This window comes from Anopheles ziemanni, chromosome 2, assembly GCF_943734765.1.
Source record: "Anopheles ziemanni chromosome 2, idAnoZiCoDA_A2_x.2, whole genome shotgun sequence".
Lineage (NCBI taxonomy): Eukaryota > Metazoa > Arthropoda > Insecta > Diptera > Culicidae > Anopheles > Anopheles ziemanni.
This window is the reverse complement of record NC_080705.1, coordinates 27,401,620-27,473,333: the sequence shown is the minus strand read 5'-3', so window position 1 is coordinate 27,473,333 and position 71,714 is coordinate 27,401,620. Positions and strand designations below refer to the sequence as shown.

General features: G+C 44.9%; 3 protein-coding genes across 4 annotated transcripts in view; 1 reads left to right on the top strand and 2 right to left on the bottom strand.

The window, feature by feature from the left end:
- Nucleotides 1-36,883: 36,883 nt before the first annotated feature.
- LOC131293310 (sodium- and chloride-dependent GABA transporter 1-like) lies at nt 36,884-39,108 on the top strand. Its single transcript, XM_058321390.1, has 7 exons — nt 36,884-37,415; nt 37,494-37,595; nt 37,665-37,848; nt 37,922-38,189; nt 38,264-38,367; nt 38,430-38,799; nt 38,878-39,108. Exons 1-7 carry the CDS (start codon nt 36,884-36,886, stop codon nt 39,106-39,108), a joined length of 1,791 nt encoding a protein of 596 aa, XP_058177373.1.
- A 16,149-nt stretch (nt 39,109-55,257) lies between these two features.
- On the bottom strand, nt 55,258-58,660 carry LOC131281742 (uncharacterized). The gene is made up of 5 exons (XM_058311088.1): nt 58,576-58,660; nt 57,133-57,260; nt 56,917-57,046; nt 55,433-56,011; nt 55,258-55,355 (listed from the first exon to the last, which is right to left on the bottom strand). The coding sequence occupies exons 1-5, from the start codon at nt 58,658-58,660 to the stop codon at nt 55,258-55,260; spliced, it is 1,020 nt and encodes a 339-aa protein (XP_058167071.1).
- A 6,135-nt stretch (nt 58,661-64,795) lies between these two features.
- LOC131293864 (calcitonin gene-related peptide type 1 receptor) overlaps nt 64,796-71,714 on the bottom strand; it is a 7,171-nt gene continuing 252 nt past the window's right edge. Inside the window, exons 2-10 of one of the 2 annotated variants that reach the window (XM_058321915.1) lie at nt 71,283-71,393; nt 71,036-71,142; nt 70,840-70,931; nt 69,064-69,190; nt 68,743-68,969; nt 68,184-68,357; nt 67,189-67,312; nt 66,796-66,918; nt 64,796-64,855 (exon numbers count right to left, since the gene is read on the bottom strand). In XM_058321915.1, the coding sequence (XP_058177898.1) occupies nt 64,796-64,855; nt 66,796-66,918; nt 67,189-67,312; nt 68,184-68,357; nt 68,743-68,969; nt 69,064-69,190; nt 70,840-70,931; nt 71,036-71,142; nt 71,283-71,393 (1,145 nt within the window). The remainder of the gene's footprint in view (nt 64,856-66,795; nt 66,919-67,188; nt 67,313-68,183; nt 68,358-68,742; nt 68,970-69,063; nt 69,191-70,839; nt 70,932-71,035; nt 71,143-71,282; nt 71,394-71,714) is intronic. The other variant, XM_058321922.1, reaches the window with a different exon arrangement.

The following is a 71,714-nucleotide window of genomic DNA, read 5'->3' as shown; positions in this document are numbered from 1 at the left end:
CCCGTTTATGAGCCACATGCACAGTTTCTTGTCTTTCGCCAGAGGGATTCGCTAGCCGTGTGCCCTTCCACGACACACCCCAAAACCATTCAGTAGCAGTGAGGTTCGATTTTAAAACGAGTACCCATCCCGCCGGTCGGGTAGCGTCCTAATTAAATCCATTAAACTAATTGACTGGAACTGGCTGGTGGCTGGAGCTCCATCTCGGCTGCCCTTGGAGAGTGTTCAACCAGTTCGATTGAGAATGAACGGGCTGCCGGACGTGATATGGTGCGATGGGTGTAAGTGACACATTAGGGCAATGAAACAGTACTCTGCAAGACGACTTCATATCGTGGTGTGCTCGACATTGATGCAAAGTAATTGTAAAGAAATGCGCCAATTTGAGGAGTACTGATTAGTAGAGATTAAATGTGAGCAACAGGATGAACAGTTTCGTGACAAAGTTGCAAATCCACTCAACCTATCTAAAACGACTTCAAGATAGTTTTCCACCCCCAGTAAAATGAAATCGAATGGTTTAATTCTATTCTTCGTTCTATTTACAAACATTCTGATGAGTGGTTGCCTGAGAGTCATCAGACCGAGGTATCAAGACAGACTTGAACCCTTCACAACTACAACCACCGAGATGCGGATGATGATGGTGATGATTCAGCAGTGCAAAACGGACTGTTCTGGGAAGAATGATTTATGCCTTTCTTGCTCACATCCAGCCCGACTCACTTCCACCACTTGTGACACCCCGTCAGCCGAGGGGACGATAAGTGGAGCATGCAAGTGTGGCCAGGCCCGCCGGACGATACAACAATAAATCTCCATCGTTCCATTTTGTCAGAATGTTTACGTTGAATGAATCAGCTTGCAGACGAGCTGTGGAATGCAAAGGCGACGCGTCCGATTGAAACGAGGAAAAACTAAAACAAGTCGTAATGAAATTGAATATCCAAACATTGGGGGTCTGATTTTAATTTTGGATTTAAAGCTAGTCCCTTATTATTGGCAGAAAATCGTTAAACGAGGTTGGTCGGAAACAAAGCCCTTGCAGCAGAAGAGCATCTGGACAAACCGGTGCGCGGTGGGCAAACATTAAACACTCGAAAATGGAAATTATCGATTCGACCATTTCGGGCAGTTGGACCACAATCAAAAGATAATCTAAATTAGCCGTAAGCACTGCCTGGCTATTTTCCCACTCTGACCGGTGTCCACATCGTTACGGCGCACCGGAAAGCACACATACAAAGTGTAAGTGTAAGCGGCCACAATCGTCCGAAATCGGTGCCATCGTGTGGTGCCGGAATTATCAAATTTTCCCATCTCTATGCTCGCGTCCCTCCAAGCGTCCTCCCGCATGGGATTTCGGTGTTTGTAATTGCACTTTCACACAGGCGCCACCGTGGCTCGAAAGTCCCACCTATCCGTTGCCATTTCTTTTTTTCCCCCCCGGCGAGTCCAACATTCGAGTCCCTCCGGTTGTTTAGGGATGGAAAGTGGGCAAAAGCGGCGCGATACGGTAGTACCGACAAACCACAAACCAGGCTCATCCCCTTCGAGGTCGAGGCCTCCTCGGTTGGTATTCTCGGGGATTTTATTTACTCCCACACACAGAACTGGGCCCACGCCAAGGCAATGAAACACCTCCCGCTACTGGCTTTCCCGTTCAGAAGAGTCCCTGCTGACCAGTGGGAATCCGATGTGCCTCAGAAAGGCGAGAACCCGTTTGCCTTCAAAGTCTGCCTCACTTTTTGTCCAGCAACACACTCGAACACTCTCGGTGCTCCAGCCGGGCATGCGGGACAACCCGGACCACCGAGGAGCCCTTTTTGTCGCAACGGCACGAAATGGAATGTTTAATTTGCAAATTTGCTCACCTCAGGCGCCAACCTTTCCGGGGCTTGCTGGGCGTTGATCTCGGGGACTACACATTTCGACACGTTGTAGTAGAGCGGTGTCCGTCTTTGGGGCCAGATTTTCGGCTACGACTTTGAGGTTGGACTTCAGTTCACTTGAGGCGGGTGGAACGAAATGAACCTGACAACTGGACACACCAGCAGCATTGTAGCTGCGAACCGTTTCGGAAAACCTCTGGCTTTTCTCCGAATCCATCGGTGATTCCATCGGGGAAGGAGTTCCACCTCGGATGCTGCTCCCGTCCCGTGATTCGGTGCGGTTTTGTTGGCTCGCGCGCGTGGGGACAGATAATCTCGAGCACTTTTGCACGGGGGAAAAACAAACAGCGGCAAAAAATTAGTGTCGATTTCCCTAATCAGGAGCGCAACCATTAAACCGAGAAGCTTTTTTCAACCCCACCGACGGCTTTGCCACGAGTTTCGGTGGAGTTTTTTTTCGGATTGTTTTTACATACAGTTCTGTTTTCTCTTTCGGTTTAATGAAGAAAAGTGCTTTCGAAGGCACTCGCATCGTAAAGCGGACGAAAATATGAAACATAAACCGAATAAACGTTGTCCTTGGAAATGGTGTTCATGATTGTTTGTCGATTGGAATTTAACTGTAAGTCCTTAACGAAAGGTTAATTAGGGATTGGTCCACCCCAGTTACCAACAGAGTTTTCAACGGAGGCACGTAAACAGCATCTTCTGGTACACTTGAAATTATGAAAAGCGACATTAAAAAATCCTCCAACTTGCCTACGGCTATAACGATTGGGCGGGATAAAATAGTTCCCACCTCGTAAGCCGCGTGCTGGATTCACAGCCAATTCATGCTCTTACTGCTAATTACGGAATTAAATGAGCTAATTAATTCGGCTCCACTCCTGAGCCCCATTCTGTGGCCACTTTTTCGGCATGCCGCGTAGGCGCAGGGAGTGGCACGAGCGATTTAAAAATATTCTCATCACGTCATTACGGTGGATTTGTGGGGAAGTTTTCAAAAGATATGAAAAAATATATTAAACCGTCGATCTTTAAGGCTTGTTTGCCAAGCGTTTTTAAAAACTGCCTAAAAACTTCAAAGCGTTTTTAGCACACTTTTTAGTACAATCGTTTTCAATAAAATTTGTTAATAACATTTATTAAGCCAACGAGTTTTGAAGGCTAAGCCAAATCTTAACTTCCCAAAGAATTGTTATTGAATATTACTATATTTTTGTTGTTGCATCCTCAATTATTTATGGGACTTAAACTTTTTAGAACTAATGAGAGCTGGCTATCAAAAATGAGAGCCATGGCAGTCAACGTGTTAAAAGGTGTTATTTTTACGAACCTTTAAGAAACACTTTGGAAAGATTAAAATCATACTAAGATGACCTTTAATCGTAGCGCAAATCTAACGTCAAACATTTAATTTCTCAAGATTTAATACACAAAGTTTATAAACGGTTTCCATTTTAAAGTCGATCCATCAAATCCATTAATCTTCTAACAACAGAATCAGCTTACCGCCTATTGCCCAATGACTTCCTCCGTGCTTACTCGCGCAAAAGTTTCCTGCAATTGAAAAAAAAAAACAAAACAAGCGAACGAAAATCGCGTCTCACCAGCACTTCTTACTTTGCCAAATCTTTACCATCAATTAATGTGCTACGCAATCGGGATCGGAATTTGTTCGAAAAGTTTCCTACCATCCTCGGGCCATCCGATCCGTGATCCGGCATCGCTGGGCGAAAAACGGACCATCTGGCCGGCATGTTGTTGGCACCTTTCCCTTTTCTTACCCCACCTCCTTGGTGCTTGCCATCTACCATCGCAAGAAGCCCTCCACGATCGGGCGTTCGATCGGTATCAAACTTTTTTGCAAGTCGAAGTCACTGCGCATCGAGTTCGACTTTTGATTGTCTTTTGCTGTGCGCCCTTCGGGGTGGAAGGATGGGAGGCACACACACACACCAGAGTTCGTACTTGGATGACTTTGCCTGCATTGTGTAAAGTTCCGTAGGTGTCTTGACCCCCGCACACAGGCCCGTCGGTGACTTCTGTTCGACATTCAAAGACACTTTTCGATCGGGCGGTTGTTGGCAAAGTTTGCCGCCACTCTTCTTGCTGGCCGAAGTTGGTTCTACCCCGAGCGAAGGCTGCCAATGCGAATCACTACCATCACCACCGCCATCAACCTCCTTGGCCTTAACATTCTGATTGCGATACCCTTTGGCTTCGCAGTCGACAAAGCCAAGGCATTGCTCGGCCGAACGAGGGGTTACACACATTTCCAATTCTAATTTTCCCATCGACCATCGCGCTGCTGTCTGACCTTAGATCCCAAGGGGTTTGTCCCTTGGGAGGGGGGGATGGCGGGTGAAAGTGTAATGTAGATGTTGCCCAGGCGCTGGGAAGTAACTTCGAAATAATCACCAAGTCCGCCCCGAAAAGTACTACAATACACCCAGCCCCGGTCGGGGGAACATATGGGCCGACTGCGGAAACTACTACTTACAGAGGGTGAACTCGATCCCGTCACGGGTCTGGGAGGTTTGGCCCTCTTCAAACAGCTTCAGCCGGGATCGGTGCACGTAAGGCTACATACGTGTACCTCCAGTAACGTTTGATTGTTGCAATGTTGCAACTGTGTGTCCGCTCGGTCGTTTGGTTTGGTAAACAAATTAATTGTGTCCTTGCTGGATGGGGGTTGTCGAGCCCCCCAGTACTTTGGACAGGCCGACCATCTTCCGTTGGCAGGTACATGGTTTGGGAGGAGGAACACACTTCACCGCATGGCCAGAGATGGCGGAGAAAAACGGAATAAACCTGCGAGCCGAGGCAAACACTAAGTGATACATCACCGACCGAGGCTGCTGCAGTGTGGTTCTGCACTGGAGGGCCGCTTCAGTAGCTGTGGAGTTTTTGGAGTTGGCAAACAAATGGAGTTGTACGGGCGTACCCCAATTTCCCCCCCGATGCTGCTGTCGAATGGTTACGCTGCAGTGGTGTCATTTAGGTCGCAGGCTTTGCAGCCCCGGAACCATCTTCCGCCACCCCAAACCGAAGCGGGAGGCTGAGCGGCCGAGGCACTGCTGGTTAGTTGGTCGGTTGGTTATTTTGTTTATGCAAATTAATTCGCCTTTTCCGCAGAATGAGGGCGAAAGTTCTGCTGGAACGGCTCTGGAAGATTCCGAACCGGGGCGAAACTGTGTGTTTGAGTGGTGAAGAAGAAGAAGAAGAAGCAGAAGGAGATGGGACCAACAACAAAAAAAGTTAAACAACGAGAAAACCCTGGCCAGAGTGCGAACAGTGGATCTCCAGCTCGATGGGCGGAGAGCAAGCCAATGAAACTTTTATCATTTGCACAAGTGGGATAGAAGTTTCAGGTTTTTCGTGAAGAGGACACGGCCAGGCATTCCTGCAGGACAGCGGCGAGTTTGGCCATAAAATTCGGCGACGAGTGCGCGTGCCGGTGACGGACGCGAGAGGTGACTGTTTATCAATTTTATTTACCACCGCGCACACATTCGCAAACCAGCACATACCCATCGCCACAACTGGCCCCGGGAGGTTATTTCCCATTGCGACAGCGAATTTACTAACTTGCTTGCGCTGGCGCCCTCAAACACACACACACACACACTTTGGTTGAAATTCGGAACCGTTGTTTAGAGCACCGGGGGAAAACCGACCGACCGAGCGCTTTCCCGACCAGCGCCACAAGCCCGACAAATTGAATCGATCCCAATGAAATATTCATCTTCGCATGTGCCTCGACGGTCCCTTCGCGTAAGCGTACAGCGTTCCATCCGAGGATGCAGGATGCCCGCGTCCTTTGGGACATTGTCGGATCGGGAGCGAGGCATGAGCATTCGTTGTGTTGTCGCTTCCCAGTTTAATGTCTAGAGGTTATTTTTTTGGTCCTCGCTCCGAAAAGACGTCGAAAGGAAGCTGTCTTGCCCGAACCTCTGCCGACTTAAAGTAGCCAAAAAGTGTGTGAAAACCGACGCCTGCCATAGACCATCGGAATTACCATTATATTGTTTTAAAGCCATCCCGAAACTGCAAGACGGAGGGAAAAATGTACGCCAGGAAAGCATAAAACCGCATTATGCGCGCCGGTGTTCGGTCATTCCCGGAACCTGGCCGGATTTGTGGCCATGCGTCTGCTAACTTATTCAGATTTCCAGCGATTGCTCCATCACGCGCCCATCAATATTAAAGAAAGCCATTTTCGGGCGGATTAACGCCTCGACCTTCTGGTTGGCTTCATCACCATCATCATCATCATCTTTATCGTCGGTGTGTTTTCGAAGGGAAAAGATCCGTCCGTGAGTGGGGAATAGAGATTCTTTTTCATCTAACAGCGTCCACCGAAAGACCGTCTTGCTTAACGGGGCGTTCGGAAAAATGAAAAATAAACTTGTTTAGCACTTTGATTTCCGTTGCTGATGCTTCCCCTCCTCCGCTGGCCTTTGCAATCGCTAATCCAAATGGTTCAATGCGGAACGTGTGGCATGAAAAATGTAAAATCGATCGCCAACATCGCTGCCTTTCAAAGGTCCTTCAATAACGATGGCCGTTGCAGACATTTACAAACCCGGAAAACCACACAAAGTACAACGTGCAGCGGACAGTAGATGTCCTTAAAACTGGGCCCGATCTGTCCGGCACTCCAACATGGTTGGCGATAAATTATGCAAGCAAGCAGAATACTCGTTATGCGTTAAACAATGGCAAATGATTTGCATTTTCTTCTCGTTGCGGCTTCCTTCGAGGTCGTTTTTTCTACACAACAAGTTTGCACACGTACGCAGGAGGTTCTCCACCAGGTAGGGAAGATTGATTATTGGTAAGAATTGGGGACAGATTCACACAAAAAATCAAATACCAAAAATGTTGGAAAGATCGAACGTCCGAATAAGGTTTATGCTATTTTGATTTCCATCCAACTAACTTCTCAATTTCACAATTTCTATTTCTATTCCATCTAAAGAATGGACCTAAGTTATACTTGTAATAATTTGGTGCATTAAGAGAAATGAATATGCAAAGTCGAAAAAATTAACAATAGCACGATAACGATTCCGATACCAGAAAACTCATGGTAGTGTAGCATAACATTTGCTTAAATTTCACCTGGCATTGCAAGCCCGTCCGCTATAACACGATCATTTTCCGTGATAAATGACAAACAAACACACACCACGGCTTGACGCTGTTTTCCCGAATTTCTCATCTCCGGAATCATCCCCACCCGTCAGTCCATCATCCGTCTTCGTCCGGGGCTGGTTGTCCGGCCTGTCAAACGACACGCTTCCCGAGGTCGGCAGAACACAGACCGCTGTGTCAACCGCTGGCGAACGTTGCATCTTTGATGGACCGATGTCGCGGATCCCGGCCAAAAGTCGTCCAGTGCTGGCGGTGTTGGCCCGATTAGCGCGACAAGATCAAATGATAAATGGAAGCTCCCGCCCCACGGCTACGCTCGAGAATGTCCGCGACGGATGTTACGGACTTCCGGAACGGAACGGTATAGCTGTTAAAGTGGAGTTCACCGGTGGTTCGAGCCAAAAACCAAGCGGTGGTGGCACTTTGCAGAGCTTAATTTTCGCCCAACAAGGGCCAACCACGGTGCAGCGCCCCTTTTTTCCCAAGCTACGAAATGATGGATGATGCTGAGCTCGGCACTGATTAGCCTGGACTCGTGGCCCGTGGTTGGCGAGAGACTCTCGAGGTCCTTCTTAACCGTTCCCAGAATGTCGTTTAATAGTTCACCGAAGGTGGCCAAAGTAGTTAGCTGAACGTGGAGCGGTGTGGTTTCATTGTTTTCTTCTGGCTCTTTATTTTCGATGGGCTCATCCCAAAGTACACCGAAGTCGACTCTGTGTCCTTGCTTTTTTTTCCGACGGGCATGAATAACTTCCAAAACTCACGGGAAGCGAGCAATCGGGATTCAAAGGACCCGGCTTAAATTTAGTTCTTTCTTTCTTTCCCTACCGCAAAATTCTTATCATTATCAATTTCGGACCAGCAGCATTACGAACTGGACTGGACCTCTGTTCGTTTCATAAAGCAATTCCAATTCTGGTCCCCCCTCGAACCCTATTTCACACCGTTCGGAAAAGGGCTGGCACCAGACTACCCATTTTCCTGCGTTCGCCCGGAATCTTCCAACCGTGCCGGACGGTTTCGACTTATTTATTTCGGATGCAGCCGTTTCGCCGCAAAACGATTTAATGTTTGGTATGGTCCCCGTTCCCGGTTCCATCCCGGAGCACCTCCTTGCACCTAAAGGGAGGCTAATTGCGGACACGACGACGCAGACGACGAGAGCAGCGACATTTACGGACTTCGCTCCAGTTCCTGGATCGAGATTTAATAACAAGCTCCTGGCGCACTGCCAAATTGGTTAAAGCTTTCTCCCAAGTGTCATATCCGGTTCCCGGGTCCGAGATCGGAACACCACAGTCCGGGGGGTGTGTGTGTGTGGGTGTGTCAGGCATATTTGTGTGTCGCTGCCACTCTATTTGCCTGGGCGGCCGGGCGACCGGGCGAGCGTTTTTAGGCCAAGCTTACCTAAACCATTTTTGCCGGTTCGTAAATCGGGACCCTTTTTATTTCCTTTCTTTTTTTTTTGTCGGTGGCTAATTCTTGGCTCTTCCTGTTACGGATGCCCACCCACCCCACCCCGGTCCTTTCGCCGGGTAAACTTCACAACCGTTCCAGTCGAAAATTAATGCCCAAAGACCGGAGTGGAGTGATAAGAAGGAACGTTTGTGTTTTTTTTAGGCAACGCTTTTTGTCAAAGGACAAAAAAAAAAGGGCCGGAAGCAGCTTCCATCCGCAAACGACGACAAAAATTAATCGTATTTGTGTGAATGAATTGTCCATGACCACGGTTCCGTAGCCGAGCGTGGACAAATGGTACGGTCAAAACGGGGTAAAACATCCCAGACCGGCACGACTTTTCCGGACGTTCCCTTTCGGGAGCGGGTTGCGCTTTTGGAGAAAGCGGGCCGGTGAGTCAGCGGGAAGACCAAGAAGGTGGTGGTAGGTGGAAAACTGAAACGTCCCAGCAGAGATCGAGCGCGCAGCCGGATTTGGTGCCACGATTGGACGCAACGATTGCAAAAGCTCATGGGTTGGAAAATAAATGAAAATTTGAATGAGCAGAAGTAGGAAAAACATCATAACGTGACGATAAACAAAACACTCGGCCATACACACGCTGGAAAACTTGGGTACCAACCAACCCTCCGGGTGGGAATTTCCGTTTGCGAAAGGGCTGCACCGAATGGATATGTCCCGGGAAATGGATGCTTCTTATTCTTATTGCATTCGACCATTGCGGAAGATGGTCGCGCCACCGGGAAAGGGAACGAATTTTCCTCTCCAATATATATATGTGTGTGTGTGTCTTTTTTTTGTCTTCCCATCTTATGCAATCATGTATCGCCTCGGAATACATGGAGACCGATGTTGTTTGACTAACTTTTCCGCTCTCCTGAAAATTTCCCACACGAGACCATCTTATCGTCCCGGAGCTGGCAGCATCGGCAGCGGCCGGATGGAGTTGCCCCGGGGGCGGGGGCGAAGGTGGGCAACGAAAACACGAACGATGTTTTGTTTATGCTTCCCATTTCTTGTTTTTCGTTTTTTGTGCTCCACACTACTTGTGTCTGTGTGTGTTTTGGTTTGTGTTTCCTCTCGGTACGAGTGTAGGACATAAGCCCCAGGACTTGGCTCGTGGAGTCCCTGGTGTTCGGTCCGGAATGAAATGTCCCAAAATTGGTTTTCCGGTGCTTTTCTTGGAAAGTGAAGGTTCGACGGAACAAAATGATATCTTCCCTAGAAAAGAGCTAGTCGAAATAGCAAAAAAAAAACGAGAACTAATCTTCCTTTCCAAATTTAGGGTTGGCAGGATGTGGAAAGGATCATAAATCACCTTACTTTTGGTACGGCGCTGGTGCATGTATGCTTTCTAAGAGGATGTATAATTCTTCCTTTCACACTCAATCGTTTCTGAATTGAACGATGGCTTAGAAAGGATTTCGAAATCAACGCTTCAAAAGTAGGTCAGTCGAGTGCAATTGATTGAAATAGCCAGACCGAGCAAAGACAAACTGAAAATATGCTCCGAGATTGGAGATACCTCGCTCGTGCTCATAGTAAACAAATGAGATTAAAATAATATCACATAACAACTACTTCTCCGGTACACGGGTGTTGAAGAGGAATATTAAAAATAACTTCTTCACAATAGACAAACATTAAAAGGCAATTATTACACCAAGCATAATGCATGGAAAGCTTAATGGCTCTCGGGCATGCCATTCGAGCGGCGGTTGGCAAAACATCCTTCATCGCACTCGCTGTAACAGAGCCACTCGACGCTGGAAGTGGCCCTCCTTCGGCATCACCTCAGGCGGAATAATTCATCTCTTTCGGGGGCGAAACCACCCAAAACCGACACCGAACCGAACCCATCCGTTCAACTACGTTCCTAGCCTACTATCTCCTGTTTGCAGCATGATTTAATATTTCATGCGATGCCTGCCGGCTTGGAAAATAGTTCAACAACCTCGTCTCGGGGTCGTCTCAGTTTTCCGGCCCTTGCCACCTTCCAGTGACTTCTCGATTTGTGCTAGCGTTGTTAGCGTCGCCAGTTTTTACCACAAAATAGTTTCACCTTAACCGTACCGTAATGGGGGCACATTTTCCTACCCCCACTTGAAGAGCAGCTTTTCCAGCGTATTTGTCTCTTAAACGGGGCACATGATGCTCATCCCCTCCACCGTGATGGGAGAATTAAAAACACCAAAAGATTATGAAACAAGAAAAACCCCAACGATATGAAGGATTGCCATTTTCCCTTCCCACCGGCGCGCGTTTTGGGTGGAAATTTATGAATATTTTGAAAAACGCTTACCCGACATTTATTTCGCTCGTTACGCGCACCGAGCGACCCATATCATCGGACTTCCACAGAGTCGACTCAGTTCTCTCTGAAAAAAAAAATAAGGGAGAGTGTGGTTGAGTAAGGAAAATTATTTCACTCCGGACCAACGGTGTTCGCAAAATGTCGCCCAAAAACGGTCGAGAACCGGCCGGTGACGTCCCCTCATTTTCCGCCCGCCGGATGAAACGCCGGTCTAGCTTAGGATAATGATTGAATTTGTGCGTGTCGGTGTATAAGTTTTGCACGCTTTTCCTCCCCATTTATGACCCGAAGAGGCAGGATACCGCAGGTACGGTAGACGGTGGGGAAGCGAAATAATTCATTAGTCCTGGCAAGGGCATTTTCCTGGCAAAGTTATTTTCCATTGTTATTCGGACGGAGTTGGAGCATCACTCCAACACTTTATCTCTCACGCACACTTGCACCCACACACACACACACATATACACCGAGAGTTGACCAGCACTCGTACGGTCCGATGGAAAAGGATATCCACTCGTCTTGAGTAGTTTTCAAGATTGTCACCAACCCTTGTTCACTTGTTGTTCTTATTCGCCCCGAAGGTGCATATTTGCCTCGAAGTTGGACCATGCTCCGATACGCCATCTTACGATGAAGGCGTTAGAGTTCAGTCTGGAATTTATTTTCCTCTAAGGTAAGGGAAAACTTTGTGAATCTTTTGTAGTCAGATTTGGTTGACTTGTTCAAGTCGTTCAACACAATCGATCTTTATTTATTGAGATCATTTCATTTAAAGTAGTTTATGATTTATTTCAAACTGGAATAGTTCATTTCAAGAAATATCTCATAAGTGTATATTTTGTTAATCCCATTTCTTGTAATCACATTCAATGTACATAAAAAATCGTGAATTTTCTCATGAAGCGATCAAACAAAACTCAATTAGTTCCACAACCTTCCTAGCTTCCCTAATGTGTACCAAAGCAAAGGGTGTGATTGCTTTATTCCTTCCGATGGAATATTCATGGTACCGCGCTTAAGGTTTAACTCTACAGATGTAAAACACATCTTCAATTACTTAAAGTACCTCGGGTGGCAAACAAACCGGAAACGGTGTACATAATCTTCCCTTCCCGGCCCGCTGGGACGCGCCGGAACCCCGTAGCCACGGTGGGAAACGTGCAGATGAAATTTTTCTCTATGGTAATTACGCTTCCTTGGAAGATGGTGAATTATCCAGATTAAACTTAACGCTTTTTTTTCGCCCTTCCGTGCTTCCCATCCTTCGTCTCGTAGCACCGTGGTGAAAGAAAACGCATTTCAAATGTCAACAGTGCGCGCGGAGTGGGTGGGAAGAGAGAAGACAGGGGGGGAAAAAGGCAGTAGACTTCGACGTTGTTTTTTTTTATTGTGTCTCGCACGTGTTCCAGCGGCTTAGGCCACGTTGCGTTAAATAAAAATTGGATCTTCGGTCAGGCGAAGATTTACTTTTCCAAGGTTTCAGTGTCGTACGCTTTCGTTCGTGCACGAAAGTAAATGAACTGTACCACCTTCTTTTTTTCTTCTCTCAAGGATACAAAGCAACACAATTCGTGAGAAAATGTGAAACGATGAAGTGTGAAAAGGGTTTTTCGGGCGTTTGCTACTGATGTGCTGTTCGGGCCATGATCCCGCGAGACGAAAATGGGTTTCGTCGGAGGAAGCTTGGGCAGCGGTAAGCCTTCTCGGTGGTCGTACACACATGATGAACCAAGCATAAATATGCAAAGGATACCGAAAATTCAAAGCGCTCCGGCTCGATTCAGATAAAGCGCGATGCGTGAACCTTGGAGGGAGAATTCTTTGGGAAGTGTCACTCACTCCACGGACATTCATACAACCGCACAAAAAGAGATTAAGATAAAGGTAAGATAAAGGGAGGCTGAGCGAGCGAGAACAAGAAAGAGAGAGAGTGGGACGATAAAAGGGATTTAAATTAATGGAAACAATCCATAATTGAGTGGAATTTCTATTCGTTTGTGTACGCATTTATCCAATTCCTCACCGTGCGTGCACGCGTCACGCCCTCCTACATGTCGGTTTGAGGGTCCTCCTACGCAACGCCCACGGAAACGGGGCCGGTCACTAACAAAGCTGACCGGGACCGGGGGCGGAATGTGAACCGCTTATGAGCGGACATAACTTCTGAGACTGAAGGATTGGTTGGGATGTCGTTGGGCCGTGACCGTATGTTTTGCTGTTGCTGCTTTTTCCAGCTTCCTGCCGTTCGACCTTTGACCCGAATGTGTGTGCTCCTTTTGTTACCTTTACCTTCGTTACAGGGCCCCCGTTCAACGACCTTTCGAGTCCGGAAGCTCTTGTGTGTTTTTTCCCCGGCACTCGTTTGAAGCCACATTGCAAAGGTCCATAATTATGTATTTATGCTAGCGGTGATTACGGGATTCCCTTCCGAAAGGCGCAGGACGTCAAGCGACCGTTTTATGTATGCGTTTGTTTGCCCAGGGCAAAGCACGATCCATCTTCTTCGAACGGAACCCAACCGGAAGCGGCGATGGATGTTCATTGATCTTTGCCAGAAAACAGTGGCACACGTGGTGGCCTCATTTATCATAGGTGGGAGTTTTTTGTTATTGTTTGTTACACAATTGTGCTTGTTCTATTTAAAGACTTAAATTTTCAGATTTAAACTATTTTCTTCCTTCGAAAAAATCCTTCGTTTAACTGGTAGAAAATTTAACTGTTTTTCGGGTGTTTAAAATGACAATGAAAAAACTCTTGTATGATTTACGCCTGAACGGAAAATAAGGACATGTAATCCTTGTTTGATTTAGCATTTTATCTGGAACCGTAAACACAACGGCTTTGCATACAAAGGATCAAAACGGGAAGACAATAGATCAAAGGCCTTGGGAAGCGAGTTTTGTGTCGTGTAAACGATTGTCCAGTTTGCCATCAGAACCGAAGTTGAGTTTCATGTCATATTTTTGGTAAGAACGAAAGAGAGCGTTGAATGCTTCGTTAAGGCTAAGGGAGATAAAAAGCTGACAAAAAGCAAAACTAACGCGCAAAATAAACGATTTACTGACAGCACGTTCATTCGTTGGTTTCGGAAAACGGAAAGGAAAACACTCACCGGAGCACGAATAGTGGACCAAATCTGGAACAGACGTGTTATTTTCTGTTGCCATCCGCGCCGTTCCAGTTTTCAATTGATCCTTGTCCGACGCTCGAACTGCCGTACGTTAGTTTCGCAGGAATGTGTGTGTCTGTGCGTCTGTATGGCGGTACAATGGAAGACGACCGCACGCAACATGCGATTTCCGAATAACGAACCAGACGGCCAAAGGAAAATGCCGATAATCTTGAGCTAAAACTGAAAAGTGACGCACACACTCAGTTCAAAACAAGAACAAGAGCGGCCGTGTGCGATACCGTCTCGCACACGCACACTACCGTGTCGCTGCAAATCCGGTGTGGCAGACAAAAGGGGTCCTCTTGGCGAGGATACAATCGCAGCGGGTTTGCAGCAGGATGCTGGATCGAAGTAGCCATCGGAGGAGTACACCGTCGAACTAACACCAGTTTGTCGTGTGCCCGATCGCACTTTTCTCGCTCACGCGCGCTCTCGTGTGCGATCTTTTCAACGTCCTCTCACCCTTCTCCACGCTCTAGCTATCTCTCTCTTTCTCCAGCGCTGACGACACCAGGCTAGTATGTGTGTTCATCCTTTTTTTTTCACAAATAAAATCGCGATTCTTGAAACGCTGTGCGCCGCGTGCTCCTGCAAGAGTGTGTGCGTGCGCGCTCGGTTTCACGTGAAGGCGATAGGATCGTTCGTCGAAACCCGACGATGCTCTTTTCAGTTCGCTTCCGTTCGTCGTCGGGTGAAGATGCGTGAAGTTTCGGTGTTCAGGCGACCCTTGTTCGCCACAGGCAGCAGGCAAGTCGCTGTGTCTCGTGTGTTAGTCACCATCTGGTGCGCTTAGTAGGCGAAACAATCACGCGGAGATTGCTGAATTGGTGTTGGAAGGAAAAAAAAAAGATAAAACCACAATTCGTGGCGGTGAATTTGTGCAAATTTTTGAAGAACAAATAACCCAAAGCGTGAGTCAAAAAACGTCCTGTTGCTTCCCTTTTATTTTCTTCGAAGGGAACGTCAAATGAAAACATTTCCAGAGTGCACGTGCGTTCCGTGTCGTAAGTGGTTTTCCCGAGTGTCCGGTCTTAGCGCGTTGCTGTGTGCGTGCGTCACGGACAATGCGTACACACACACACACCGTGTGCCGTTGAGTGCAGTGTGCAATTTGGAACTGCAAAAAAAAAAATACATAAACCCTCGTCATACAACCACCATCGGATTGTAACGGAAAAGGTTAGAATGACGCAGCTGCCCCGGGTACTTTCGGTCCTCCACCGGAAGAGGGCGCCCGCGTACGTCCATCCTGTCGATCCTACATTCGCAAACGGTGGCGGTCGCCGCGTTGCCTCAACGAGGATGGTGGAGATTTGGTTTCGTCTCGAGTTTTATTCTTCGCGACGAAGGGCCTTTGGAGGAGCACATTATGGAAATGTTCATGTTGCGCTGGGGAAGGAAGCGGCGTTGCGGGAAGGACGCGCGAATTGGAGAGGCCGGCGAACGTCTCCGGAAGACAAGTAAGACTGATAGGCGAGCGGCGGGTTCGCGTAGTGGTGGTTAAATTTCCTACTTGCGTCTGCCGTGTCACGTCTTTCGGCAATGAATGTTAAGCTCGTTCGTTTACGATGATGTTGATGCTGTTGCTTTCCAGCCATGTTGATGATGATGATGATGTTGATGACTCCACTCGACAGTAAACCGAAAACATCGTCGTCGTCGTCGTCGTCGTCACTATTTCCTTTCCCCCGTTGCAGCTCGCCGGAGAGAGAACACCACGTCTGTCCATATGTGTGTCCATATGTGCAACCTCCGGCCTGTCTGTGTCTGTTTGTGCGCGACTTTTTCACTCGAGATCATTTTTTTGTGATTCGGAGAAATTTCTCAACCATGCAATCATCTTTTTATCGTTTCCATATGCCACGACTTTTATGCCGCTTTGGCATGCCTGGACGACGGCCCGGTTGCCAGTGGTTCTTACCCAGCGTGTAGGCAGTGGCGTTTCGTAAACGGAAAAATGTTTTGGAACCACGTCCAACGTTTTCGGCATCATGTTTGCAATTGATGCACTTAGTTTTTTTTTTTTTGCACAGAAATAAACCATTTTACGAGTCACATGAAGTTCCATACAATTTTTTTATGACCAACGAAATGTAACCAAAATGGAGAAGAGTTATTAAATTTTAAATTATAGATGAACTTTCGTTCTTCTTACATAAAACTGAATGATTGTTGAGTGTCTAATTTTCGGTCCTGTTTGCGTTGGTTTGAATCAACAAATCATGATTCCAAAACTCAACAGGATTGCAAGGACATTTGCTGGGAGTTTTTCGCTGGAAGTTATAGTAAGACCGAGTTAACGATGCAAACTTTCCCTTCATTAGTCATAACAAGATTTACAATTTTTCTCGTTCCTTGGCAAATTGAATTATAAAGCCCAATCCCGACGTTTTTGTGTCGGAAAATAACAAACCTAAAATAAGCACAAAACTCGCCTCCCTGGCAGACATACATACCTAGCGAAGAGAAGACTTCCTAAGAGCGGAGCCTGCATAAGCGCACGAAGGGTCTGGTAATTGATTTAAATGATTTACTTCACAAACACTGAGCGGTAGGTCGGAGCGGGCTCTCCCTCTCGTGGCTCCCTCTGACCCCTGATGCCTGCCAACCCCCCGGTCCCACGGGGGTTCTAACTTTCCCCCTAGCGATCCACCGGGTCACCGGTTTTGCTAGGCCAAGGTATATTTTATCACCATTCCTTACCGCAGTGTGGAAAGTGTGGATTCGATTTCTAGAAAATCGCCCCCACTTCGGAGGACAATTCGCTTGCGTCGCTCCACCGCGCCGCCGGTAAGGATCGGCAAAAGGTTACCCCTGACCCGGGCACGATTTATGGGATAAAGTTGAACCACTCCAAAGTGGGCACACACTTCTCCGTGTGCGCATTAAACGGGCTAGCTAGCCCGGGGTATCAACGACTTTTACAACATCCTTCAATTATTTTTCTCCTCCCCTTCCACCTATTTGCCTCCCCCGACAACTGGCCGCGACCGTTCGGATGGCTCTCGTCTCTCTCACACACGGGACCAGTTCCTTCATTTCCTGGCCGGCGTTCGATTCATCCCCGCTGTGCGACGGATGTGTGTAGGGAGGGGAGGAGACATGCGAACAGAAGAAGAATACGGGAAAAAATCCAATAAAGAACAACTTGCACACTTAACCTCCGCCCCTCCCCACCCCAGGGTCAGGGGATGGTCAGCAGAAAGCCTGTGGCTTTTCGAAACGATGGCATTGAATTTATCAACTTCCGCCTGCCGGAAACGGAAATTAGTGCCATCGACCGCTTGGCGTCGGCTCCGGTGAGTGCTTTCTTTTTCGTGTTCCCTGCGGTTTTGTCCGTGGTATGCAATGTGTGACTTAAAGCAGCCACAAAAGTCGGGGAAAAAATCGAACGGTTCCATCAATCCGGAGTTCTCCGGAATTTCCTTCATTTCGGTTTGGCATAATCCCAAGTTCAACAGATAATTGAAGGCAAATCCACACTGGGCAACAAATGAATGTAAATTTTTATGAACGTTTTAAAAACCCCTCGTGGCGGGAGAAATGGTGAAACCATCTGGAGCAAGCACCCCTCTGCAAGACACGGAAATGGTATCAGTAGAAAGGAGTACAAGCTGCAAGAGGTGTGGAACAGGGAGGGTGATGATGGTGGTGGATATGGAACAACAAGAAACGCAAAAAAAAATGTATGCCAAATCTTATCACCCAGTTCCGGACCAAGGGAACACAACACGCTCCGGGGGCTCCAAGTTGGCGGAGATTAATGGTATGGAAAGAGCAACACGCACCCGAAAAAAAGTGCGGAAGTTGTTGACAAGAAATATTTCACGAAGCGCTGTTTGTGAAGCGAATGGAGATGGTTTCATTTTCAATTACCATATGGTGGCGTACTGTCAAAGACACTGAAGACAAATTTTCTTTAAATTTAAAGTTGTAGCAAAATTGTAAAAGTTCACTAGCACAATCCATTCCGATAATCTACCCATTGGTTCAACGGCATGTCTCTTATTTTGTGGCACATTAACCCAACATTTTAGAGGCTCGTTTCCGCGAATCTTAAGCAACAAACTAGCTCATCAAAAAGCGGGATCAAATGCAGACTACGTGCCTACGTGTGGTAGTAGTGTGTATTTTGCCCGGGAAACGGTGTGGGGGGGGGGGGGACTCGTCACGCGGTCGACGGAAGTTTACTTTGCGGTTACCAAAAATGTTCGCGCCCAAGAAAAGGGAGTGGTGGGAGGCACTCGGTGGGTGCAAAAAGGTCTTCCTGCGCGAACTCTTAGCGATTTTCTGGGACCATTCGAGGCGCACAAATGTGCGTGTGTGTGTGTGTGTGTGTGTGTAGGCATGTGGTTGGGCTGCTGTCAAATATTTAATCAGTTGATTAGATAAAACATAAATAAATTGTTGAAATGTCGGTTTGGAGCACACGCGGCTGCAGCGTCGGTAGAACGGGGATGATGGCGAAAGCCCGAGCGATAACACCGACGACAATCTCGACCCATACCGCAACAGTTGCTGTTCGTAAAATCGTGCTCGAAATCAGCGAAAATTACGGGATACAAACACGGGTGAGTTCGTGTGTTCCAGGCGATTACTTTAAATGTCTGATCCTTGCCATTTTACGCCCGACCTACTTCCAGCAGAAGACAACACCAAACTCTCACGCATTAGAACGGGATAAAGTGGTGGCAGCTTTCGTACGAATTTTTCCTTCGTTCGTTTTCCCAGCGCGCTTGCAATGTACAAGAACGTTCATGAGGTTAAAAATGGCCACTAGCGCGCAATATGAGGGGAACCGACCTGTGTGTACACTAGTGGATGATTTTTGCCACGAGATAACCCACGGTGGAGGCTTCTACCGCCTGCCCCCTCGGTTGTAGGAAGGTGTACCATGTAATCACGGACTAGCATATTTTCTTCCCCACACTTCTCCGCCCTCCCTATGCAAATGTTTACGGCAAAGCGCGCGCTCTAAAGCCGATGCCAGACACCGCGTGTTTCGAACGTTACTTGTTGTGCGGGATCGTTGGGACGGAGCGGGCGGGGTGGATCGACTCCCGTCAGCTCTGGAATGTGCTGTTTACGTTATGCTCGTTATAAGAGCTGGATTGAAGGGGAGCGAAACACATAATGAAAAAAAAAACCCTCGTGGCAAGAAATCCGGGACACAACACGCGCTGTTCACTTTTTGATTATGCTCATTCATGGGTGGCGACAAGAAGTAGAATACTTAAAGTGGGATGATGGTGTCTGAAGTTAGTCAGACCGAAACCATCTCCAGTTTTCTACTTTTTAGAACAGCTTCTATATTTCTCCAGTGCACAACTATGACGACTCCAATGAATTTTGATGCATTGCTTCTTCCAAAGTACGACGTCGTGTCGAACATCCAGTATTATCGTAGCCTCAGTGAAAAGAAAATGAACGCAAAGAAATAAAGTCAACCGTATATACAGATTTGTCTGAAAGCATTCCAATCGCTGTAACCATGGCAGCGGAAATGGACAGCGGTTGCGTTGCCTACAGAAAACCCAAGATAAACTCATCATTATGTGTGTTCTACAAACTTACAATTAGAGATTCGAATCCCAAGCAGAGATTTGATTCTCGAAGAAGGATTTGAATCTCAAGAGTGAGTAAAAAAGCCACCATTGTGATGATCGTTCAGTCTGATTCAAATATCTAAAAAGAGTTGTTATTCTCATCACTACTTTAAACAACATACTCGCAGGGTCTGCAGACGATCAAAATGCAAAAAAAGTACGAGATGAACTGCGAGTTTCAGTTGGACACGCCGTTTTGGATGTTCCTGAAGATACTGAACGATATGTTCATGGTAAAAGAAAGATTTGGGAAAAAGGGAAAAATAATTATAAAACCATTCAACGAATTTGAGTTGATCCATAAACGGTATTCTTATGAACACTCAGAACTTCAGCAAGTCAACAACAAACCATAACCTCATTTTGATTCTCTATTGCTGAATAAGTTGGAAACAATTTCTGTTATTTTTCATCGATTTGTGTTGAATCCAGATTTCATTGAGGTATATCACAATGCAGTAAAGAAGCATCACGTAAGCTGAACGGGAGATTCATCCATGTGGTGTGTCATTTAAATCCCGGTGCGTGAATTTACACCATCAGCAAGGCAGGAGTGACCGAAACCAGAGAACAAAACCAGACCGGCTGATCCGCAACACCGTGTAGTCACATTTTCGAGCGTCTGTTTCTAATTTCGTGCGATTATGGTGAAATCGCTTGTTATCAGGCTTGTTTGTGTTGTGTCGTCCACCTCTCTCGGTCTTCTCCATGCTCGGCTTGCGCTTCCAGCTCCCAGACGGATTATTACCACTGCCCAGGCGTAATCTGATCATCCAACGGCGTGCGTTTGTTGCTTCACACCGCGGGTGTTTCTGGTGTGCCGGTGTCAGGGAGCATGTTTTTGGAGCATAATTTATGGTGTTACACGCGTTGCCATTGATGTTTCTCCTCCCCAGCGGGCAAATCGACCGAACGCTCCAGAGTACCGTTGTCCAACGAGAACCGATGGATAACGCCGCAATCGACCAGGACTGAGCCAGTGTCCGGTGGGAGAATTTGTGTCACGGAAAAGTGTCCCTCCCTCCTCCCCGAACGGAACGCTGATTGGACGCTTCGGACCGAGTTAGTCAATTGCGATGTAAATTTAACATCCTCCGGTGGGGATTTTGCTCTTTTGACGTGAGCTGCCCGCTCGGTCGGTGCCGGGAAACGCCAGCGTCGGAAACGATGGAAACCGGTTCGGTGTTGGTGAAAAGTACCGGGCGCCTCCATTGGAGTTTTTTTTTTGAAGTTTTTCTGCAGCGTGCCGTTCGAATGTGAGTTCGATTTGCATCTGCACGTTGCTGCATTTCTACAGTTGGAAAGAGCGATGGATCAGATCGGACGGTTCCCATCGGACACCGAAACGAAGTCAATTCACTCAACTCACACATACACGACACACACACAAAGTCCATCGTTTCCTCTTGCCTCGACCTCAACCAAAGTCGTTCGGGGGCCTCGACCTCAACCAACCATAAATGGTTTTATGGCTTCACAAATTTTCCCCCGTTGATGTGATGTCGGTAAAATAGAAAATAAATAAAATAAAACCCCTCAAGTCCGATCTCCCATACCGTGAAAATAAACGACATTTGAAGCTTTTTGATTGTTACCGGTCGGGTTTATATGAGCGAGGGTTAAACTGTTCAACCACCACCATGCACAATACCTTTGCGTGTTAATCGCACGCACCAAACGGGCCACTTCCCGTGCCATTTCCGGGCGCTCAAATTTAGATTTAGTGTCGAGCCGAGGGAGAGTTTAGTGATGTTTCTCCAGCGCTGCGACCAACAGAGATGGATGGGCCACGGACCCGGTGGACGCTCGCTTTGCCGCGCGACTATGTTTACAAATTGCAATCAATTTGTGCGGCTGACACAACCATCCTATTTAGACTTCATTGCTTCCGCCATTTCCGGCGAATGCAGCAGTGAGTCATTTGTGAAGCTTAGCGTTTGTGTTTCCTCAACCGGGGTCGTGTTTGGTTAGTAGTTTGCTCTTATGTAGTCACTCTTTTTTCAACGGACTAATAAAATGTGGCTGTAAATCGTTGCTCGAGATCTGCGGAAAAGTGAAGCGAAAAATCCTACGAGTAACGTATTACTTCCGTTACTTGCTGAAAGATCTCATTACAACAACATCGACACAAGAGCGGCGTATTTTACTTGTTCTTCGAAAATATCCAGACTCATAATGTGAGAGACCTTGGAGAGGTTTTTGTTACATCAAAACAAGATTGAATGAATGTTCATATGGAGAAGATAAGAGTGGTGGACAAGTGTACAGGAGATGAAAATTCGTAGAAATTACTTTTCAATAAAGTGTTGTTTGTTTGTGCGAAATATGATAAGATTTGAACGCAAAGGATAGTTTTATGATAGAATTTGAAATAGTTTTGGTCTTCTTGAAATTTCATTTTCGTAACATCGTCACGCCAAAGCTTAACTTTCAGCGGAAAAATATATTATTTCCTTATTTTGGTTGCAGATTACTATTGCCATTTAATAAATTGCTTTGAAATACAATCAAATATAAAACGGGAGTAAAAATGTTCTCGGATGTAGCTTTTACTTCTTTTAACATCGTCGTAATTGCTTTTCTATGAAAATGGTACAGATAACACCGAATACAGGGTTCCACGAGATTAATTCGTTCCATAATCCCATAATCTAAATCGATAATAGGCATCATCCCCCGCGGGTAATCACACTCCCCTACGAGAGAGAAAAAAGAGGGAAACTTTTTCCAGCGGAAAAGTTTCCAAATGGAACTGTTTACTTCTTCCCTTCCCATTCTAATGGCTTTGGCCGCTCATCTAAACGGGTGTCTAACACCTCCACGTGACACCGCACCACGGGTCGTTTTATCTCCTATGTATACTGTCTTTCGATCCCTCCCACCCTCCCCTTGCCACCACCCTGCCTTGGCTCATTACCCACCCGGGTGCGATACGAATACATCTCAATTAACGCACACGCACCCCCATGATGATGGCACCCACCACCTCCACCGCCCCCGGGGCTATCCTTATCAGACGGGAACAACTTTTTCTTATCACGAATGTCCCACGAGAAGTCGTGTCGGCGGTCGGTCGGTCGGCTCCGGCTTCCCGCACCCGCTCTCGGTTGTGACTCTGCGAAAACTGTTGCCATCCGCCGGTTTCACTTTTTTTTGTAATTTTTTTTAGACAGACGAAGAGAGGTAGAGTGTGTATATTTTTTTTTATTCTTCCGTCTTTCTGATGGGAAAAAAACCTCAGCAGCCGGATCCTCCCTCCATCGTGTTCCTGTCTCGCATGGCGTGGAAAGAACATGAACTTTCCATTTGCTTCTAGTTTTTTTTTTGTTGTTGCTCGTTCACTCCATCCTACTTCTTCCCCTGGAGGCGCGTTAACGCGTGTCCTCGCCGGTTTCGGTAGCCGGTTCCTTAAACCATCGCTATTTGAGCCGATTTTACGTTTTCCCTCGTCGCCCGTGGAACAATTCTTAAAATATGTGTCGGAATGTTCCATCGGCGTGACGGGTTTATCTCCATCCCGATGGGGGGACGGACGGATTGTTTTTTTTTTCTCCAGTTTCTAGTCCTTTTCGTCGTCAATGGCGCTGTCTGATTGACCAATTTTCCCTCCACATCCCACATCCATCGGCGTTGGAAGATCGATGGGACGGAATGATTGGACCAATTCACCCACCCCATTATCCAAAGCTTCGATACCGCTTGTCGTCTAGCACATATTCGCTGAAGTGGAACTCACGTGGGACTTTTTTCACCACAGCTTCTTTCTCGTTTTGTTTATTTTTAGCTTTGTTCGTGTGTTTGTTCGATACGACGTTCCTTTCCGTCACTTGTTTAGATCGACAATTTTAATTAAATTTTCTCGCATCAATTTTAACCCATCCGTTTTCTACTTTTCTATTTACAGAATTGTGCTACCATTCGACGTTGTTGAAAAATTGGACATGATCCGATCACTTTGGACCACTTTGCCACTCTACGAGCCGGGAGGCTACAAAGGATAAGCGATGGATAGATGAATTGATTTGGAACCGAGGAATTAGCTATACCAATTATTGGCATCGGATGGTGTAAGTTTTAAACGTTATCATTGAAATTTGCTGGTACTAATTTGGTTCGTTTCAGCTGTAGTAAAAACAAGTCTCATATTATCAAATTCTCAAACACACAATAACATAATCATTTAATTCTTGATCGTTGCTTACATAGGAATATAAACGAGTCAATCGGTAAAAAAATACGATTCGTTTTTTTTTGCCTCATGGTTTACTAAATAAAAAATTATACGTTATCAAGTTTATCAAGTTTGTATTTTAAAATTACCATGAGTTATCTCATATTTAACCAAACAACTATTTCTTAGAGGTTCTTAGATTTATGATTAGCTAAACGATTGCTTCCAAGTACATTGCAAGCAGAAGAAAATGCATTCAATATTGATCTAAGAAGTGCTCCAACATCGATTCCATCGATTACTCAGTGTTAGTGAACGGCCCCTCCGCGGACAACGATTGCTGACCACGCTTCCCGGAACTCGACTTCAGCCCAAGAACGATAATCCAAAAGTCGATGACCTCTCGCTGGATTTCGATAACGGTGCCGTCTCGAAACATTGTTTTGCGGTGTGTTTCCTGATAATGAATATCGCATCAATATCCTTCCCAAAATTGTTTTTCCTTCGGTCCCGTGTGTCGTCCGTAGTATCGTCCATTTCACATGCCCAAATCCAAGTAGTTTTGCGTCGGGAAATCCAGTTCCACTTTCCTCGTCGTGTTTTCCGCAAAAACGGACAGTCGCGCCGAGAAACCGAGAACGAACCCGAAAACCTTTTAGCGTTTCCCGACATCCGATCCTCCGTGTATGTTTTTCCGGTTTGTTTTTTTTTGTTTTTCCCATGTGTGTCTGTGTGTGTAGTTTTTCCTCGCCATATCCCGTAGTGTACTTAGTGTGCGTTTGTGTGTGTATGTGCGTGTACGTGTGCTAGTGTGCAGTGCGTGGTTCGTCTTTTCGGTCCAAGCGCAATATCGCAACACAACACAAACCACAACACAGCAGCTGCCAATCATGAACCCGAAAAAAAAAACAAACATAAACCAAACCAATCCACTATCACCACCATTCCTTCCTCGTACATACATCTCCGTCCGTCTTGCAATCAATGGATTTCATTTATCGGAAATGCACCGGTGCACTCGAACCCTTATCATTCTTTCGCCCCGTGTGCTTTGGAACAACTGGACGGAGAACTGATAAGGGCCCGGGTCACCTTTTGCCAACGTGGGATAATCATCGAAATGTGGTGCTAGTGTGTGTGTATGAACCAGTGGCGTTAGAGACGAACGGTATTAATCGTTCCGGTTCCGCAAATGGTAAAAGGCAGGAAGTGTGCAAAGTTCTTTCAAGTGAACCGCTTTTACGAAGCGGCAGCTGTAACCATTGCGTCCATTTAGGATAGCGGAGATGAAGAGCCCTACGTTCGAGTGTGGTCGCGACGACAATCGATGGATGTTGGTTACTCACGAGGTTCTGCATGAGTCGTATGAGCGCTCCGTCTGATAAGATAAGAAAGCGACGTTCAACTCTCACCGTCTACAGTTATGTCATTTTGTCACGAAATAGCGTTCTCGTTTCCGTTGTCTTGTCGTGCTTATCTTCAAGGCAACAGACTCTTTACAGAAATAGTTTCTATTTGGCTCGTTTATTAGCATTAGTTAAATACACTCGGTTTTAATTCACATCGTATTTCAAAAGCCATTCTACGTCGCCCCTTTGGACACTTTGTCTTAAAATCAGCAGAATGTCGCAACAAACCGTACTCCAATTTCAAAAGAAATAAAAGATAAGATTCTGTACGCTAGTAGTGATTACAAAAGTGATCAAGTCTATGAGAAAATTATTTTACAGACTTTCTCAATCTTTGCTAAACATGTTGATTTAATTAATTGGTATAACATTTGCAAATTAAAAAAAAATAATTTAAGTTTTCTGCAGTAAGTTTTAGTTGAAATTTTAGATAGAAAAGTCGTCTCTCAAATAATTAGTCGGATTTCAAAAGCATAACTCAACGATATGAAAAAATAATATCTCTAAGTGTTCCAAAACAATGTATGTAATTTTAGTGTATTAGAATATTTGCAATGCGACAGTTTTAAAACAAAACGAAACATTTGAAAGTTGCTCCATTAAATCAAAGAATTGGGTTAATGTTGAAATTTTACTAACGAAAACCTATTCATCACGTGTTTCAAACATATTTTGGGAAGTGTTTTCTGACAAAAATATATATCTCCGAATACTTCAAATTTTTAAATATTTCGCTTTTATACGTTTACATTCCCACGATCTTTTCGCTAAAAAAAAACCTTACAGACATCTGGTTATGCTCTCAAAAGGCAGATAAGACCGCTTTCTAAGTGGCTTGCCACATTTTTGGTGTCAACCTTTTCCTCCTTCACAATGGCTTCTTCAGATCCCACTTATGCTGTTACCCATACGCATGTGCTTGTCCACATGTTGTGGCTGAGATTTGTGCTTTGTTTGAACCGTAAATGTCTCCTATTCTTGATTGGCTCTTTCTTACAACCACGGAGAAAAACCCTTCAAATCGAGTGAGTGTGCATTTGTGTGCATAGAACAAATCGTTGTTTGTATCACGCTTCCACGTGGATGATCCAGAGGGAATGTCATTTTAACGAGATTCCCAAACCAATCGGCTAATGTGTTGTCGGTTGTCCGAGGGGTGGACGAGTTGAGAACGGGGTGAGGACCGCGTGTACACTTGACTATTTCGATTGACCGGGAATGTATTCGCGATTGAGCGAATTATTATGATACAAAATGTTAATGTACTGTGCTCGGAATGCACTACACAATTATGCACGATAACGCAGCAGTGCGGGCGCTGGAATATGCTGAAATATGGAGAGAAAAAAAGCAACCAAAACCCCAAGCACTTCTCCGCATTGCACGTAATTGATTTTATCTGCAGATTATCATTTCGCATTTTTATGCTCACCAGGCCGGGGGGGAGGGCTCGTGTTTGAGCTGCTGGGGCGAAAGGGGATGGATGTATATATATTCGATCCGTGCACCTCCGGTTCCGATGTGTCGGATTGTTGATTGAAATTGATCATAATTTTTGCGGTACCCCCGCGCACAACCTTCCCGCTTGGCGCTTCCACAGTTCCGGGGGCTTTTTGCGGTGGGAAACGCCATACCTTTACTACGCATGAGGAAAACGATGGAAACAGTGAGCTGCAAAGGTGCGTGCAAGGAGAGTACATTATTTTTAACTGTCACGAGCAAATTGTTTAACATACCTTCGCGAATCAATGTGTTGTACGTTTTTCGGTTCGGTTCGGTTCGTTTAATTTGACAAATTCCACGTAGCACGCTTGAGTGGCAGTTAATTAGGTAAAACAGGCAGAACATTTCATACCTTTGTGCCCTGGTTTATGCCCCCCCACCCTCCCTCCCTTTCATTTTCTCCGATGATGAATTATCGCTATTTGGATAAATTAGCTCCAATGCAAAGTGGGAGCTAATTTATCAATTTGCTTGGGACATTGAGAAACACGAAAAACGGGACAAATAAAACCACTTGTTTGCTAAGTAGAAGTCAATTTAAAATCACTCGATTTAAACCATTATTAAAGCAGTTCAGCCAACATAAGGGTTTAAAAATTCGTGCAATGTTGGACATATCAAAAATCGACATGGATTATCTGTAGAGGTCTTTAATTGCTCTTTCAACCAGACGAGAGTAATTTTTCACTACAAAAACATAACAACATGCATTTTGTGGAGGTAAATTTTTGGGAAGTCATTTCATTTCATTCTTGTAAATGTAACAGTTTAATGATCACAAACCAAATGTTTAGGCTTTAATTGATTTTCGAACGAGACGAGAGTATAATTTCTCTACAAGAACCATAGGTTAATGCATTTTGTGGAGGTAAATTTTTTGGGAAGATTCCTTTTTCGTTCCTCCTTAAATAAGATTTTTGGGCTTTGCGTTTATATTACCATCTTTTTGTACCAAATATTATTGATTTGATAGCGAAACTATTTTTTTTTATTGAAAATGAAAAATGAAAGCGTATAGAGGTCTTAATTTAATCGCAACGAAACTGTTCCCGGATCCACTCCCGTTAAGCTCAAATTGTATGCATAAGAGATGTGTTAATAGATTCCACCTCAAGTCTTCTACCTGGGCGATGAAAAGGTTCGTTTGAAAGAGACCGAAAAAGGTGCAACCTACCCCAGAACGAGCTTGACAATGGCCGGTAATGGATTTTCGTTTTGCCCGCCCCGCTCGAAAATCCAATCTGAACAAAGAGCGGTCAATTACAAGACCAACTGCAAACTGCGGGTCGCAGTCGGCGTTGCAATAATGTTACGTTAAAATTCGATTGACAGCTGAAATGCGCCAATATGAGATGTATTCTGTACACCGACCCGGCATTGATCCGGACGAGAAGCGAAGGAAACCGAAAGGCAGCTGCCCAATAGAGGAAGGTAAAATGGATAAGGAATCGTGGTGTGACGCACACCTTTCCGGAATCGACATCTGCTACGGGCTGTGATTTAAGAACTCAATCGAAGGACATCTGTTTCAACGCGAGTGGCGAAAAAACCCATGTAATGTGGTGACTATATCGGTGTCCGGTTTGTTCTACCGTTTCGAAGATAAAGTTCGTTGAGCCGTAGAGCCGTATTCCCTACTTAGAAGCATATCTGCTGCAATGAGGCTCCAACGCAGTCGCGTGTCTATTTTTGTAATCCACTTTAGTAAAAGTTCCTTCATCCCGGGACGTTCGAAGCGAAACATAAACAACCAAAGCCCGGGAAAATCGCCCACGAGGTCGTTGCACTAACCTGTCTAGCCGTCGCCCAAGAAACGCAGAGCAAGCAGATGTGGGCAATTTTCCACTCGAATTCAGCAAAGATTCATCTCGCCCGCCGACCACGCAGGGCAAGCTGGAAATAAATACTTTTACACCACAGCACGGGGGCTTCGTTTTGGGGTTCTGGAGAGAAAAAAACAGGAATGGCCAAATACCCACGTGCCTGTGGCGTGTCGGTTGCCGGTTAGCGGCTGCCCGTTCGTGAGTGAAAGCTATAGCGTTTTATCAATGTCTTTCTCCATTTTCGAGAATTTATGATTTATGGTCACGCACGGGAGCGGAGCCCGGTAGATGGTTGTTGTGGTGGCTCTCGGACGGTTCAAGATTTCTTAACACCGCGGTTGCTCGTAGGAGGAGCCCTCTGGATGCACTTTTCACTTCCCCCCCCCCAACGAGCCGTACATCAGGAGAGAGGAAGGCAAAATCGTTTACTAAGCTAACGATCCCCGTTCCAGCGCCGCCATCTTCGGCGCGTTCGGCGGAAAGCCAAGCGGGCAGAAAGCTAACGTGAAGGAGAAAGACATTTATTTCACTCAAATACATGCCCCGCTTCCGTCCCCTCCCTCTCCCATTCTTCTTTTTTCCGACTCGCCAACGGTATTTTTCGTTATTTCGCGATGCCGCTCACTTTTTCTGTGGTGCGTTCAAACAAAATTCAACTTTTGCCACACGAGAAGCTCCAACTCCTTGAGGTGAGGTGTTGTAGGCGGTGGGAAAGATATAAAAAAAACTAGAATATCCTTGTAAAATGAACCCCTTCCCAACGAAGCATCATATATGCGTTGATGCTGCTGCACACACACGCGAGATAGGAAGGATGATATTTTCCACATACTTTTCGCCAGCTCAACCCGCAAAGCATCCGAAACGGATCTTCTTCTTCTATCCCGAGAGTAAAAAAAAAAAATACATGAAGGAAGCAACGTAACGGGACCATCCTCTCCCCCAATTTGCGGCCCCATTCTTTGGTTGCGGTAAATCCTTTCCTGGATTCACTCAGACTTTCTTTGGTGGCTGATTTTGATGTATTTCCTTTGCGGCGAAAAATCGAGGTGAAATCCGACCGGGCCCTCCCTCCCACGTCACCCGGTCTCGTCGTTGTTACTGTTTGTTTGTTGGCCTCTCTCTCCCACTTTGTCTATCTCTTCTTCTTCGTTGAAGTGGCAAGATGAAGCACAATCCAGCGCGAATTGCAGTGAAACGTTATGCCCTTCGAAAGTGCATTCTTTGCCAGGGTGGAACCCTTGGGGGGAGCTGCTGTCGCTTGTGCTGGTGTTGGTAGCTTGTGCCCTAAAAGATAAACGGCATCCCATCGCACCGTCGTAGAGCGTTAGCAATGTTCCGTCGCTTTGTCCGTGAGAGAAGCAAAAAGTTATTCTAGTTGGAAGAGTGTTTTAATACGAAACTAATAAAAAATAACAGTTTTATTTATATTCCTCATTTCACTCTTTCGCAAACATTATATGTAATACAATGTTTGTTGCTGTTGCTGTGTTGCTTCTAAAATCTCTTTAGTTTATGGTTTCAGTTAAGTATCCCTTTCGATTCTCCTGCAGGTCAGGCCGGAGTGAACATCCGTCACGAGCACCAAATGTATATCCGGGCAGTTGATGATGGTGGTTACCGCCGTATAACAACGGCCAAGGCGGCACGGTCACGATACTCCGGCACACTATCAGCCAACAGTGCCAACGGCTTCGATTCCGAGCCCTTGCGTCGAGTGTCGGAAGCGGATTACGGCGATGGAAGCGTTGGCAGGAAGGAGGCCAGTGGTGGTGTTATGAAATTTATCATCAACGAAATATGCAGCATTCGCAACTTATTACTTCTTCTCCGGCAGGCGCAAGGAATGCGCCGGATGCAACTGCACACTGCTGAAGAGCTGCTGGAAAGACGGCGTTTCCCGACCAAAACTACCGCTAGCGAAAGAACGGTCCCTGCACCAAGGGTGCAGGTATGGTAAGGGAAAACTAGCGGAAATGTGCCTTCAATTTTCGGTCCGCACACCAACGACCTGATCCCAGCCGGAGTCTCGTGGCCAAATCCGTCGTCGTCGTCGTCGTCGTCGTCGTGGTTAACCCTTCGGGCGGTTTTTGAAGTTTATTTGAGTAAACTTTCCGCCCTGTCGGTGGGAAAACCCTGGCAGAAAGGAACGGGTATTTGGCAAGATGGCAGCGAGGGGGAGGGGGCGTGGAGTATCCGGTATCCATGCCATGTCGGTACAATGGACGGATGACAGTTTGGGTTTATCGATTTTTCTTTAAAATAACCTTGGACGGCGACGCCGCTCTTGGTGTTCATCATCTCCGGGACGACAACGGGTACGTTCTGGTGGGATGGAAAGCAGAACTTCGGTGGTCCGTGGAAGTGTTGGAGCGTAACGATCGATTTTGCTATTGCCTTATGATTTATAGACGACAGTCGTGAGGTACGAAGATCAGAGCTTCTTTTTCGATGAGCGGATTATTAAGTTCTGTTGATTTTGCCACCAACGATCCTCTTCTGATGACACTGAACTAGAGTTGTGTAATTTAGATTCAGATTCGTGAATCTGAATTATTCTTTGCGTTTTAGAGATTCATGAATCTTTAAATGAGAGATTCATGAATCCCAAACATTCATCAACTGATGAAAAGAAGTGATGAGCCACAAATTGCATGTCAATGAAAGAATCATGAAAGATCTTTGAAAGATTAATTAAGGTTTCGAACGATTCATAAACGTCTGAAGATTCGAATCCCAAGAGATTCATCAATCCATCGGAATGAATCTTAGGTGAAAGATTCATTTGATTGAATCTCTCCAAAAGACTAGACACTAAACTGAACACCTTCCAACGATTGAAATTAGTTGAGTTCGTTTACCAAAAGGATCGTTAGAGATCATTATTTGAATCAAGAATGTATTTTCAAATATTTGAAACATGATGAACCATTTTTATATTTTTGTTATATTCCCTAGTAAATAAGATTATACTTTTATATTAAATTAAATTCAACATTTGTATGTGCATAAGAAATACAAAATCTCAAAATTAGCTGATTGGAATGGCCAAAACAATGTAATTCTTACCTCCAGGTACACCATGATGCATTGGTATAACCAATTCTTAATAGAAAGAAGAGATAGAGCAATCAGCTAACGCTTTACCAAATGTTACTGTCGAAAATTATTGGTTTTTCAAGGAAAAATTTCTTAAAAGTGTGCCTAACGTTGAAAAGAACTATGAGTTTCGTACATGTTTCGCGACACGATTGTATATTAGGTATTTCAATTTCCCAAATAGCGGAATATCCCATAGGAAACGAGACAAAAAAAAAGCCGAAGAGCTAAGGCAAAACTTTTCTCATTTCACTCCACCATGACGAACTCCTGGGTGGTTTTCCTTTCCGCGAAAAACCCACAGCGATGTGCGAGCGATTATTCTGGCCGCATCGACCGGCGCTTTCCTTCCTCGTCGCTAATTAATCGCAGCAATCACGGTCGCGCTTTTCCCCCACGAGAGATATTGAGCTCGTCGTCGTCGTCGTCGTCGCCCGTTCGCCGTGTTCGCCCCTCCCTTCGTCCATTCGGTTAGCATATCGACCTGGCCGCCTACTTGCCACTAATTTGTCCCGCATGTCTTCGCCGAAGCGAGAAGGACATCGTCATGTTTTGTGTCCGTTAAGTTGTCGTCGTTGTTCTGCCGTTAATTTATATCCGCTTTTTGTGCGGCATTCAACAGGCTTTTCATGGGAATGTAAATGTAAAGATAGAGGGGGAGAAAAGCAATGGGCTCCTGGTGCCATCGGTCGGGATTGGTCTCCGTTCCCGGAGACATCTTCCCAGGGAAGGGACACATAAAACAGCTACGGACACAAAAAATACGTTGCGAGGAGTGAGGGTGACGGTTGGAGACGGTGAAACAAATCTCGGTAAAATCTCATGCCCATCGGTGGGAATTAAACCAGTAATACGTCAGAACTGTCCGCTGCTGGTGGTCGCGAGAACGATTTCCTTTTTTTCGGCCTTCCGGGCGAGGATTCATCTCCGGTTGTTGCTGGCTGGATGTGTGTGTGTGTGTGCGCACACGAAAGAGCCACGTTTTGTTGGCGTGTGGGCCGTGTTCGTTGCGGAAAAAATAGAATGGACCCCTTCCCGCGGTGATGCGAAAATCGGCTGATCGGCCGTGGAGTCGGTGGGAAAGCGAGCTGCGCTATGATACTGATATTGCTCCTCAGGGGTTTTCCCGCGCATCATCATCATCTGAGTTCCGTGTAAACCCAGTCCCCTCTCATGTTGCAAAAAAAAACAAATGGAAGTAAAACATCACCTGCCCAGCCATGAAAAACCGTTTTTCACGTTTCGGCTTATGCTCATCATCACGGCTCATCGTGGTTCGCTTTTGCTTTCTCCAAAAGGGTTGGTGTGGGTCCCCGCGTAGGGGATCCGTTTTCTATCCACCGTTTTCTTTTCGCCTTCTGGCCGCCCGATCTGGTAGCTTCAAGACCAACGAAGCTGCTGAAGAGGGAGTGTGGGAAAAGAGAGCGAAAAATGGAAAAGGAATTTTCCTGTGGGAACATTGCAATTGCAAGCAAACCGTTGAAAAGGGCCCTCAGAGGATCTGGTTTTAATTTCTGATATATGTATTTCCTGCATTCACCCTTTTGTTTTGCGAGTTGCGAGGGGTTGACTACTGTGGACGAAAGGAAGAAAATTGCATTGCGAATACGGTGTCTTTTTATTCATGTCCATCAGGGAAACACATTACTTTTTAAGGCTGCGCATTAAATGTTCCGTCACCGGGTTTATTTCCTTTCTTGGAATTGAATGTCCTCTTTACAGTAATCACTCCTAAAAAAAGTATAGTTGAGCAACAAATTTGCGAATATTAATAGACGCATGACATTCACATTGATATTGATCCAAGCAACCATTGCTTTGGAAGGAACCGCCAAATTAACCGATTTTCCCTTTCCTTTTTTGTGCTGCTGCATTTTGTCACTGAAACTTTGCTTTATTTGTAATTTTAATAGTATGCACTACCAAATAAAAAAATAATCATACGCATCGGCTATTTTAGGTAGCTTTCGCAAAAGCGATTTTTCACTCACTGAACAAAACATGTTACAAAATATGCGTTTCTGCATTTGTGTGTTTTGCAGTTGATGTGCATTTCGTTTAAAACTCGACATTCCTCAACATGCAAAACGCAACCGTTGGGATGTAGCAAATGCAACGCATGTTGCACTCTTCGTAGCAAAGTTCACATTCACTGGCAGTTGGTTCTTGGTTGTTCCAATGTGTTTTCCACGGTTTTCCCATTCAATCCTTTCAACAGCTTTCCACATTTTTATCTCGCACCGTTTTGTGTTTTGTTCGTTTTTCAATCCCTTCGTATCCATAGAAAGGTAGAAAAGGCTAACGCCACCGCGTTCCGGAGTGGACTTCACCACCTACCTTGCCACCGGCTTCATTCCCACCCCTTCGTGAGTAAGTCTGGTGAGTGTTGTGAATTTTCTGATTATTATCATGATTATTCGCATTTCAGTCACTCCCGGTTGGCTGGCGGCATGCTTCGCTTGATGGAGTTTCAGTTTCCGGACGTTTCGTTTTTCCTTTTTCCCCCCGATTTTGCTACAAAGTAGAAACGACCATCGGGTAGAGCTCACTCCGTCGGGTCGGGTGTCCTGTGGATTGTGGAAGAGTTGCATTTTCCCAACCGTTCCCCAACTGCTGCCGTCCAATTTATTTATATTCGTCTGTTTGTTGCTCTGATTGTGGTTTTATATTGTATTGTTTTTCGTTTTCATGATTTTGCCCTTTTCTCATTTTGTTTTTTTTTTTGTGTGTGCCGGTCTCGTTGATCCGCTCTTGCACACCACTTATCCCTGCTCTATTATTCAATGTTCGTTTTTAGTCCGTTTTGCCGGTGTGAAGCTTTGGCAGCCACCGTCCTTCTGTTCGGTTTTTTTTGCTTTTCCTCCTTTGTTTTTTGTCTTGCTTTTTCTTTCCTTTTTTCGATATGCTCGTTGGAACGCAATCAATTTCATCCCGGGCACGTTTCGCCAAGCAGCACATAATGATCAGCGGTGGGTGGTGATGGCAGCGCGATTTGCGGGAACGGAAGCGGGTCGTACACATATAAATCTTCATTTTCTAGCTCATCGGTACGTTGGGAGGGTGTAAGAGTTATGAGAATGATTTTCCGATTATTTTTCCACCCCGTTCTATTCGTGCATATGTTTGCCGGGGAGGAAGGATGCTGCAAAAAATGGCACCTGTTTTTAACACGAATGATATTGTTTCCTAAGCTTAATTTCTGTAATGATTCAAAGCTCGTACCTTTGATTTTTAAATCAGCTCGGATATTTATAAAAATTGTTTTCTAGTATTTTTGAACTTTTATTTGAACAAAAGTTTGCATAAATTACTTTGACAATCAATACAAAGCGAAGAAAAACCCAAAAAATCGTGTACAAGAGAAGACATAACTTCACCTGGTTTCGTAAATTCTCATATTGTGTTTCGCAAACCAAGAGGTATGCAAGTCGTAGATTATTATGATCCCATCGTTTTTCTTGTTTTGTGATGATGATAAATTTTGTTCGTTTGGCACGGGAAGCGGAATCACCGTAAGAAGAAAAACGGATGCAAGGATGGTGATACTCGATCATTGATGGAATGAATCCTCAACACAGGCGATAGGTTACAGCATTCGTGCAAATCTGAATCGACTTGCTGGAAGGCAAACGTGGGCAGAGAGTGCAAATTTCCCCGAGGAAATTAAAGGGAAAATCTACGCTGATTGTTTTTCCCTATCTCCGTTTTTCCGAGGTGCGTTCGGTTCGCAGACAGTCCGGATTGTACGGACTCTCGGTGCGCAAGGTTGTTTACCTCGTTGTCGTTTGATGGTTGGGCGGAGCGAGACAGAGAGTGGCAAACAGGTCTTTTAACTGAACCAGATAGAATGGAAAGGAAGACGATTACCATAGAACGGTGTGTGCTATGCATTCCATCAGCTGCATCCTTTGGAATCCTTTCGGCAAATGATTAAGGACGAGGCTCGTCGTTAGGTTGTGCTGCATCCTTTTTGCACCCAACCGGTCACATGTTCGACGGCCTAGCGCCAGTCTGGCTGTTGTTCAAAGGCATTTCTCTCTTTTTCACTTCTCGTAGGCGAAGCCCGGTCCTTTCGTTCCGGACGGAGAGCAGGCATGACGTTCTAGAGCTGCCCGAGACCGCCGGCGTGTGGAGTATGATTTATGTGCAACACTGACTGTCATCGGCAGCTGGTGGCAAACGATTTCATCAATCGAAGCGTCGTGTGTCACCCCATTCTCTGGAAGGAGCCTTACCGCCCGCCAGCAGGACATGTGCGACACATCCGCCCGTCAGACAGAAGGATCGAGTTTGCTGGCGTCTTCTTGGACTGCTGGCAACTGACGGAATGCATGTCAACTGAACGTGAACGAACGAACCGATTGCGAGCAACGGGTAATGGCCAACGTTGAACGTTTCAGGGGCTGCAAAAGACCCATGGATGGTTGATAAATGGACGAGTTCGCTCGAAGATTTACCATTCACAGTAATTAGTGATGAACTTTAATGGAGAAGGTTTAATCCAATCTAAAACCGAAGAATTTGATTGCCTGTCATTGTGTGAAATACAATTAATTGTAGAATTTAAACTTAAAGCTGACTTTATTGACTAATAACTTCGTAATTAATATCCTTGGTTGTTTGTTGTATTTATTTTTTTAAGTTCAATTCTTATTGCTAAAGCTACACATATTATCGCTCCAACATTTTTTGAAATCTTCTATTAAAATAAACTTGAATAAGTAGCATCTTTGATTAACTGTGTTTAAAAAAATAATGCTTTATGTATAATTTTGATATATGTCATTTTAAGATTCTAATATCGTTCATGCTTCAAATAACATATTTTCCTAACAATCGAGCCAATCAGCTCAAAGGTTCAAAGTTAGTATAAGTTTAACATCAAATAATGCTTGTTTAATAACACATGTTTATTTCTTTCCCTTTATTTTACCACGCTTCCTGACAGGCTAACAATTCAACAGCTTCCAACGCCTCCTAGAACCAACCCAAAAACCCTTCCAAAAATCACGACCAACATCGGATCCGGAGCAGTTGCGCTACTTTCAAAACCTTTTTCCCTTTTCAATTAACTGTATTTGCACTTGCAACGATTATCATTGCCAATGACTCATCGTGACACTTTCTTCTGACTTTGCGCGTTTCTGTTTTCGCCTACGCTAGGTCCGCACCATCGACGCCGGAAGTGGTACACCAAACCCCACCCTTTCCGCCCAGGCCGACCCGAAGCGGAGCAACTCGTCGCCGTTGGAGCGAGCGCGGAGCGAATAAATATTATGACAGAGGGCACCGCGGTGACGGTTGGATGTTTGGATAATACGCTGGACGTTGTCGGTGGTCAGAACGAGCAGGAGCAGGAGCAGGGCACGGTCGGGGTCCGCCTAGAGGTATCGAGTGCAGCACCAGCGGAAGAACAGCAGGGAGTGCCGGAGGGTTCCGCCGAGCAACTACTAGTCGCCATCGGTCAGGAGGAGGAACAGCGGACGACGCCACAACGGACGGTAGCGGCCACCATGTCACAGAGCAGCAGCAAACAGGTCACGAAAGCGGAAAAGCCCCTCCCGGAGCGCGGCTCGTGGGGATCGAAGCTCGACTTTATCCTCTCGGTCGTGGGGCTGGCGATCGGGTTGGGCAACGTGTGGCGTTTCCCGTACCTGTGCTACAAGAATGGCGGCGGCGCCTTCCTTATTCCGTACTTTGTCACACTCTTCCTCGCCGGCATACCGATGTTCTTCATGGAGCTGGCCCTCGGGCAGATGTTGACCATCGGTGGGCTGGGTGTGTTTAAGATTGCACCGATCTTTAAAGGTAATGAAGGGTGTTGCGAGAGTGAAACCGATTCCCCTAAACACCGTCTTCTTGTTCTCATGCCTCTGTTCTGTTCAGGTATCGGTTATGCCGCCGCAGTGATGTCGTGCTGGATGAACGTGTACTACATCGTCATCCTAGCGTGGGCCATATTTTACTTCTTCATGTCGTTACGAGCAGGTAATGGATAACTGCGAATCCCATAAAGAAAAGACAGCCATCTTACATCCTATTTCCCCCCCGCCACAGATGTACCCTGGCGTACGTGCGACAACGCGTGGAACTCGATCAACTGCGTCAACCCGTACGACCGCAAGGATCTGCTGTGCTGGGAGTCGCTCGGCCTGAACGGTACCGTCACGAAGATCTGCTCGCTCAACTCGAACAACGTGTCCATCAACGATCTGGCCGATCCGGTGAAGGAGTTCTGGGAGTAAGGTTATTCGTGCGGTGTACGGCCCGCGGGCGGGTTAGTTCTAACTCTTCCGGTTCTGCTTCTCCAACAGGCGCCGCACGCTGATGATCTCGAGCGGTATCGATCAGGTGGGATCGATCCGCTGGGAGCTGGCCGGAACGTTGCTGCTGGTGTGGATCCTGTGCTACTTCTGCATCTGGAAGGGCGTCAAATGGACCGGCAAGGTCGTGTACTTCACCGCCCTGTTCCCGTACTTCCTGCTGACGATCCTGCTGATCCGTGGCATCACGCTGCCCGGTGCCTTCGAGGGCATCAAGTTCTACGTTAGTCCAAACCTGTCCAAGCTGGCGGAATCGGAAGTGAGTGGCGTTAATCGTCTGGGAAAAAATCATTTCACCTCAATGTGAATCCCACTTTTAACGATCTTATCTAGGTATGGATAGATGCAGTGACGCAGATCTTCTTCTCGTACGGTCTCGGTCTGGGAACGCTGGTTGCCCTCGGAAGCTACAACAAGTTCAACAATAACGTCTACAAGTACGTCCCGCACATCCCGCATGGTCCGTTCCATCCATAACTCACGTACATTTCCTCCTCAGAGATGCCCTGATTGTGTGTACCGTCAACTCGAGTACCAGTATGTTCGCCGGGTTTGTGATCTTCTCCGTCGTCGGCTTTATGGCGCACGAGCAGCAACGGCCCGTGGCCGAGGTGGCCGCCTCCGGGCCCGGTCTCGCCTTCCTCGCGTACCCATCGGCCGTCCTGCAGCTCCCGGGCGCTCCGCTCTGGTCGTGTCTGTTCTTCTTCATGCTGCTACTTATCGGTCTCGACTCGCAGTTCTGCACGATGGAGGGCTTCATCACGGCCGTCATCGACGAGTGGCCACATCTGCTGCGCAAGCGCAAGGAAATCTTCATCGCCGTCGTCTGCATGATTAGCTATCTCGTCGGGTTGACCTGCATCACGGAGGTTCGTATGGGAGAAGCATCTTGCCGAGCGAATCGATGAACTAACATCCCGTTCCTTCTTGCCGTGCTACGTTCCCAGGGTGGTATGTACGTGTTCCAGATACTCGACTCGTACGCGGTCAGCGGTTTCTGTCTGCTGTTCCTGATGTTCTTCGAGTGCGTGTCGATCTCGTGGGCGTACGGTGTGGACCGTTTCTACGACGGCATCAAGGACATGATCGGCTACTACCCGCTCGCCTGGTGGAAGTTCTGCTGGGTCATCACCACTCCTGCCATCTGTGTCGTAAGTATCGGTCGCTGGTACAGGTAACCCGCGCTGCAAACGCTATCAACTAGCTTAAGATACGTGGTGACGCGTGAATGGGACTTTGAGTGAGCGAGTTTTCAGGAATAAAGGCACGTTGGCTGAATCGACGGAAAGGAGAGGTACATTTGCATTATATGCGGGAAAAGGGGAAGCATGCTTTGAAGGGTCTATTTTAGGTCAGCCTGCAACCATGAAGAAGCAACAAAGATGATGATTTCCTGACCCGCTCAATGAACCGATGGCCTTAACTGGTAGCGTACAAAGGACGGGCTAGCGACGCAACATGTGCTGGCTGGCAATAGAACCAACGCCAGTATTATGAGAATTTGTACTTAATGTACTCGAATAAACAACCTCTTTATAACGATTTTACATCCCGCTGCCTTTCTCATGGTGGACACGGTATCCGAAATCTTTTGAGGTCGTGGCACGATTCCGACACTAGCCCGGTTGATTTCCTTCAGTCCAGCACACATCAAAGCCCTCGTTTCGTAATGGTCCTTCGGTAAAGAAGCAGTTTCTCGTGTGGCTTGCATTTTCCACTTTGAACGAATTTCATACTGATGCAAGTGCGCATCTGCATCTCAATGGCTCCATTGCAAGTGTCCCTTTTCGCATGTAAAGGAATGATGCCTCACCCGGTTGTTCTTCTGTTTTGTGGCTCATCGTTTCATCAACCAGATCTCGGTGTCCGGTCGTTCCCTCGGATGCTTTTGGGCGGGGCGCACGTTGTTGAGCTCGGTAATCTCATTTTACGATGTGTGGCAATGTGTGCGCTGCATCGTCTCGGGTCGATTGGAACGCTTCAAACGAATCGGCGGGGCCATTGTTTCGACGTTTATCATCCCGCAGCAGAATGTGCTTCGCCACTGAACGAACGCTACGTGGTGGTGTTTCCCAAGCCATCGATCATACGACCACATTAAGATGGGTTGGTAGAACGTGACGTGTTGATGCAGTTCGTTGGCAAATCGGGGAGAGGCAGCGTTTCGACGGGGGAAAACGGATCGACATAATTTCCTTGCATATGCGTACGTGAGAGCACCATCGTTCTCTCGGAAATTGTTGGTAAAGGAGAGTACTGCTAGTGCAGGGGTCGGGACACCGACTTCCTGAAATATGGCCAGATGCCTAACACGATGTACTACGATCGGTTCGATTGTGACATTAAACGTCTTTTAAATGAATTATCAAGTTTCTAATCGGGAAAGTAACATAAACTTGTTATAAAATATATTAATGTTTAACATTTAATCATTGATTTTGTTACCTATTTGTGTTGATTTTGTGTACGTTTTCATTATCTTGTTAGTTTTTTATTTAATTTCTTTTCATATCCCTGAAGCTAATCATCTACTCAGGTTATTTTACTAGAGCCAGGTGTTCGGGATGTTTAGAATACTGGCGGGCTGGATATTGCCGACCCTTGTACTAGTTATAGATCTCCAAGCTTAGAAGGAGAAATAAGCTTTTACTTTCCACCGAAGAGGTGGCCTTTTGTGTTAATTTCACAGAGGCTTTTCTCCTTTTCTTTCTGATCCGTTAGAGGTCGGTTAAATAAAATAAATAGTAACTGACCACGTAAAGCAAGTCAAGACGCAAAAGTCGACCCGGACGGAATGCCGTAAATGGCCATAAATAAACTCACATTTTCCACACACTTCCCGCCGGCCGAGCAAGGAAGGAAAATATGGTCGGGTGGAAAAATAATGACGATGCATCTGTCGATGGTGTTACCCATCCTCTCGCAGCTCCCCTTTCGAGTCCATTTTCCATTTGAGCTTCCTAGCTTATCGATTTGTCTTATTAGCTGTCAAGTGTTGCGTATGCGTATTTGCATAAACTCACCCTTCCCCCATCATCGTCCACCACCAGGCAGCTAGGAAGCGGTCATTCGTTTGGACGGATAGTCGGACGAACCGTCCGTCCAGTTCCTTCTTGTTCGGGGTGAAACATTGTTCCGTGCGGGTTCACACGCCTGCTTATGCATTCCGGACCTATCTCGCCTACGGTAAGGCGCCAAGGCAATGGCAAGGACACGGTCGTAAAGCACCGGCATCGCAAGGATGTTTGGATGGCTCCGGTGGCGTTTACTTTACGATGATTTGCTTTCCTTGGCCGATTGGTTTGTTCCCGTGTGGAAGGGTGGAGGGAAAAAAGCATCGATCGGACGCGTGACCGAATGGTAGCAAGTGTAACAGAGGGATGGCGGACGACGTCTTATGGAAGCCATCGACGAAGGATGCATGATACACGACCACGACGTTGTGTGCGGTCTTAGGGCCCGGTTGCGAGCGAGTTCCTTACCGAGCGTTGGAGTTATCATCATCATCATCATCATCATCTCCGAATGTTGTGTGCGCTTCGTCCAGTTTGTGGTGAGCCCAGAACTGATACAAGATGGACGCGATAGGAAGCATAAGGTGTGTGTATGTGGATGTGTGCCAAGCCTTATTCTACTTGGAGGAGTTGCCAGCGTCGAAGTCATTTACATTCTTGCTCTCGAGCATGCACCACACCCACATGCGCAAGTGAAGAAAACGAGGCAAGGACGAGTGAAAACACTCGAATGACGCAAACACGAAGCTAATCATCGTGCGGAAGGGAGCCTCACTGGGAGGGGCGAGGGGAAACCACACCGCAAACACTACCGTTACGTAAATGACCAACAATCGGTTTCAATAGGGTTAATCGTAAATTTCAATTAAAATTCATTCCACCACCACATACCGGCCCGCTTCGGGTGGTCAGGACAACATAACTACACCACGACGACATCACCACCACAGAGCTCCCGAAGACTGGAGCAACGAACGATGGAATTTTGTATTGGTCGTTGCCACCGACCGGACCTAACCCCGTGGAGCTTCGAAAGCGGAGGAAGACATTTCGATTGGAGGGAACGGGACTGATAATACCGTACCGATGGTAAACATTAGCGTTGAAAGGCAAACGAGCCTCCTCCGATTGGGAAGGATTTATGCGACTCCGAGCCTGTCGATCGGTTTGCGGTAGTTGATGGTATGTAATGAGGCGAACGTAATACGTCAAGTCAAGCTGGGCGGCATCATCATCATCTTCAAGGTCCACTCTCACAGCTTCCGGCAAGATGGACCCAGAAACGGAATGTCTCCGGTCGAAGGTTTGTCACAAGCATCTCCTGAATGCAGCACGGCAGGACGTTATGTTTTGTGGTTTTGCTTATGAAAATCATGCCAAGTAATTCACGTCATTGGTACAAGAGGACTTGTCTGTATGTTTAATAAAAACTACTTGAAAAGGTAGAAATACAATAATAAAATTATTATGTGGAACAAATAAGCAAGAAAGAGAATAGTTGTGAAAGCAAGCTTCTCAATCGTCTTTATTATGAATTTCGGCACACTTCCATCTATGATAATCTTTATCCGTAGTTCATAAAGACCGTAATATTTTTATTAAGGTTTTCTGTAAAAAACCCCTTCTTACATTTGAATTCCACCTCTGTTTGAAAGAAATGTGAAGACAAAATGATTATTCAATCCAACTAATATCCTGATATGATATCCTTTACTTTAATTTCTTGCAACAAAGTGAATGTTAGTGGCTTTAAAACATACAACGAAAGCTAAAAATAAAAACGCCTTTGTAGTAATCTAAGTAAAGACTAACTACTTTTCTTCTATAGTTTCTATTTACGACAATCTTGGCGAATGGAAAGTGCATTACTTTAGTTCAGAGCCCAGCTTAAAAGGTGAATCGCTGGCGAAGTCCTCCCGCCTGGAACCGATTGCATCATAAAGTGGGTAAAGTTATGGTCCCGGTGGACCACGCAAGTCGCCCGGTAGAACGGTGAAGAATGGTTCCTTTCGTCTTATCACACGTTGTTCAATGGTCGTCGCCAGCCCTTCGATGGCTCGCAGTTCCACCAGCCGACCGTTTAACCGTTCGACCTGGCCTGCGACACTACTAGGCCCCTTGGCAAAAGGTGAATCGGTGGGAAAGATATGTGGCTTCACTAATTAAATTTTTCATTCCATTTCCACTAACGAGAAGCGATAAGTTCTGCGGGTAAAGAGTGTCTCGATGCAGGTGTCGGAATGGCCTTCGTCTTGTGATTTTCCACTCAGAAAGAGGTTACATTGGAGCAGGAACTAGGCATTTGGTTCCTTTTTTTCATTCCATTACCTCGCATGTTACAAGTCTCCTCTCCAGCGTCTTGTGGCGATTAAACTAACGACCGAGAAAGCCGAGGCGTAGGACCGTACTACCGCCATGGGAATGTCCTAAAACCGTTCTTCCGTGTTGATGCGACACTCAGTCCGGTGGCGGCTCTCGAGTACTGGCGAATGAAGCAACTTTCTTGCCTGTCCTTTCATCTCGCCCCGCGCTTTTTCGCTCGCGTCAGTAATGGTCCACTTTCTGGGTGTTGCAAAACTAATGTGACGCGAAAAGCGTTTGCTTGGGGACGTGCTGTGGCATGGCAAAGACCGTCTTGATATGTTCCATCCATCAGGCGCATCTCTATTGGTGGAAATGGTAACGCCTACTGCGGACGTTTATTCCATCCCATCCACCCGAGTTTTTAAGAGTTTGCTTAAAAGGGTTTGTCACTACAGATTTCTTCTCGCGTTTTTTTTTTCCATTGTAGCCATATGAAACTCACTCTTCCAGAATTGACCCGCGTAGACAATAGCGCTCTTTCGCCGTTGGGATTTGCAATCCCGTGAAATTCCTAAACACTTCGGACCGGCGGTGCTGGACCGGAACGAGGTGTGAAATAAATTTAATGCACCATAATCAAATTAATGTAGGTAATTTATGATAATGTGTTTCTTTTTTCTCTCTCTACTACTCAAATTTGCAAGAGCAGGTAGTGGAAACTATCGTGACATATTCCGGCTACGGCAAGTGGAAAGCTCCGGCAATGCACTAACAAAATGGTGCTAGTGCGAAAGTAATTGCTTTGGATGTTAGCTGTAAACTAATGGAGACATATCCAGTAAAACGGTTGAAGTGATTATAGGATTGCGGAAGTTTTCTGTGAGATGACTGAATGGAAATAAAAACAGCACTGATGTTTCAAATAAATAAAATTAAATTTAAAAATTGATCGGGTATGAATACCAGGAGATGTATAATGAATATTTGCGAATCAACTCGCATATTGTACTGTTTGTAAAGAGTGTTAAGAGTCGCTTAATTTAAAACGAAACAATTTTTTTCAACCCACAAACAATCTCCGTGTTGCGAAGCACCTAAGTGTAATTGAAACGCAAACATATATTCATTTACGAAATAAATTCACACGCCACTGGCTTCGGGGTTGGTAAAATTGAAATTCATAAACTTCTACGCGCTCGCAGAGAAACCCAAGTGCAACCGTTTTGCATACGAGTGTTTGGCCGAGCAAAAAGAGGAGGATTATGGATGGAGTGTGACTGTTTTTCCGCCGAGGTCGTAGAGCAATAAAGAAAAAGGGGAACATTATGTAAACTGAAAACCGTTCCAAACTAGAGATCGGTGAGGGGCGGTTGGATCGCGTTCTAAAAAAAAAAATTTACTGCAAAATACATCAACGGGAGATAGTTTTAAAGGAATTTTGTGGGAGGGAAGGGAGAAGAATTACACAACAAGAAAAAACGACAATTATTTCCCACCGCGACTATAAAAACCACTCATCGATTCGAGGACACAGAAAATGCGTTCCCTGCAGCGGACGGAAAATCGTTTCATCCCGGACGCTTCTGTAGGTCACCATTACTGCATCGATTGCATCTGAGCTCCCGCGCTGCAACTGTGTGTGCCGACGTGTGTGTCATCTGTGTATTGGTCCGGAGGACACCGTTAGCTGTTGTTGAGTCGGTTAGCAAACGTCATAAATTTCCATTTATTTTTCCTGCTCGAACATAAAACTATACGCTTTTGATAAACGACCAAATATGGTTACCAAAGTCGGATGCACACAAAAACCAACACACATACACCTACCCCCGACTCCGAGCACATGGTTCGGGGCGGGTGCTCCAAATTTCCAGTGGTCGATGTTTTCCTTTTCCGTAGCTGCACTTGTGAAAGTTTAGTGGGCGCCGGTACAAAACCCCAAAAACAGCTCCGGCGTGAAAGCTATCTGATAGTGACACCAATGTAGTGAAAGCGATAGCGGCGGCTGCGGCGATTCATGAGGAAGGACATTTTGGATCGTGTAACTAGCACATAAGCACGAGCCCCGTCGAGTGGTGGTTAGCCCTTCGGTGGTGGTTTTCTCGCCGATTGAGGCCAATGGAGCAGAACCGGTGCCAAAAAGCGACGATTAGCAAGCGTTTAGGTCGTTTGGTAGTTTACGCGGTCATTAGGAGTGTTTAATTTAAACAGGCTTAATAAAAATCAAGAGAAGCCTAGCACCATTGCATTGGTGTAATTACATTCGATTATATTAATCCTAATGAAAGGAATCCTAAGAATCAAAATCAATCTACTAGAGTGCTAAACTAAAACCAAATTTGAATGAACCACAAAAGTGAATTCCGCGTCTATTCTAAGGAAACAAGTTGTAATATTTTCATTATTTGATGTTCTATTTTCGCAAAATAATTATCTACGCCTCATCAAAAGCAGGATGATTTTTCATCCCACGAGCAACAACTTTCAATAAAAAAAGAAGTCCTTCATTTCATCCCAATCGTCGCCATTTTCAAAGTGTGAATTTATTCGCACTGGCCGGTGTGGTCTTTTACAAACAACAACAAAAAAGTCTTTCCAAATGGAAAGGTGCCAAAAATGGGCCGCTACCAGTTAACTTCCGGCCACTTTCAATAAATCGTGCCCAGCTCCGACGGTTGCTGGCTTGCAACTGATCGCCTTTAGATCACTTCAGGAGGGAGTGAGATAAAGAAAAAAACAACCCGCCCCCGAAACACCTTTCGATTCGGTAAACAAAAAATCAGATTGAAGCGAAAACCATAAAACTAAAGCTAGCCGGGCTTGGAGCAAACCACAACCATCCTGGCCCGTCGGTGCGTCGGTGTCGGTGATCGTTCAGCATCATTTGAAACCATTCAATTTCAATCAATCCGCAATTAAGTCTAGACGTGAAGGCATCAAATCACAAACCATCCATCCATCCATCCATCGATTCATCCATCCATCTACCCATCCATCCATCCAGCCAGCCAGCCAGCCAAGGGAAAACCTTCGGAGAATGGCGCCCCATCCATCAGAGCATTCGCTGAAGCCCCCGCCAGCGTCAGCCCTCGCCACAATTTTGCGAATCGATCGGTCCACCTCCCAAAAACCTCGAGCTATGTGTACAGAAACAGCAGGCCTACGCAGCGGAACGGTCCGAAAAAGTGTGCGGCTTGAAATTCGTCAAACCCATATGTGTCCGCTTTTTCCACGCCGGAAAACATGCACCCCCGGCAACGGCGAAACTGTTTATTAGCCCTGCCGTGTGCCGAGATTCACCGTTTTTCCCCTAACTCGAAATCCATATCGCTGTAAGGATATTTATCAACCGCTGAAATGGTTCGGAATAAAAGTTTAAATACCTCACCGATATTGACTCGCCCGAGGACGTCGATCGAAGACCACTTCAGCCATCTGTATCTGTGTGTGTGTGTGAGTGTGTCCTTGTGGTGCTCGTTGTACCGTCAAATACTCACGTGAACTATTGGAGCGGAAGCTATGCTCCAATTCGCGGCGAGGAATAGCCTCCAAAACGGTGTGGACGAACTCGATCCGGGATGCATTTTCCACGCGAGTTAGAAGTACGGTGCAGGACGACTGTACAGTGCAACGTCAGGTAGCTCTACGTCGTCTATACCGGGGGATGCCATGTTTGGAAACAATAAGCCCAAAACTAAATTGAGATACCATCGAGCGGTGATTGAATTTTGATTTGAGTCCCGGGTATGAAGGACATGCCGACGGATTTAAACCCGGTTCCACGTCACCGCAACGGAAATGGTGTTGGTACCGAATCAACGGAAGCAACCCGGAGGCTAGATCGTGGCTACTTTCGATGAATAATTTATCGTCCAAGCTTCCACATTTTATCCTTAACTGTTTCATTTATTTCAAAAGTTGTTTGTTGAATAATACAAAATGATAATTTTCATTGTTTTTCATGGGACTTTAAAAAAGCTTTAAAATGAAATTTACGAAAAAAGTGCACACTCTCTAATTGAAAACATTATTTATCAATGTACGGAGGAATTTCAATCAGAATAGCACATTGCCAAAATTTATGTCTTTCTCGACAGAAAAACATCGCTTCTACATCTCGTCTCGGTTCAATTTATGGTCGCTTCACTTGAACATATTTTTTGCCCGAACTTTTTCCTCACTCGAATTAAAGCCCGCCATACATCGGAGACATCGAGTGCCGAGCGGACGTATGTGCCGCTGAAAAATAGTTCTAAAGTATGCTAATATGATTCGGAACATCGAAAGCTTTCGACAAGTCGAAATTTTAAGCAAAAGAGAGTCATCGTATTTAAGTTTTCAAGTACGTGTCTCGTCTTGTTGCCTTTCCGGGTTTTTTTTTCTTTTTGTGCACTCGCTCAAGTCTAGTTGTTTCCCCAACCCTGACTTTGCTGAAACGTGAATGTTTGCATTGAACTTCCTTCCGTTTGAACTGGTGGAGTTTGCCTCCCGGGGACATATCCTCCGGCGTTGTCTAGCCAAAGGAATACAAACATATATATTTTCCATCATGGAGGGTCAAAAAAGAACTTCCCTTTCTTATCTACGATCTCTCTCGAGCTGCAGCTTGCGAGCAGTTCTTTTGCTTGCAATCCTTTCGAGACTAATCTTCCGGAACACGGATAGCTGTGCCGCCGTGGTTAAGGCTGGTCAGGACATCGGATCGAGTTCGAACTCGAACACGCAACGATGGTTTGCTGTTTTTGCCACTCTCTGTGGACTTGTTTTAATGTTTGTTTCAGTTTCATGACTTCCCTACCACTTTCATGCCGCCTCTCAGTTCGTCGTACGGCGTTGGGGCATTTTTTTAATTGATAACTGAACGAAAGAAGAGTTGGTGGAAAATCGTAACATGATGATGCGGGTATTAATGTGGTAATGTGGATATCAAAAAAGGCTCAGCACCAGCTCGTCGCTTGGCGCTGGCTCGCTCAAACACTTCTTTTCCCCTTTCCACCACAGAGAGACAATAATTGGGGTTATGTTAACACACACGCTTGCTAATCCCTTCACGTGGAAACTGCTCGTGCTCCGTTTTTTACCGGAGCTTTAAGTTGCGCTTTGCAAACGATTGCACAGTTCAGCAAAATTCCAGTTTCGCTTTTTCTTGACAAATCTTAATTTCACTCTTCGTTTTTCTTTCCGATTTCGAGCACCGGAAATGCTCGTCTCCACTCACACCGAAGAAACGTCATTTTAAGCGAACCGGAAGAAGCGTGGTGTGGTTAGCCGTGTATGTTGCTGCACGGAGGAAGGAAAACAGGACCCCAGCGGGAGTCTCCCGGTGGGAGAGAAGAATCTTTTCCGACCTCTTTCGGGGTTTCCACTTTCTCGACTCACAATCGAAGCAATGTTAGCCTTTTGTCACAGAGCGCGATTTTCTCGGTAGTCCCTGGCGAAAAAAGAAAAAAAAAACAGAAGCTGAGAAAAAGTCACAAAAAAACGCACGGAAAAGTAAAAATGAGTAGAACGAGAAAAAACTTTCATCGGAAAAGAGGCGAATTGAGGGAAAAAAGGGTGGATCAAGTGTCACGCCTTGTAGGTGAAAGAAAAGGCTCCACGGCATCAGGATCACCTTTTTCAGTTCACCGTGTACACTTTTTTTTTGCCGAAGAAGCTACAGTTCGGTTTTATTAAAATTTATCCCCGCTGTCGATGGCATGTGGCTCCTGGTTTTCTTTCTTTATTTCTAAAAAACACAAATGGAGCACTCGGGGAAAATGTCGTGAAATTAAAGATCTTCCTATTTTCCACACGGTCTTTCCGGGATTTCCCCAGCTCCTCTTAGTAGGATGCTCCTTTACGAACACCTTTTCTTTTCGTTTGACTTACTCAAGCCACGAAAGTTTGACTTTCACCGGCTGCGTGGCGTGTGGAATTTGAAGGCGTGTGGGGAAATACCCTCATAAATCATGATTACTCCGGATTTGAGGGTGCGTCTCAAACTGAAGCTCGATTTTAAATCGACTTCATTGTACCAAAGCTGGATCAGGAGTAAGTCGATGGTTGGAAAAGAATGAAAGAAGTATCTTGTTCGTTGCATGGTTTTTCTTTTGGCGTTACAAAGAAATTTTGAAATAAAAGACTTGTCTTTAAAACCCGGCTTGACATTTGTTTTCCTCACCTCGTCGTTCAAAGTTTGGTTACTTCAAACGCGTGCCCATTTGCTTTTGAAATTCGAGCGCAAAATAACTTCCCATCGATGAAGCGACGCACCGAGGACGCACCGAGGGCCACTCGGTGGGGTTGATGGGGGTAAATTGTAAACCGGAGCGCGAAGCAAGAGATCTTCGCGCAAATAATTTTAAACGCCGTACGCGGGCGTACGAAAATCGATACACCCGACCGGAATGTGGGCCTTCGGAAACAATTTTGCTCTCCAACAGTCTGGAATGTTAATAATATTTTGCCTCACCTCACGCGCGCTGCTCTCCTTTGCATTCCATTCCATGCCACCGGGCGTGGTACCACTGGCCGTAACGCAACCGAGCCTAGCCGTTCCGATTTAACTCCGTTTCCGGGAGAGAGGGAGAGGTTTTTCCACCCGGTAACGAGCGAAACTAATTTTTGGTAATTGCATTTTGTCGGTCGGTCGGTTTTTCTGGGCGGAAATGATTTGTTATGAATGACACGAAACATTGACGGCCGGAGCTACATTCAATTTCGTGGCCAAAACATGTGACGGGAGGGAAAGCTGACGGGGTAGGGGGGGCGAGTTTTAAATAAATGGTTGACGCTTTAAATGCTTTCCACCGTTGTCTCACCACCAAAACGTCGAATAAACTCACGCCGAACTTTACCACCCATCCATTTTTGTCCCCCAAAACAAGTCAATCATGTTCCTTTCAGGAGTTTTTCCACCGGGTGAAGTGATAAAAAAAAGTTGGGAAAACAACACGGAAGAACAATTGACATCGATCGCTCTTTTCGTGGGCAGTTTAAGCCCATCGAAAACGCATCCATTTTTCCCCGCTTAAACGACCACTCGTGGGTATTTGGGCGCCCGAAGGAAACCCCCGAAAACCGGGACTGGGAGGTTTGCTTGGTCATCCGACAAAGTGGTGCTCCTTTCGCGTAGAAACCCCATGATGGATAGAGCAGACCAGTGTAAAGGGGGGGGAGAAACCATTGGGGTTGGAGGGACTCAATCGGAAAATGGGATGTTTATCATCATCCCCAATCCGCGCTCACAGTTCGCGACAATGGCCAACTCAAAAAATAAAAAAAAAACCACCATTGAACGATACTCCCGCGAAGACTGGGGAGGCTTTTACATCATCAATCAATTTCCACGAAACAGCGGGGGGGTTGCGTGGAAGACGGTAAAAAGAAAAACTTGAGCATGAAGAGGAAGGAAAATGTTTCGGATCGGCTAAAGTTGTACAGCATCCGCCAGATGATAAGGCCCGACACACCTTCAACGAGTTTTACACCTTTTTTGGGGGCGAATTTTCTTCTCCCAATTTTCTCTCTCTCTCTCTCTCTCTCTCTCTCTCTCTCGCTCTCTCTCTCTCTCTCTCTCTCTCTTCCTTTCTTCCAAGTACCAAACATTGTATCTATCGTGTTTTCCGTTGGGGATGGCAACGGTTCGTTCGTTGTAACCACTTGCGCTTCGCACGATCGATGTGTACGAATCGGTTTGGCTGCCCTTAAAACCTCGTTAGGAACCCAGGATGGTCCTTTTTGCCACAAGGCAGTACTCGATTGTGCGTGGTGGTTCCGAATCGATGGGAATTTGATGGAGCTAAAATCGAAGCATCAAATTCCACCGAAAGGGAGGACAACGGACGGCTGCTGGAGTGCATGGTCGGGGCGGGTTACTGACGACGGACTGGTTTATTGATTCGGATTACAGGTGTATTGTTACCTCGGAGAATGAACTTATCGTTGCTTAAATGATTTAAGGATGGTTAACAAAAGGAATCAGTGTTTAATATCAATAACATAATTTAATAAAAAAACTTTTAGATATCCTTATCAAAAGAAAGTTTCTATGTCTTGAACTAAATTAACTTAAACTTAAAACATGACTTCTTCAGAACAAAACAAACTGATGGATACGGTAGATTTAAAATCATGGACCTCCGTATTGTGATTTTGTTGTACCAAAATCGACGGTTGATCACATTTTGGAAAAGGTGGCAAATTCCATTATTGAAATTCTACTTTCTGTTCCTTCATTGTTAATTGGATAAAAAGAAGAATTAAACTGAACTTTCTTCTTAAGGACTTCGTCATTTTTATTATTCGAAAATAGTGTGGCCTTTCTGTTTCATAATAAATAAAATTGGCGAAGGAAAACCGGGGTGGTTTTTTATTCCTAAGTATGACATTTTATTTGCAAACGGACTTCCTCGAAAATGCTGCGAAAATGCTGTGTTACACCGTCGTACATTTAAGGTTTAATTCAATCTCGTAGTTCCTTCTCACACAAAATTTTCTCATTGTAGCTTATGACCCCTATTTTGTTTACTCTTTTAAGGCGACATACAACTTCTTTGTTTCCACAGATTACCCAACACTAGAGCACTTCAAAACAACAGGGTTCACTTTTTGTGGGTTTGTTTGTTTGGAGAGATGTTTTCGCTTCCTTTCCACTCCCCATGGGCTAGTTTTTACCTCTCCCAATCATTCCAAAGCCTCATACTTTAAGAGGAAGGAAAGTTTTTCCAGCACGATTAACACGATCTAGAGGACTTCACGGTACGCACAATGAAATTATTACTGTGAAATCAACCATCTCCAGCTTTAGGTCCATGAAGTAAATCTGTTTTACAAGAAAAACTGGGAAAATAAAATGCTTTTCCCCAAACGCAAACCATCCTCTCTATTCAACAGAAAAACAAAATAATACAAGCCGTTGTTTCAATGCGTAATGTGTTCCGGGAAAACCGCTTATCAAAATCCCATTTCCCCACAACCCTTTTCCGTACATATTTTACTTTGATATGTTTCACGCCGGAGAAAACACACACACACACACGTATCGGAACAAACCAAAATCCCACTTCCGGACGAAAGCGGAAGATCATACGGGAGCATCAGGATGTTGATTTTGACACTATTGACACAGGGCTAGGGTTGTGATGATAGGCCAACGGAACGAATGTGAATGGGACGGAAGCAACGAGGATCCATTCCCTGGAGGAAAAGCGGAAAAACCACACGTGTAGCTAGAAATGATGCGGAACAGCAGATAAAGGGCCATCAAAGGGACCGCGGTGTTTCTGGAACTGGTTGTCTAACTAATTCGAAAAATGTTTTCTTACCTTATGTTTTCTGATGTGCTGGTTTTTAAGGAAAATTGTAAGAACCGTTTTACAGTACAGTAACAGAAGGAAAATTGTAAGAAATTTAGGATGTATGTTTTACTTTGCGAATGAGTTGTAGAAATCGATATTTTAACCAAGATGTTTTTAGAATTGCATTCCTATAAAATATTTACCTATCGGTATTTGACATCTTCTAATTTATCATTAGTCAGTTCCTATCGCTTTAATTCCTACCAAAATATACAATTTGCCTTAGCAACCTGATTTCAATGACATGACGCGTTTGGTCTTAAGGCGAACAAAGATTACAAGATAAGACACTAAAAGCGGCTCATCTCGTGCACATTGGCTCGTGCTCCATAATCATAACTCTTGTCAACGAACCACCCCACCCAGAAAAGGCCGCTCGGCCAAACGTCAGCCCGAGCGCGGTGGAAACCCCGAACCCGAGCACCAACGGGGCGGAAAAAGACTCAAAATCATCGCACGAAACATCATGATCCATCTGCTGCTTTGCTGCCGCAGAACCCTTTCACCCACACAGCAACACCGGCCATTACGCCCACATGTCCACACGGAGAGGGTTGCCCTGTCCCGGGCACGGCCGGCCCCAAGTTTATTACAACACTTCCGAGCACCGGCCACCCTTGGCCAACCGTTCCGTCCCCGAGGGTTCCCGAGCGCTTCCCGGGTATAGATTATTTTATTATTATGGAGTTTTATTGAATTTAATTATTAATATCAATGGAAATTGCTGGCCCATTGCGCTTCATCCGGCTCGGAACGATCCCACTTTCGGTTCGGCCCCACCGCTTCTAGGTGGTTGATTTCCGGTGAATTTTCTTCCCTTCAAAGGTTCCCTCTCCTCGTAACATGGCTGCTTCGCTCCGGTGTCCTTCCACCCTGCCCGCTCACCTGTCGCTCCTCGAGGGAAGGACTCGTTTTCGCACGGTTACAGTTTGCTTTAACGTCCGTACCAGCAAAGAGCTTTTGACTTCAAGAAACCGAGTACGACCGAGTTGGTTTTTTGGCAAGCAAACGGCTTCACTTTAACGTGTCGAACACTTGAGTGCTCCGTTACGACCATGAAACGTGCCACAGTGGTCTCGAGGAGCACACTTGAACTAACCGGGACTAGCTGCTGAAAAAAAAACCAAAAACACACACACCCACACACAAACAGCAGGACTTACCGGTTCGGAATGCTAATGTTTTGAGGTCATTGACGTCCCCCCTGACGAGGAGAGAATAAATGTACCGAGAAGGAGTGAGTTGAGAAAATGCTGCACCGTGGCCCAACGAAAGGCCTTTTTCTGGGGGAGTTAATCTGGGTGCAAATTTGGGGTTCGTAAAGCTTGCTTGCGAAAGGATGTCCTTGGCAAAGCAGCTCACGCCTCTAAGCCTGGGTAAGACTCTAGTTCTTCACTTCAAAGATTTCTGCCCTTTGCCGCAGCTTCCAACGAGGGGGTGGGAGTGGATGTGAAAAGAGCAAAAACATTGGCTTCTTTTGCTGAAATTTCTTGCGAGAAGGTAGAAAACATGGGTACACTTCGCGTCACGATGAAGGACAGGCCGTTTTTCTCACGTTCAAGCCTCATATGTACACACAAGCCACAAGATTCTGTTGTTTAACAGACGTTGGCGGAATGACGTGCAATAGCGTTGAGGCATCCAAAAGTTTCAACGCAGCAATGTAACGTCAATGAAAAATGTGGAGTTGAGGAAGAAGTTACAAAAAATAAACGGCGAACGCTGAAGAATGTTGAAATGATCTATAGCAACGTTAACGATTCGTACTAGCACACAAATATTTGAATGATACTGATTACTTATTGTTTCCATTTTTAATGGGATTGGAAATTCATTCGTAAAAGCTTGGAGTGATTTAATTTTGATTTTTATTTCAAATTTCTTCTTTCGCCCAGTGTTTCGTTTCCACTCCGGGACAAATCGCGTGGAATTATATTGACCTTGTATTTTAAAGTTAAGAAAAAAACTTATGAAACAATTCCTAGTATGTTTTTCCAGAGCAGTTAAAATAACATTCGGAGAAGAAAAACCTACAAAACCCACTCCTTACTTCATATATTGAATGAAAAAATTCTAATTGTCTTACGTTTTATCGAAAATAAACTTCTTCTGTTTAAAACTGTTTTTACTTCTATTTTAAATACTGCTATATTTCATTAAGCTTCAATTTTTTAAATTCCATGACAAAAGATAAGAGTGTAAAATTATAATATAAAAATCAATAAACTTCCCTATGATTGCAGGTTGCTATTAACATATTCATTTTTAAAAATTATATTTGCTTTAAAGTGTTTGTGTTAAATATGATAATGTATCCTATTTTCAGCTTCAAGCACTCTATAAGGGCTAACAAATCTATTCTTACAGAATGTTGAACATAAAAGTATATCTCAACAAAATGTATGCAATTCCCGAGTTTTTTGTCTATGTAAAATGTTGGGGTTGTAGAAGCAAGAGTTACCCCACTAAAGCCAACCATTACCTAAAAGAAGATCACACAGTAACCACACTTACAGGCGAAAACCGATTGTTGTCATGGCAAGAGTTGGAGCAATTTCATTTATTCGTCTAGTAAACCATTTGTTTGCTCATCATGTTAAGTTATTATTGGAAGTAGTCAGGTCAATAACGGTCAGTAGAAAATAGTAGCTCGATCGCGCCAGGATACTTAGAGCTGGTAGGTCATCCGGAAGCCCAGCTCCCGCCGGTAAGGATCGTACAGCCGGTCACTGTTGAAGAACAGCATGAAGGGCCCCGGAAAGGAAACTGCAAATGATACCAATGTTCGGGTGTTAAGTAACTGGGTGGTTCCTTGGTAACGAGTTCTGCATGGAATGACCTACCTTCGACACTGCCGTCCGCTAAACTGTGATGGCAGAAACGACTGGCGCGCATTGTCGGAGCTCCCGGGCGCTGCACGACCGCGTTCGGGATGTGCAGATGGTCCTCGGACCGAGCCGCCACTTGGACACTGGAGTAGCACAGCTCGTCGAAGCCCGGATTCCCGACGGTCGGATCGGCACTGGCTGCCATCTCGAACTGGGTCGCCTGCAGCCGCAATGGGTTGTTCTTGCGCTGGAAGCAGATGGCGTAGCTGAGGCCTCCCAGGTAAGGACCAGTTCCGGTGCCGAAATTGAACGACTCGATCGTCCCGCTCGACTCGGTGTGGTACTGCAGGCAGCCAGTCGGGGCGAGAAGCCCAACGTCATGAAGGGTACGGGCCACGGGTAACGGTGCCAATTCGGGCGCGGCGTTCCGTAGCGAAGCTCCAGAAGCTGGGGCCATGCCGTTCGGACATTCGAGCTGCTGCACACGGACGCTCCAGTGCGGATTGCTCAGAGTTGGGATTTGGTTGCGGCTTGCGATGCGGAACGTGATCGATAGGGTGCGATCGGCGGTGGTAGGATTGAACGGTACATACACTGGGGGAGGGAAAACAAACGAGAAAAAAACATGAATATCAAAGACAAGCTATAAATAGTTTACTAGTACGACTGTTTTCAATCGTGTCAAAAATTCTTGAAGATTAGAAATTAAAAGTGTTGTTTAATAATAATATGTTTGGAATCATAAAATGTTATCCAAATTGAAAGATGAAAGCCGTCCTTCAAGTCCTCACACGTATTTTAATGAGATATTTGAGTAGAAATTATGTGGCACCTACTAAAACAAATTTTTAGTTCACTTCTAATCTAGAATCACAGAACTTCAAAAATTGATAACGCTTGGTGGTATTTCGATCTGTTTTTCTCCACTATCTTCCGATACATGTACAAACAACTGTTCTTGGAAATGTTTGTTTTGTATAAGCTGGCACACTCAATATCGTTATGGTGTGTTTGCGTGGTATAAAGGTTAGTAAACAAGTCAATCTTTGCGAGTTTGAGACTCTAGCAAATGTTCATTTCTTTGTTGTGGTTGTATTTTCTGATCTTTCATAATACCAATATTCAAACCAGCAAGAACAAGTATGGATCGATTAAATATTGATTATGGAACTGTTTTAAACAGATCTTTCCAATGCATGGTTTGCTTTTGAACAAGTTTAACCAAAACCGAAAATCAGTTTTTTGTTTCGTCTGATATCTACATTACCGTATTCAAACTCATTTTTAGTAAGCAAACCTCAGAGTTCTCAAACAATTCGATTACATAAGTGGTTACTGATTCAACAGTTCCACCGTAGACAAGAAAAATCCGGTCACCTGTTCGGTGAGCATCGGTCCCAAGATGGCCGAACGCATGCCGCGGGGTGTGAAAATCAATTTTCAAACATCAATCTACCTATCGCTTCCCGGGAACAGGGAAGGGAGGGACGGGTGCTTACCGTGCTGGTTGGTGTTTTCGCCGCATAAATCGAAATCCAGGTTCTCGATCGACAGGACATCGTTGATGCATCTCGGGTACGGGTCGAGCGTCGGCTGGGCAAGGCTGAACGAGTTGAAGTCCAGTCGTAGCTGGAAACAGGCGGGAGGGGTTGGGGAGAGGAGATAGTTAGACGGTGCCCAAACTTGCACACATACACACACTAGTTCCCATTTACCTGGCAGATGCGTAGGTTGAGCGCGCGAATAGTGTAGACGCAGTTGATGCCGTTCGCCGCCACGTTCTGTGGGGCGACCAGGTTGGTTGACTTCACCAGCGATGTCCCACCGCAAGCCAACGTTGGTCCTGTGTGGGGAAAAAAACAAGCCGTCGTTGTGGAGTTAGTCAGTGAAATTGTGCCAGCACTTCTTTCATCGTTTCCGATGAACGCCTCTGTTTTGGGACGAAAGTAATCCTGCCGTCATGTTTCGATGATGTACAATTTCTCGTCGATCGTACGTCGGACGTGGTTAGATTCCCTTCGGACAGGGTTGAGAATGTCCCGCCCCGTCCCAACCGATGTGTTAATTTCCGTTTTGGGGATTACCGACTCGAGCAATTCAGTCGAGGGAAGGTGGTACATTACATGACCACAGTTTCAACAGGTGCATTTTCAATCACTATCACTGTAATCTCGCCCGCTGCCTAAGGCACGCCGATGGTCTAGCTTTCTCGGAAGTTAAGTAACTACGTTTTAATTCTCTTTCCCCAAAAGCCCCTCGGGGGGTGCGTGGCCAGACCAGTTTCAAACGTGTAGTAACCATGTTTCCAAAAACGGGATGTACTTTTTCTCAAGCAAATATTCAATTCTTATCAAATTTCGACCTCGTCACCCTCATATGGATTTACTTATTAACTTTTACTTATTTTTCCTGGTGAAGTATTTGCAATTTTTAAACGGTTCTTAAAACGGCTAACCTAAATCCTTTCAGTATACGAATTGTTTCTTTTTCTCAGCTTTCTCTTCAACGCACTTAAAGTGTCAGATCCAAGACATGTCCGCATTTCCACAGACGGACCAACAGTTTATTTTTAGTGCTCCACCCGTTCGACATTCCTAGATAATTCAACATCATTGCTCTTGTATGTAAAGATGTTAATTATCACATGCCTCACATCTTTGCCGCGGCCATCGGCATGCCTTATTTGATACACAAAACCGGAAAACCCCAGTTTAATGTGTTTATTTTTAGACCAATACTATACTCGCACGGCACCTGTGAACAATTTTCCACCAAAAAACGCTGCATCGAAATGTCCACCACAAAATGATACACGATAGCGTAGGCCACTGACCAGCCCCCCTTAGGTTGGGCAGCTGGCGGTAGCCTTTTCCGTGCTTCAACACGACGCGTTTATCGATCCCGAGGATCATATCTACACCTTGCATCGGTGCCACTCGAGACGATGCGTATCTGGTCTGGCCGGAGACAGCGCCAGCGACGCGGCACCTTGAAATTTCAACCTTCCCCCGATTGGTGAAACGATCCTCGGGAGTTGAGTTGAGTTGAGGTTAGGCAAGATAGTCACCATGTGCACCGTTGTTAGACGCAACAAATTGCAACTACTACTCCACTGCTTCTTGGCACATGCATTTTGTAACACTTAACGGCTCTTTTACCTGTATATTGAGCCATCGTAGGTGTCTGCTGGAGCCCGACTGAGAGAACAAGGACGAGCAGGGTGAAGCACCCCGAGAAGTTCATCGTACACACGTGCATCGAACCAACGGTACGCAAACGCACTGGTTTATCGATACCGAAAAACTGGGACGTCAATTGAAGGAAGCAACACACACACACACACAGACTCAGACGTACAATCCGAACGAATGCCCGACGAAAACTCAACTGATGTCGGTTGGCCCGCTGGAGAATCCTTTTATATATCAGTCGAATTCACCAATTCGGTTGCTAGGTTTCGTTATCATCGAGTGATAAGGAAAACCGCGGCTACGATACGACCAAAAGCTCAAGAACAAAAAGCGTGAAGAAACCCGTGGAAATGATACGCGAAGGCCCGTGCGTTATCAGCCTACGGCAAGAAGACATGATTTTTCCATCTTGATGTTGAAACTATCCCCATCGTTTCTCCTCGGAGGACGCTTTCTCCCAAAAATTAGCACGTTTTTTTGAGTAGGTCAGGTCGATAAATTTAGTGTCCTTTCCGCTTCCCGGGCCTTGCTGGGAAATCCCAAAACTTCTTCACCCATTCAGGAATTCCAATTCATTTGTCTTTTTTACTGTATCTGTAAATTTGACCATTGCATACAGAGGCTGACATGATCGATATCGCCATTCCGTTCCAGTGCGATAAGAAAGCAAACGGTGACGACCCGTCGCGAGCACGATCGAGATGCATCTCAGCGCGTACTGGAGACCTCCAAAGGGGCCACCGAGGAAATCATTCATAAATTAAAGTATGACGTACTTGGCCAATTGAACATAAAAAAGAAAAACGAAGTCTTGACGAACAATAACAAACCACCGTGTCCAGACGCATGGCTTCCGGTCAGTGTGACGACATAAACTCCGCTGTATCGAAGCAGAATCGTTTTACTCAGGGTTGGTTGATTGCTTTCACTGTGACCCTTGTTAGGGGAGTTTTTTTTTGGGCTCGTCATTCGGTTTTACAATGATCGGTTAGGTAACATTATTGTAATGTATTATCTAAGTGCAACTGCGATCGATCATAGTTTAACATGCCCCGTTTTTGAGCGCAAAGATAAAACACGTGACTAACAACTGTCACAAAATTAGAACTAGGTTATGGCTCATAGTAGGGAGACGTTTGAATTTTTTCTTTATTTCACAAAATGTTCATTGCCTTACAATAATTACAACTGACTAGTTAAAATTATATATTATTATAAAATTATATTATAAATATATTTTTCTATACTGTTGTTCAAGGAAAAAGTTTTAAATGAACAGTGTATGAACCCCAACTTGAGAAAATGGCTTAACAAATTGTCACACTGTTATATTTACATTTTTGTGTAGGTTTTGGTCTAGATTCTAAGAAAAAATTATATTTTTGTAAAAAAATTTGGATTTTATTGATTTAATGATGGTCATTTTGCTTTTGTGTTATTTGTAACTGTGATCAGCAATAATTTGACGATAATGAACAAACATTTGGTACAATTGATTTGATTAGTGTCAAATATATCAATTAAAGTTGAAAAACATGTAAGAACGATTTATTTCACGTGAGTATGAGTATAATCCACAATTTCGCAATCACATGTATCTTACTTTGCTTGAAGGATATACTAGGCTTTAAAAACCAACACGGATTCTATACAGGATTGGGCCGAAGGTAGGGAATGCTAGGCAATACAAATAACATAGGACCGTTGTAGCAGGCCGTACGGGACGTATGAAATGAATTATGTCTACTAGTCAAGCGGGAAATTGATGTGAAAATCGACGACGTGTATCCGAATCTCACGAGAGGATTGACCAGCCACAATTATAGTAAGCCATGACTTGAAAGGGGGGGTGCCCATGGCGCAGCGGTAGCGCGAGGAAACACCACACCACAGGTGTGGGATCGAATCTCGAGTCTGGCACCCTCCGGTATTACGAACGGCTGACCACCGATCTATAATATACCGTCTTTCGGTCACACAAACTCTCTTCGGAGAGAGGCCTTGTCCCATTAGGGGATGTCGTGCCACATAAAAAAAAAAAAAAAAAAAAAAAATGACTTGAAAGGCATGACCGAAAATGGTCGTTGCGTCAAAGTCTACAAGACTTAATGAATACCTTCCTAAAATCTCTAATATTATTTTAAGTTTCGAACAGCACTTTCAAAATTTTCGGAATAACTGTGAAGATAAACATCTTGATCATAAACACCTTCCTCACAAGACACTTTGTTCTAGTTACCCTGTTTTCAAGCGAACCGGTCACGAATCGGTATTCAAACCGGTAGTTTGACATTGAACCGATTGCGCTTTGTTCGAGCATAGGTCGTCGAAACGGGTTTGGAAATGTTGCAAACTATTTCATAGCTTTCAAGGGCTTAAGCTTTCTAACGATCTCAAAAGGATTCAAATTTTTAAAATCATTATCCGCAAAACGATAAAAAGCTAGTCTTTCCATTGATTCCGGCATCTAAGCAAAAACGAGCCTTTATTCGTTAACACAGACATATGTACTTAATTTACTAGTTTTCGAATAAGAAGAGCAATATTTTATCTGAACCGATTAATCAATCAAAGATAAAAATCTTTTATTCCCAAGCGGACATCTTTTTTTCTGACAAATCTTCAGCCTCGAAACCACTGTATTGAATTATTATATTGTTTGAAGAACCATCATTTCAATTTTTGTCAGCGTGATTGCATTTTTCATCATTTAATAGTTTTGTAGTGCTACATAAATGATTACATGATGATTGAAATACACCTTTCCATTTCAATTTATGATATCTACAATTCATTCAATTACGAGTAACCACCGGTGAAATCAAACTTACCTCTGGTAACGTTTCTCTTATATTCCTTCACTTTTGAGGTTGAAACGCCACATCAATCAGCGCGGGAGGACACGGGAAAATACCTACTCCAAGAAACCAGCTTTCCCACCCCCGTGAGAAAATGCAGGAAATCAATTTCAAACAAAATAATATTTGCCCAGATATAATTCAATTCGGCGGCACGCGATATTGTCAGTGCAGCGTGCGTCGAGCTGCGTGGTGATTGATGATGGCGGAGGGTGGATTTTAACGAAGTATAAACACAATATGATGGTGGTGGTGGGGTGTGTAATAGGGGAAAAACTGGCCAGGATACGCGGTTTATTTTCTCTACATGCGCCATCCATTTTATCCATGTTCGTCAAGCGTAACCCAAGTTGGTTGCATGAACGACCAAAAGTGGTTCATGGTACTTCCGTTATTTTGATTGTGTTATTGAATTTCAAATGCTTTTGATCCGTTAAATAAACTGAATTTTATCGGGGAAAGTAATAAAAGGAATTTTCAATTCCCGTGTAATTATAAAAGGACTTAAAAGAAGGCCATTTCAAAAGAAACATTATAGCAGTAACAAAAAGCTCTTTTGCAACACAAAGCAAATCTTGTGGTTTCGTTTGTTGAGCCGATGTGTGTGTTGTTTATTGAGCTAATAGTCCTAAAGTTTCGGGCTACCCAAACGATTAACAAAGACAAGCGCTCACAATCCGTAGCGATCGTTAATGCGTTATGTGGCGCTTGTGCAAAGCTTCTTAAAATAAATCGCGCTCTTCCGAAGTTCAACAAAGAAACGACATTCGTGTGCGTACGATTTATGTAATTCGGGCTGGGTTGCTCTAAACAAACTAGCACTATGTCGCGCTGACGGAATGGGCGAGCAATGTTGTTTCTACCGAAATGGAACACAAACACAAACCTACCAACCGTGCCCTGTTTCGTTTTCGTACCGGGGTTTTCCACCGCTACCAATGGCGACACAATGGAATACAAATATGTCTTTATGGATTCCGATATTTTGTCCCCGTGCAGCCCAATGCTGCACTTTCCAGCCGCGCCTCCGTTAATGTGTGATGGAATGAAACAGTTGTTTAAACGAGGACGAATGGGACAACGGTCGATGTGAGACACGGGGAGAGACATTCCCAGCATGAACGGTGCCATTGACTTCAAATCGCATTGAGCGACACATGCATCCTCGTCAAAATTGTAAGCCTTTGACATATTGTAGCAATTTTGAATGTGTATCATTATGCTTGAAATTCTTTGAATTGATTTGCTCCTTTGTCTATACGCTTTGAATTGTAAAGCCCAACTCATAAATATCACCGAGCAGATGGAAAACTTGTGATCTAGTGGAATGCTGGTTATGTCTTGTTTGAACATCATCTCATCAAAAGCATACGTTTGATGAACATATCGAAAGTTATTCGTTAGAATGCAATTCTAAACGAATTATGATTCGAAATTCGTTAGAATGCAATTCTAAACGCGATTCTGTTGCGAGTCGGTCAATACTCTTTCCCCCCATTAAATTCAAATTTAATTAATGTGCAAAATTTAAGCATTTTCATGGTCAATACTACTATCAAAAGCTTTTTTTACATATTTAATCTGTTTTGATGATCCACCGGGCGCCTCCTTCAACAACCATGCGCCTCCATTATGTTCATTATCAATCAGTTTGTAAATTGAACAATTTAATTCTTCAATGGAAAATTATTTTAAAGCTTTTAAAAGGGAACTTAATCGTTATGATTGACGGTAGCAAAAACTGCATCCGACAAACACAAACACACACGCACACACATGTTTTAATTTTCAGAAAATTATAAAAAAGACCTACCTTCCTTTTCAATCCATGGTGAATATTAAAAAACTCTGTTTGATTCCGGTTCAGGTATCATCAACCACAAGTGTTTTTATTTATCATCTGGTTCGTTTCTTTTGTGATGTGACTGGGTCGAAAACACATCGATAACAGTATGTCTGCTTATAAATTGTATCCAAGACCATCCGCACTCAGTTGCACATTGGGACTTTTTGTTTTAAATCCTTCTACATAAGTTAAACTATGGAACTGTTTGTGTTGTAGGTATTTTTTAAACGCTAAGTAGGGTGGTTGGTTGGTTTTCCTACCTCCCATTGTACACTGATTCATCTAATTCCATCGATTATGCTATGCGGGTGTGTGTATTTTACTTCCGTTCTTTATTTTTTTACTTACTTTAAAATACGTCTCACGTTTCCCGGTGTGCCGGGACCCTCCGTTTGCCGGAACTGGACCGGCATCTTAACATTACTCGCCCTATCGTATATCCATTAAGTGTGTGCTTGGTTTTGGCTCCCATTGGCCCTAACTTTACGGTGAGCTTCACATTCACGATGACACAGTCATTCCTAGTTTGGTGAGCGCTCTGTTGTGGCTCTCAATTCTACCCTTAAAATCTAGCCGCATGTTTCTGTTTATTAAAATGTAATAGTTTGTTGTTTTCTTTTCTACTGTCATTTTTATTACAAACATTCATCTGGTAGAAGTACATCGGCGTGTTTCCACCACCAAGTGGTCGTTGATCTGAACGTCGCTCGTTGGCGGACGTTATTCAACTAGTGCAAGTTGGTTTTTGTGTTCGGGTGGGGAAAAATAAAACCTTTAAGCACTACCAAAAACGCATCCACAGTTTTAGCACCGAAGATAGGAGTGGATTTGTTTGTGTGTTGGCCTGCTTTTTTGTTACGTCAATATTAACCTATCACTTTACACGTTACGTACATTCGGATTAGTATAGTTTTTGGCCGACGGTAGTCCTGTTTCGGTGCGGGACTTAACCAACGCTTAATCCTAGAGGACAGACACACAAGATCCCATTTAAAGCTACTCGACACCCGCTCGAGCCCAAGATAGCGACCGCTTAGAGAATTTCATCCGCGGGAGCCTCATCGTCGGGGAAATCGTTTTCCACCGCATGGAACCCGTTAGCGGCCGCTGGCCGAAAGGTGACGGCCTTTGCCTCCGGAAGTGGGTGCAGATCGGCGAGCGGTTCCGGCCGGAAGTGTACCCGCTGAACCGGTGCGGTAGAACCGATTGTCGCTGTCGCTGTCGCAACGGAGCTGTCGGCTGTCGGGTTGGTGGTCGTTGTGAGGATGGTTGCATCGGTGGCCGGTTGGCAGGAGCGTACGGGGCTGTGGAGGTTCTCGGACGGGTGGAGGTTTGTGCTGGCATGCGTCACCGATTCCGACGCCGGAAGCAACAGCAGCGAGCGCTTCCGTTTGCCGGCGCCGGCGCTTTGGTGGCCGCTACTGCCGTTGCTGCTCGACTTCCGGCCGGACTTGGCTGGTCCGCGGTCTGCGTACTCCTTTAGTCAAACCTTCTCCTCACCCGGCACCGGCGGACCGCAGCGGACGAACTGCAAGTTGACCGGCTGTGATTAGAATTGGGGATTTATTTTACACAGTTCGACAGTTCCGACACCGAGACAGAGAAGAAACCGGTGAGTGAAGGTATCGACAGGCAGGGGAGGGACAGGGCAGGAGGGTTTCGTGGGAAGGTGAAAACGGTGAAGGAAGAGTCCGGAGAAACAAAAGAACTGCAAAGGTAACGGGGCTGGGAACAGGAAATGCATTGGAAGTTCTACAATGAATGGTGGAAACTTTGTGGACCAAGGGTTCAAACAAAAACACAAAAGTTGCGAAAACAAGAAATTAAAAAAAAAAGTAAAACTTGAATCGAAGATGTTAAACAAGTAACAACAAAACATGAACGTATGGCATTGACGAGTGTTGATATGATTAAATTGAAACATGGTAAAATCAAGCAAAAGGATCAAATTTACCATTCGACCCTGGTACGAACAACTAAAATTTTATGTTTGCAAACCACTAAAACGAAAAAACATTTTCCTATCAGCTATTTCATGAGACTACAAATGATTGCAATGTCGTATTGTTCTCCCAATGAGAGGGATAGGGAGTTTTGCTTGGTTTTGATTTTGCTTTTCATAGTTACAAGTACTTGCTTATAATTTTTTAAAAGCTCGTCTCAGATATAGCATACTGAAAGTATAGTGCGAAAGAAGAAAAAGAGAAGAAAAGCAGAAGAAAGAGAAAGAGAGAGAGAGAAAGATAGAGCAATGTCGAAAATTGGAGAACAAACTATAAGGAAGTAGGAAGACTGTCTAGAAGGAAGAGTGGGTAGTAGATTGGGAAAGGAAATAGGATAGTTTTTGGGGATTTGTTTCGTTTTTTTCATTGCATTTTGTTTTCTGCATTGCAAATTGTCTAATATTCAATTCAATGGTTTCAGTATTTGTTAAAAGGAAATTGAGAAAATTTCAAAATTTTGCTTTTTTTCGTCTTCGATGATTCTGACAAGAATAATCGTATTTTATCGCAGAATCTTCCTCGAAAATAAACTATTTTCGCAGCCACCCGTTCTTGAGTACGCACTGGAAAACATGTTACTGGCGTAAAGAAGATGATTAACGGGACGAACACTACCAACATCGTCCAATGCCACCCAGGTAGGTCCGGACGGAAGGCTTAGGTGGAGAAGAGATGGGGCATTAGAAGATAACGAGGGGGGTAAACAGAACTGGTACATTTTATTTATCATCTCGAGGCACGGGCCATTATCACTCCCCGGTGTGTCGTTTGGAGCGGAGAGGCTTTAGAAATCTCAGTAGTGCAAGGTGAAAGTAGCGTATACTTGGCACAACAACGTGATGGAGAACGAACACCGTCCGAAGGTCGTGCCAGTGGCCGGGCAGAGGAATTAACCTAGCCGGCGCCAGATTACGCTTCCTCCGCCACGTCAAGACCGATCGTTAACGGATGCAACGTAAAGATTGGATTTAAACAACCGTTAAAAGTAGGGAATTACTTTTCACAAAGAGACGAAAAACGTAGGAGGTTGTTGGTGTTGGCTGGAAAATTAACAGTCTGTACTGCACCTGACATGTACGTGTACGTGCGGTTTAGAGGTTTGGATGGGAATCACTTGAAAGGAGCTACCAAAGTGCATCACTGCAGGATAAGGATGGTCGTGCTGATAGAAGATACCTGAAAGGTAACAATAATGTGATTTTCTACTACAGAATTTTGCCAGATTTGCGCACGAAAATAATGCCTGTATATCGTGTACACATATGTTTATTAAGTTAAATTAATCGATTCGAACCTCCGGAAGGGAAATTCAATCTCGAAATCCGTGCCATTAAATTCGTAGCACCAATTCCGGCAAAATTCACCCTACTGCTAGTTTAGTTCAGCGAGCAGCTACAGCATCGCTCGAAACATGCCTGGTGCAGATGGTGTGGCTGTGTGCTAACCGAGCATAGATAGGAAACCGAACCACTTTACTTACAGACACTTGCGTGGCGGTGTACGAGTTGGCGCGGGTACGCAGGAACACGGTTCTCCATTTGCGCTTCACCTGCGCGATCACCTCGCCGTTGAGGAAGCAGAACAGGAACGCCACAAACAGGCCCTGCACGATGGGGGGAAGAACAAAAAAAAATGCATAAGAACAGTAACGAAATCGGCTTTATGAAATATTCAAAAATTACACATCTCGCGTATCGCACACGAGCGTGCATTTTCGTACGTAGATTCAACACGTTCCCGGTGGAGTTTAAACACACACACACAAGGATGGGTCGGTGGAAGTGGGAAGTTAGTTAAACTCGACCGGAAGACGTACACTTTTTGCTGGATTTAGTCGGTTCAGTTTCAAAGGTGGGGCTGCAGCGGTACGTACCTGAAAGGAGGACGTGCAGGCAAGTACCGTTTCGTACATCCGCTCGTAAGGATGTCCGTGGCGCGGTCGGAACGGCGTCACGATGTACTGAAGTCCCAGCAGGGGCACCAGCAGCAACGTGGCCCTGCGGGAGTAGATAGGAAATGAATTTTACGCTTTATTACATATTCCCATGGAGAGCGCGTGTGGGCGGTGAAAGTGTAATAGTGATCCACTTTTTTCTATAGGTCAAAAACTTTTAAACGAAGGAAAAAAAATGATGAACTTTAAACATTAAAATAAGAACAGCCATAGAATGCTTTAAAACTGCAACAGAAGAACAACATCTTTAATTGAAAAGAAGGTTAAAGTGAAGAAAACATATCGTTAGCTCCCTATCAAATGATTGCAACTTTAACTTAACAATCGTTATAATATAAAAATATAGTTTGTTCCCAATTAAATAATTGCAATTTTAACGTTCTGTCAATCGCTGCCTGAACAAAAAAATTAAAATCGCTTCTTATATTCAAATTATCATAGCAACGTGGAGCGTGCATTTTTTTGGGCTTAACTCCACATAGCAATCCATGCGATTGCGTTAATTTGTCAATTTCTTAGGCATAAATTGATTTGATATTCTGTTGTATGCTGCTACTTGTTTCCTAAAGTATATGATTAAACATGATTATATTCTAGTGTATTGGAATTTAAATACAAGCAAATTATTTGAGTTAATGTTATTGATTTGCTTAAAAAGGGTACATGCCGTGTATGAAGGATCAGTGTTTAGCAATCAAGATGATTGAAAATTGATAATCAATAAAAGTCAGTATAATTTACTATGGGCCATATTTTCAACAAGAGGAAAATTCTATTAAAAGCATGGGTTAATCCATTAGCTACGCTGCTATTTCTATGTAGTTGATGGATAAACATTTACATTTACATCACACGGACATCGGCATCGAGAAGCAGATGGAAAATGGAATGAAAAAAAAAATACGGGAACCTACCGGAATGCTTGCAGTATCGTCCTGGACGGAGCGGTACCCTGTGGGCCAGCCGGTGCCTTCAGCTTCAGCAGCAACACGCGCATAATGTTGAACAGGAACACGAGATTCAGCAGCATCGACAAGACGACCGGTCCGATGAACAGTTTGTTGTAGAAACTATCGTTCATCCAGCACCTGCACCGGAAGAGGGAAATCAATGTGGATAAAAACGAGGATGGCGAGTGATTTTTCGCATGTGAATAAGGGTTATGCATTAGAAGGGACACGAACAAATTAACTTCGTTAAATTGCCTAGTATTCCTCCAATCAAATGCATGAATTTCTAAAAACGTTCTAAAGGAATAATGTAAACCATATTACTATGCTTCAATGTAATGAAAAAGATCTAACAATTTGGCGAAGGAACAGATGCAAAAAAAACTTCTCCAAGTTTGATTTTAATTGGATCATAAATCGTCAACGCGTCGGTGCATTTCAACGACAGGATAGGGCGTCGACAAAAAGTAAGCAATCAACAAGGTGGCTTTTACTAACGGTCGTTTCATCGTGGAAAACTTACTCTATCGTATCTTCCTGTTGACCGGCGTAGGCCCGCAGGAACCCGTACAGCACGATGAAGATGGTCGGCGAGCCCCAACCGAGCGCCAGCAGCCATTTGAGCAGCTTCTTCTCGGAGACGAACGCCGACACCAGCACCGTGTGCAGGTAGAAGCCCTCGCACAGCATCCACGAGTAGTTGGTCAGCAGGAAGTAGTGCAGCACGAGGTGCAGCGTTATGCAGCCGGCCTGTTGTAATTCCATGCGAGCAAAAAAGAAGCGGTTAGTTTATGGGCAGTGTAGCTTACACATGTAGGATTCTTCGGGAGTGAAGCATTCCTACCCCGCTCTGCTGTAGGATGTCGAGGTCGGTCAGGATAAGCCGGTACCACATCAGCCAGAGGCAGTTGTTGCAGGCGAAGGATGCAAACAGGTTCATGTGTAGCGTTATTCGTGCGCACTTGAGTGACCTGCAAGAATGTTCCGAAACCGTTAAAATGTACTCCGAGGTCCATGAGGGTCGATATGTGAAACATCATATGAATTGAGGATTATCGAGCAGCAGGTGGCCAGTAGATTGAACTTCATAAGAGAGCATATTTCTTTTACGGCCACCAACCATTCTTTCCGTTTCTTTAGACGGTTTATGAGCTAAGAAAGAAAGAAATTGCATTTGCGACCAACGCTGAATGATGGGACGTACATTAATTCTCGTTAAGGATTATCGCACAAAGCCCTCATCGGATTACTGTTTGCGAAGAAATTCCTTGAAACATTTAATATAGTTCAGTGCAATGAGGATATAATTAGATGAACTGCTGTATTTTCAATGCACTAATGGTCTTGTCAATTAATAGGTTATCCGAACTTTTCATACTAATCTGCTACTGTTTTACAGATCTGTAAGCTAGGCATTCTCAATATTAAAACAATAATTTCACGTTTTGAACCTATTTCCCCCCTAAGCATAAAGCATTCTCAGGCAAGTCAAGTTTCGATAGAACTTTAAAAACTAACTCTTTAACCTATTACCAGGGTTTTTAAAACTTTTTCCCAAAGGTTATATTTCCACAATTTCAACAATGAATATCCTTAATGTCTTAGTACAAAGAAACTCCTGCAATATTGTGTTAAGGTTCCAACAAAGAGGCAACCAGTATCAATGTAATTTTAGTAATTGTAAGTAAGCATGTGAATTTAAGAATAATAAATATCCTCTACTACTACTACTACTACTCTTTAACCTATTTAGAAATTTTAACGTTATCTGAAATATAGCAAAACCGCTACTTGCAAAAACACTAAAGTAAAATATGATTATCTTTGCAAACGGAATTAAAAATATGTTCTGATAATTTGAAAGTTTATAAGTAAGCTAATATTTATACAACTGTAAATTTTTATGTCTTAAAAAATCAAAATTAAAAAAATCGATTATACTTCATTCGATGAACGTGATACTCATCAGTTATCGAAACACTTATCGAACTATGACGCGTTGGGTCGAAATAAAACTCTGCCTAACATACTATGCTTTTGAAATCTTTTTGCTATGAAATCAAATATAGTTAGATACTCTCTGAAAACCCAAATTAATAAGATATTATTAGAAACGAGATGTTCCTACATGTTGGCGGAGCATCGAAAATGCAAATGCTCGTGGAAGAAAATTAAATCGAGCCATCGAACGACATAGTTTATGAATACAAAGGAAAGAAAAATAATGATAATTATTCTTGACCTTGGCACTGAAATAGATAACGTAAATGTCGTACTTCCGCTATACCGTCACCTCATTAACCATCAGCACTCCCTTTTTTCTCTTGCCTTTCGAACCATTCGGTCAACATACTCCCCCATTACGCACCAACATAGTCTCACACGCTACCACAAGGGTACGCGCTTAATCGGCTGGCTTCTAGTCCACTTAATCTCGTTAGGCTAAATAAATTGAGGGCAAACTCTTTCCCAACCCCTGCCCTTGCCACCGTGCCGCAAACGAAACCTAACTCTTGCAGCACCGGTAAACGGTCACCCTAATGAGCATAAGCGAAATTCATTAACCGGACGTCGGTGGGCGGTTTGCCCCCCTTCTCCCCGACCCGCGTTGTGAGTTTACCTAAAGTAGCTTAAAATAGCGAGCGACAGCAGGATGGCTATCAGCGAGATGGCGTATCCGGTTTCGTATATTAGGTTCATCTGCCTCCGATACTGCAGCGAGAAGGAAGGGGGTGATGGAGAGAAAAGAAAGTTTAGTTCGGAAACCGATCTGCACGGCAACGTTCTGCCCCGTAACCCCCGCGCACCCGTCTTACCTCGAAGTCGTCAATGTTGATGCAGGTCGTGTAGTTGGACCAGGTCTTGTTGGTGTGCGGATGCCGGAACCAGTCGCCATTCTCTTCGCACACCTTGTGGGCAAGTCCTGGAGATTGAAGTGAAAAGGGAGCGGAGAAAAAACGGACGGGATACAGGCACCACGCGAGCAGAAAGGATCGCGGAATAAACGCGATCCATCCTTGGGAAAGAACGTTCGAATTTGTTCCGAGGGCTCAAATTACTTACGCGTCGTATCGAAAGCGTTGATAAATGCGGGGCAGAGGGCGTACGCGACGGTGCCGGCTGCGGTATCCGGCCAGCAGAGCCATCCGTCCCACGTACCGGGGCAGAAAATTCCTTTAACGGGACGAAGAAAACCCGGGCAGCCCGGGTGAGTGAGTTATAATCGAAGTGTTGACCTCGTTCAGAGCTGAGCGCAAATCCTTCCGGGATCGTTCGCTTCAAACTCGCGCGGGAGGAAAAACAAAAATACCACCCCCTCTCACGCGCGCAATGGATCGTAACAGAATAATTATTCAACCTTCTAATTAACTATAAATTCAATGATCACACACAGTCCAAGCGCATCCACCGTGACCGTGGTGGTGGACGAACACGGATGGCTTTTATCTGTCGACGGACACGGGTTTCCGCCCCGACGCAACTGCTCCATCATTA

Bases quoted from the DNA above. Each gene is read 5' to 3' on its own strand.
- LOC131293310 (XM_058321390.1), top strand. From the start codon at position 36,884: ATGACAGAGGGCACCGCGGTGACGGTTGGATGTTTGGATAATACGCTG. The intron at 37,596-37,664 runs GTAATGGATAAC...CCCCCGCCACAG, and splicing joins CTTCATGTCGTTACGAGCAG to ATGTACCCTGGCGTACGTGC. The intron at 38,368-38,429 runs GTACGTCCCGCA...TTTCCTCCTCAG, and splicing joins TTCAACAATAACGTCTACAA to AGATGCCCTGATTGTGTGTA.
- LOC131281742 (XM_058311088.1), bottom strand. From the start codon at position 58,660: ATGAACTTCTCGGGGTGCTTCACCCTGCTCGTCCTTGTTCTCTCAGTC. The intron at 57,047-57,132 runs GTAAATGGGAAC...GCCTGTTTCCAG, and splicing joins TCAACCTACGCATCTGCCAG to CTACGACTGGACTTCAACTC. The intron at 55,356-55,432 runs GTAGGTCATTCC...TATCATTTGCAG, and splicing joins AGCGGACGGCAGTGTCGAAG to TTTCCTTTCCGGGGCCCTTC.